Source organism: Pleurodeles waltl, chromosome 1_2 (genome assembly GCF_031143425.1).
Source record: "Pleurodeles waltl isolate 20211129_DDA chromosome 1_2, aPleWal1.hap1.20221129, whole genome shotgun sequence".
In the NCBI taxonomy this organism is placed as follows: domain Eukaryota; kingdom Metazoa; phylum Chordata; class Amphibia; order Caudata; family Salamandridae; genus Pleurodeles; species Pleurodeles waltl.
In genome coordinates, this window is record NC_090437.1 from 1197247854 (window position 1) to 1197308801 (window position 60948).

At 45.6% G+C, this 60948-nt stretch overlaps 1 long non-coding RNA gene across 2 annotated transcripts; it reads left to right on the plus strand.

The window, feature by feature from the left end:
* The first annotated feature begins 6876 nt into the window (after window positions 1-6876).
* LOC138296093 (uncharacterized) lies at window positions 6877-39269 on the plus strand. Of its 2 annotated transcripts, none has more exons than XR_011203754.1 (3): window positions 6877-6948; window positions 12114-12182; window positions 38896-39269. It is a non-coding gene; the product is annotated as an uncharacterized lncRNA (long non-coding RNA). The 2 variants fall into 2 exon arrangements; XR_011203752.1 differs by lacking the exon at window positions 38896-39269 and adding an exon at window positions 13440-13610.
* The last annotated feature ends 21679 nt before the right edge of the window (window positions 39270-60948 follow it).

Sequence of the window (60948 nt, forward strand, 5' to 3'; positions counted from 1 at the left end):
TTCTCATTCTGATGTATTCCAAAATAGCAGTAGTTTATTTTCGTTTTATGCTAGAAAAGATAACATCCTACATACAGCCTGTCCTCTGCATGGGTACTCAGCAGGATAGATTGTCACATAAGTTCTCTCACTTTGAAGCCAAATGTAAACACCAAAGTCCCTGGGAATACAAAGCCTGATATTAGACCTCTGTCTTTGAATACCCAGCAAATGAGACAAGATGAGAACAAGATTTATTGGCCTGTTTACAGATGGCAGTACTGGGGAGAATAAAAGGAACAAGGAATTCTCACAGAGAGACCTCTCAAGCAGGGACTGCTTAAAATAAGATTCAAATGACAGAGCCAGCTAGGAAAGATGCACTGTGTAGAGTGGCTCTAGAAAAAGACAAAAATGGTCCCCAAAGTGCAAGCAGTGTAAGAACACAAGTACTTGGACCCTGCTCTAGGGGAGGGCCACATGCAAGAAGACGGAAGTGCAAAACACAGAGCTGACCAGCAGGAACCAAGCAATTGAGAATGGCTTTGAAGCCCACCAATTGTAAGTAATGGGAGGGCTCCAAACCCACTAAGAGGAAACAAAATGTCTCGAAAAGACAGCACATGCACTGTCTATGCAAGATGTAAAAAGGGCAATTTGTGGGCCAAGATCTAATTTTCTGGCAAATTTGGTGTAATTCCCTTCAGCGGTTTGGGCTGAAGTTGTGTCTTTTAAAAACCCTACGGGAAATTGTATGGCGAAAATGTATTTTGGGACCGCTCCCTTTTGCTCGGCCACACTTGACGAATCACCTCAAAACTTTCCAGACAACAGCTGAGGTGAGTAGCAAACTAGTTTAGAAAATTTTGTGAAGATACGTTAAACGATGCCAAAGTTATTTGCAAAACAAAAAATGCTTTTCCTATGGAAACTGGCGACCACCAGTAGGTCATATATTGTAATTGTACTTTTATAGCACTTCCTACCCCTGGCGAGGCGTCAAAGTGTTTTTTGGCGAGTAGCACACCACCCCAGGATCCAAAAAGGATTAGTGGTGGATTAGCCTAGGGAAATATGAGTTAATTTGAGTGGTGTCTTTTATTTGGATTGAATGGGATAATTTAGGGATAGAAGAGGGAAGAGTATAGAAAGTGTTATTTGGAAGATCATAGTAGTGAGATGACGTTTGGAATGAGTAAAAGGAGAGATGGGGAGGGAATAGTCTCTAGAAATAAATTAATGAGATTAGCCAATTAAAATGAGGTTTGGGATGAGTCAAAGGAGGGATACATGAGGGGAGAATTTAGAAAGGGTTGTTTGGGAGATCATAGTAGTTAAATAAGGTTTCGGTGAGCTACAAAGGGATAGAGGAGGGAAGAGTCTAGAGAGGGTTATTTTGGGGATCATTGCAGTAGAATGAGGTTTGGGATGAGTCCGGAGTGGAGGCAGAGAATATATTGAGAGAGGTATAGGGTAAGCTATAGAGTAGTGCACTGGGTAGAGTATTTTTTTCTTCTACAGTAGGAGTAAAGTAATAAATATATAGATACATAAGTACATAGAGGGAATATACATGTACAGGGAAGAGAATACATTGAGATTTAAAGTAGTATTTTCTAAACTCAGACTTTCAAATGCTGCTGTATGTTAAGCAACTTTATTTGTGAATTTTTATAAGTAATAATTTTTTAAAATAATTACCTCCATATTTAAATAGTGAAGCACTAGTGAAAAAATAGTTATGATACTTTTTTACATATTGTGATAGATAAATAAAACAGAGACTCATAAGCATCTATTTAGATAACGTATATCAAAACTTTGCAGCAGTATCCTACATACATGTTGCACATAGAATAATATATAAATATATATATGTAAATATATATATAAAACCATAAATAATGTATACATTTGTCAAGCAATCCTAAAGAGTATCCATATATTTTACAAAACACAGTTAGTATACATATTTGCACAAAGAAATACACCTACACATCTAGACACATACATATAATTAAATGATAAATGTTTATATACACAGGGATATATGCTGTACATTAGTGTTTGAGTATGGTGGTTATATAAGAAAAAGCCAACTCTTGAGTAGTCTTCTAGAGATAAGATAGTTATCCGTGGATCTTATTTCTTGGGGTAATGAGTTCCATAGTTTGGCAGCTTAGACGGAAAAGGATGTGCCACCTATGTTTTTTTCTTGTATGGTGGGATTTTGAGGCGAAGTGCCAATCTTGAGTAGAGGTTCCTTTGTTGAATTTATTTGATGATTTTATTCCTAATGAAAAGCGGTCCTGTTCCAGGTATTGGGTGATACAAAGCAGCATGAAGGTGGATCTTCTGGCAATTGGTAACCAATGAAGCACCCTAAAGGCAGGGGGGATATGAGCTTGTGGCTTTACATGTAGGAGTAGTCTAGCTGCAGAGTTCTGAATCCGTTGTAGTTTTTTCATAGCTCATAAAGATGATCAGTGGTATAGGCCACTGACACAATCCAATTTAGACAGTACTGGAGAGATAGTAGCATGGACCTTGTGTGAAAATCCCAGGTGGGAGAAGATGTGTCACACAGTTTTCATAGTGATGAAGCTTGATCTTGCTAATTTGTCCACTTGGAGTCGATGGTAATTCCAAGGTTTTTAACTTCCTTAGATACTTTAGGAGGTGGTTCCAGATCATCAGGCCAGGCACAGCGTAGGTCATAATTTTTCCAATCACTGCATGTTAGTATTTCAGTCTTGGAAGCATTCAATTTGAGATGGTTCCACGTCATACACTGATCAATGACTCTGGAGCAATTGAAGATTGGTGTGTTTCCAAAGTTCTTAAGGCTTTCCAGTTTAAGCAGTATTTGTGTTTAATCTGCATAGGTATAGCTTGTGAGCTGAAGTTCATTGATCATTGTTGGTAAGGACTTCATGTAGATATTCAAAAGCATGGGTGAGATGATAGAGCCTAGCTTGTGAGGTGAAATTCATTGATCATTGTTGGTAATTACTTCACATAGATATTGAAAACATGGGTGAGATGATAGAGCATTGAGGGACCCCTGCTTTTAAGAAGTATGGTTTGGATGAGAAAAAGGGAGTGTAGAAAACATTTGTTCTGTTTGGGAGGTAGGATCTGATCCAGTAGAGAGCAGTCCCCTCTATGCTGGCTTTATAGAGTCTTTGTATTAGAGTGTCATGGTCAACTGTGTCAAAGGCAGCTGAGAGGTCCATGAGAAGCAGTGGAACCCTGTTGCGGTCTACTGAGTTTTTATGGTCATCCCAGATGGCGATGAGGGCAGAATCTGTGCCTTTTTCCTGAGCGTAATCCTGTCTGGTAGTCTGAAAGCATAGAGTTATCTTCAATGAATTGTGACATCTTCTGGGCAAATGCTGCTCTTTCTATCAGTTTGCCCAGGAAAGGTCCATTTGTAATCAGTCTGTAGTTGTTGGGGTCATGTGGGTCAAAGGTTGTTTCCTTTAATAATGGATGTATGTATGCCTTTTTTAGGTCTTCAAGAAATATTCCCATAGTTAATGAATTATTGATGATTCTTCGTAATAGTGTGGCAGCAGAGGTAGTTAGAAGAATGTTTTTGAAGATCTGTGGTGGAAAAGAGCCAGAAGGGGCCAGATCCATAAATTCATGTTGTGATAATTGTTTGAAGGAATGCAGAGGCTGGGATAGCCTACTCTTGGAGGGGAGTTTTGGAAATGGGTTGGTGCTAGTGGAGTCCAATGTGCCTGCTTTGGTTATGTAATGATTTGCCAGTTTGTCACTTAAAACTTGAGTAATGTGTTGACTTCCTTCTGTGCATTTAGGTTTACGAAATTCAGTGAGAACTTTATAAAATACTTTATTTGCACATTTAGCATTTTGAATTCTATCTGAATAGTACTTTTTTTTAGCTTTTTTGATTGTTGGCTTGTATATTCTGTTACGTTTCTGTAGGTGAAGTTTGTCTTGATTACTGTTTGTTTTGAGAGAGGTGCGTTGTAGCCTTCTAATTCGTTGTTTTATCTCTTTTAGTTCTGTATTTCTCCAAAGTGTTTGTTTTCTTTTGTCCTGTTTTGTTGTTGTTAGTGGTATAAGGATATCAAAAGCTTCTGAACGGAATTTACTGTTTCTAGGTCTGTGTTGGATGTTAGTTGTGTTTCTAAGTATTCAAAATTGAGTTTGTTACATGGCCGATAGGTGGATGCATGCAAGGTGGTCTTAAGTGTGTTGATTTGTGGGCCCATATTTATAGTTTCTTAGCGCCGCATTAGCGCCGCTTTTTGACGCAAAAGCGGTGCAAACGTACAAAATACAATTGCATTTTGTAACTTTGCGCCACTTTTGCGTCAAAACATGACGCAAATGCGGCGCTAAAAAAGTATAAATATGGGCCGTGGTGTTTTATGTTGGAAAGGTAGCAGATGGTGGTCGGACCATGTGAATGGAGTAATCCTTTGAAAGGTAACTAGTTCTGGATTTGCAAAAAAGACATCCAGGATGTGTCCAGCAATGTGTGCGGTTTGTGTACGATCTGATGTAGGTTCATTGTGACTAGGCCAGTAATGATAATATTTGGATGGAGCATATTGGGTTTGTCAAACCAAATGTTTAGGTCACCAAGAATAGATAGGTTGGAGTGTAGTGTTATAAGGTTTGAAACTGTGTCTAGAAATGTGGTTGGGAATGTTGCATTGCTAGGTGGTGGTCTGTAAAGGAGAAGGAAGTTACAGGAGACAGTTGGTGTCTGGTTGCATCTGGTGATGAGGGCCTCACAACCTTGAATGGAAACATTGACAGCTTTGGTGAGATTTATTGTTTGTCTGAATGTAACAGCTAGTCTGGCTCCTCTTTTGCCTATACATTTTTGTGTGATAGTTTGATAGCCTGGAGGAATGGCTTCATGTAATATTGAGGCCATGTTATCTCCTAACCATGATTTAGTTATGAAGAGTAAGACAGGTTGTTTGTCAGTGAGTAGCTCTTAAATGCAGTGCTTGTTTTTAGTGATCAAGCATTTATTAGTAGGCAGTTTGGAGATTGTGTTTTGGTGGTGGTGTGACTTTGTTCTGTAGAAGAGTGAGCAGTATTTATTGAGCTTGTAGCAGGTGTTTCATTAGTGCCGGTATTAGCTTTATGAGGATAGCAATAGTTTTGTTTTTTATATCCCATTCCTCATCCAGCAGGCTTAGAGGGCGCTTTGAAGGGTCTGAGTTTGTAGGTAGTGGAAATCGTGGTTGAGAGTGAGTTGGTGACCTGTGCTGTTTTTGTAGAATTGCTTTGTTGTGTAATAGACATGGGAATGCAAAGTTGTGAAGAGTGGCATGTTGTCTATTTTGCTTGTATCAATTTAGGGTGGAAGTTGTATGGGTTAGGGGTGATGGATGTGAGTCATGTTTAAAGGCTCTAAATTGTGCAATGGTTGAGAGCCGGGTGAATGAGAGTTGTTGTGTTGGCGTACTTCTGTTAGGTGTCAAGAAGAGAGAACATTTGGGAGTAAGGATGACTTAGGATGTGCATTACTTGTGTAGTCAGAAGGGTGGGAGTGGGTGTATGCTTGCAATTTGTGATGGAATGTATTATGAAATTGTATGTGTGTGTGTGAGAGATTTTGATGTGCTGGTGTGTGTGTTATGTTTTGTTTTTGTGAGGTAGTGAGAGGAGATATTGATGTGTTTTTCTGAGAAGGATTGGTATGTAAAGTACTGTTGGTGAGTGGAAGTTGAATGGTAAAGGGGTTTGTAATGTTTTTATATAAGAGTGTAAGTGGTGTGTGAGAGGGGATAGATAAGAGTTATGAGCATTTGTGTTTGATTTGGTAGCTAGAAGAGGTAGTATGTGTGGTGGATTAGACTGTAAGGATTGTTTGGTTGTGTGCTTTTGCTAAGAAGAGAAGAATGGTGTTGGTGGATGATATGGAAGGCTAAGTATAGGCTTGGTGGTAACAGAAAGAGGTCCGTTAGGAACAAGTAGAAGGTAGAGTTGGTGTTTTGTATGAACACGGAGTGTGTGACTGGATGCATTAAAGTGATGTATAATGCAGCTTTGTGTTGTTTTGGTGAAGTGTGGATTTGTCAGTGGTATAGGACAGAGTGGTGTTTTGTGTGAGAGTGAGGGTGCCATTGTGTGGTAGCTGGGGTGGGAGGGGGTTTCATTGTGGGGTTTTGCAGTGGTTGTTAAGATACTAAAATGTGGATAGGGTTTGTTTGTGGTAAATGAGTAGCTTGCATTTGCTGAGAGTGTTTTTTTATGCTTGAGGGTCTTGATGAGTTAAGGTGGTGGCTGGTGATTGCAGAAATGGGCAGCACCTCTGGCCCTAAGCCTGACCTGGCCCAAAAAGGCAACTGCCCTTGTCCTCTCTGCCCTTAGCCTCAACATCCAGGCTGAGATGCCCTGAACCCTAAGGTTAAATAGCCCTATTGGCAATGGGAACCATAACCAGTGAGAACACTAGCCCTAAACTGTAGGAGCAATGGGAGACCTGGCCCTTTTCTACCAGACACAGCCCTAGCCCTAGTAACCAATCCAAAGTGCATCCCTAACCCCTATGCCCAGTACAAACCTTAACTCTAGGAACCAATCAGAATCCCAGATCTATCAACCAATCAAAACTCTAACCTTAAGCCCTAAGTCTAACAAAAACCCTAGCCCCAAGAACCAATCAGAGAACAGATGCAACAACTAGTAAGAAACTTATGTAATGGGGTATGGTATGTGTCTGTAGACAGTCCCCACAGTATAGACACTCAGGAGAGGTAAATTTGGGTTTTTGAGGTAAGTATTTTATTAGTAATTTGAAATAAGAACTGATGAAAAGTCAGTACGACGTTTAGCGCCGGTTTCTTCTCTGGAGTGGTGAATATCTTCCTTCTAATCTGTGTCCCTTTTCTTCCTTTTCTCTAGGTGGCGTACCGGATCGTCCTCATCAGGTCCCGGATGTGACATACAAGAAAAAGGGAACACATACCGCTGGTGAGTGGAACGGACGCCTTATAACACGTCTTCTACTTATATGTTTTACTGGGGAAAAGGTTTAAGGAGGGGGGGGGGGTTTATGTGTGATATAGGTGCCAGTGAGGACTTCAGGGCTTGTGTATATTCCGTACTTTACCCTTTTGTGCTCTCCCGGTGCTCTCTAAAGTGCCCTTCTCTCCTCCCTCCCCTCACCCTGCCTCCCTCCCTTCCCCAGCGTTTCTCCCCTTTTATTGTGCCTCTCGGTTTGTCCAGAAGGACCGTACCTTGTAGAGCCACGACCCTCCAGGGTCGTGGCTGGCTCTGTGGAGGTCCTCTCGTCGGTCTGGGCTGGTCTCCCCTGCTTCCGGTCGGGCGCTGTTCCTCTGGGTTCGGGTTCCGCCGCTTCCAGGCCACTGGGGTCCTCCTCCGATGTCCTCGTCGCCGTCTCTCTCTTCTTTCTTAGGTTCGCCGTCGCCGCCGTCGTTCACCTTCCTCTCTTCCTTCCCGGCTCTCTCCCTCTCGACCGGAGCTTCCGTCTTTTGGCCGCCTGGTGGCCAATCCGGAGCCTCCTCGTCATCGGAGGTTGCCGAGGCAACCTCAGGACGCTGGCCTCGTTGCGGACGCGTTCCCAGGGGAACCTGGGAACGCGGCCGTAGCGGTTCCGTTTCTGCCGGTTCCCCGCTGTTGCCCGGGGCGGCCCGGTCACACACCCTTCCCCAAGAACTGTCCTGCTCCAGGACAGGCGAAGACAGAGGAAACCGGGACAGATAATCAGCGGGGGCCTGGTGAGATCCAGGGACGTGCCGAACCTGAAAGGAGAACGGTTGCAGTTCAAGGAACCATCGCAGTATCCTGGAGTTAGAATCTTTATGCGCAGCCAGCCACGTAAGAGGAGCGTGATCCGTGAATAGTATAAACGGCCGCCCTAGGAGATAGTACTGCAAACAGTCAATGGCCCACTTGATAGCCAAGCACTCTCTCTCTATAATTGGATAGTTACGTTCCCGGGAAAACAGTTTTCTACTGATGTAGACCACCGGATGGTCAAGCCCCTCGCTATCTGGCTGAGTCAGAACCCCTCCAAGCCCAACATCCGATGCGTCAGTGTAGAGGTGAAACGGCTTCGTAAAATCTGGGCAGTGCAGGATGGGATCGGAGGTTAAGGAAACTCTCAACTGTTCAAAACTCGCGTTTTGCGTCTCCGAAAAAGGCAAAAGTCGATTGGGATATTGTTTAGTGAGTAGGTCCGTAAGAGGTGCTGCTAAGGTGGAGTAATGTGGAATGAAGCGCCGATAATAGCCCACTAATCCTAAAAAGGAGCGTAATTCCTTTTTCGTGTGTGGAAGAGGGGCATGTAAAATGGCATCCACCTTCCCATTTTGAGGTTGTAGTGTACCCTGATTAATCCGATATCCCAAATAGGAGATGTCGGTTTTACCTATCACACATTTCTTGGGATTGGCCGTCAAACCAGCAGTTTGAAGGGCTTGGAATATTCTCTGTAGGTGTATTAAATGGTCCTCCCATGTTTCACTAAATACGACTACATCATCTAGATATGCAGCGGAGAATGCAGGATAGGGTTTTAGAATCCTATCCATTAACCTTTGAAAGGTTGCAGGGGCTCCATGAAGCCCAAAAGGTAGTACTGTGAATTGATATAACCCGGACTGGGTAGAAAAAGCTGTTTTTTCTCTATCTGGAGGAGCTAAGGGAATCTGCCAATACCCTTTAGTTAGGTCGATAGTAGACATGTATTTTGCTTTCCCTAGTTTTTCGAGAACATCGTCCACCCTAGGGATGGGATAGGTGTCGAATAGGGAGTTTGAGTTAAGTTTGCGGAAATCTATGCAAAACCTGACGCTACCATCAGGCTTCGGTACTAGGACAACCGGTGAACACCAGGGACTAGTGGACGGTTCGATGACCCCTAGGGATAACATTGTTTTGATTTCTTCTTCGATTATGTGTTTTCTAGCTTCTGGAATACGATACGGGCGTTCTCTTGTGATCTTCCCGGAGCTTGTGCGTATATTATGGTGAATTAAAAACGTCTTTCCTGGTTTCTCTGAAAAGAGTGGTTGCCATTGTTTTAAAACCTTAAGGGCTTGTTGCTTTTGCCCTTCAGGTAAAGTATCGTCTACTATGGGTAGGGTACTTTCAGTATCGGGGTTGGTAGGGTAGAACTCGATATCTAGGGTCTTGTCGGGACACACAAACTGACCCATTTCTATGGAACGTTCAGGTTGTGCGGGGGTCTCCCATTTTTTTAGCAGGTTTACATGATATATTTGTGTTTTTATTGGACGGGAGGATATTTCGATAAGGTAGGTGACAGGGGAAACTGCTTTGATTACTCGATATGGGCCCTGCCATTTGGCCAGGAGTTTATGGTCGGAGGTGGGTCTCATTATTAGGACCTGGTCCTCGGGTTGGAAAACCCGTAGTTTACTTCCTTTGTCATAATAGGACTTTTGTGTTTGTTGGGCCTGTTCCAGGTTTGCGTGTACGTCGGTCCATAAGCTGTGTAGGTGGTTCCTCAATTTTTTTGCATATTCTAACAAAGGAGTCCCTGCTTCCTCAGCCTCGGCCTCCCAGGATTCTACCGCCATGTCTAAAAGGGAACGAGGTTGGCGTCCGAAGACCAACTCAAAGGGGCTATGCCCCGTGGATGCTTGCTCATGTGTCCGTATGGCGTACAACACTAGGGGTAACTTTTGATCCCAATCCTTCCCTGTCTCATTGATAGTCTTTCTCAGCAGGGTTTTAATGGTTCGATTATATCTTTCGACTAATCCGTCCGTTTGAGGATGGTAAACGGAGGTTCTGATCTGAGCTATCCCCAATGTTTTACACACTTGTTTCATTAAGGTGGACATAAAAGGGGTCCCCTGGTCCGTGAGGATTTCATGTGGAAACCCAAGACGAGAAAATACGTTAATCATAGCTTGGGCCACTGTCTTGGTTGTCATACTAGTCAGGGGAATGGCCTCTGGGTATCGTGTAGCATAATCTACAATGACTAAGATGTAGGTGTGTCCTTTTGACGAAGGAATCAAAGGTCCCACTAGATCCATCCCTATTCTTTTGAACGGGATATCGATGATGGGAAGGGGTAGGAGAGGTGCCTTCCTAGGCCGACTAGGTTCGGTTAACTGACAACGGGGACATTGGGCGCAATACCTACGTATGTGGGCGTACACTCCAGGCCAATAAAACCTTCTGAGCAAATATTCCTCGGTGTTTTCTCTCCCAAAGTGTCCTCCCCCTGGGTGATTATGAGCTAGTGTAAGAACATGTTCCCGATAGTGGGTAGGTACCAGAAGTTGGCGTTTACGTTCTCCCCGTCGTGTGGTAGTAACCCGATATAATAAGTTTTTTTGCACTATAAAGTAGGGACCCACCTCTTCTGTCTCCTCTGTTACTGCCGACCTCCAGGCATTGTTAAGGGAGGGGTCCTCTCTCTGTTGTTGGACAAAAGTACTAGGAACTTCATGAATTTCTGCCACTATCTCTCCTCAGGTGTTGTCACCTTTCGTCTTCCGATAGTCCCCTTTTCCCTGTCGTTTCTCTCTTCGTGACAACTTTCTACGATATAGCGGACACTCAATATCACTCTCTGAAAAAGGTGCCTCTCTCCACCAATCCTTAGTTTGTTTGGTATCTCTGACGTAGTCTAATAGTTCTTGGAAGTGGATGTAGTCTGTCCCAATGATACATTCCTCGATTAACCGGGGCATTATCCCCACTGGGAGGAAGTCCTGATAGGGTCCCCACCTGATCTGGAGTATCTGTATAGGATACTGGGCCTTGTCCCCGTGTATGCAACATATAGATACCCATTGTTTCTCTTCTATATCATTATTTATCCAGTCTTTCCTAATTACTGATTGGCTGCAGCCGGAGTCAACCAGGGCATATACACTTTTCCCGTCCACTTGTATCATCATTTTAAATTTTAGGGCGCCCTTCCCGGTACATAACACCCTTCGCCTTGTCATCCCTATCTCCATTGGTTCTCCCATTTCTTGTTTCTGGGGACACATACGTGCGATGTGTCCCCATTCGCCACAACTATAACATTGGGGTCCCATGGTAGGCGGGCCTTCAGGAACCCTACGTGGTACTAGATAGTCGGGTGGACTTTTTACAAATGTCTTTGGGGTCGGTAGAACTGGTTTAATGATACTTCGCGTGGGACAGTTTCTGACATCGGTGGATCGATGAAAAGCACAGGCCAGATCGATGGCCGTCTCAGTATCCACTTTTGGGTGTTGTCTTATCCAGTGTTTTGTGGATGGAGGTAGACCATCTAGATATTGTTCCAGTATAATGGTTTTGATGACTTCCTCCCGACTATCTCCAATATGGCCTAACCATTTTAATGCTAGATCCTTCACACGAAAATAAAAGGTTCTAGGATCTTCGTTGGTGCCCCATTTGACTTTACGAAATCTCATCCTGTAATATTCTGTGTCGTGACCCACCCTTTCTAGTATACTTGTTTTTATGTCTTGATAGGGGGTGACACCACCTGGGTTAGCGGCTTGATATGCTGATTGTAAGAGACCGGTGAGCAGGGGGGCCACATATTGTCCCCATTTATCTTCTGGCCATAGGGCGGAGGAGGCTACCCGTTCAAAGTTGGTGAAAAAGGATTCCGGATCCTCTCCCTCCTGATACTTCTGTAATACGGAACTAGGTACATTCGGATGTACCTTACTAGCGGCGATAGTCTCCGTTAGTTTTTTCATCGCACTTTCATGGACTAACTGGTTGTTCGCCAGTATGGTCGCCTGGCTCTTCAGAGCAGATTGTAAGGTTTCTCGGTCTTCTTTGGCCTCTCTCTGTTGGGCCTCCCATACTAGTTGTAAGTGTCTTTGCCCTTCCGCTAGTTGCTTAATCACGGTCTCTAACGATGGACTTTCACTCATTGTGTATACTGTCTGGACTGTTTTATGGAGAGGGATTAGAAACAAGATCCCACTTCTGACACCATTGTAGACAGTCCCCACAGTATAGACACTCAGGAGAGGTAAATTTGGGTTTTTGAGGTAAGTATTTTATTAGTAATTTGAAATAAGAACTGATGAAAAGTCAGTACGACGTTTAGCGCCGGTTTCTTCTCTGGAGTGGTGAATATCTTCCTTCTAATCTGTGTCCCTTTTCTTCCTTTTCTCTAGGTGGCGTACCGGATCGTCCTCATCAGGTCCCAGATGTGACATACAAGAAAAAGGGAACACATACCGCTGGTGAGTGGAACGGACGCCTTATAACACGTCTTCTACTTATATGTTTTACTGGGGAAAAGGTTTAAGGAGGGGGGGGGGGTTTATGTGTGATATAGGTGCCAGTGAGGACTTCAGGGCTTGTGTATATTCCGTACTTTACCCTTTTGTGCTCTCCCGGTGCTCTCTAAAGTGCCCTTCTCTCCTCCCTCCCCTCACCCTGCCTCCCTCCCTTCCCCAGCGTTTCTCCCCTTTTATTGTGCCTCTCGGTTTGTCCAGAAGGACCGTACCTTGTAGAGCCACGACCCTCCAGGGTCGTGGCTGGCTCTGTGGAGGTCCTCTCGTCGGTCTGGGCTGGTCTCCCCTGCTTCCGGTCGGGCGCTGTTCCTCTGGGTTCGGGTTCCGCCGCTTCCAGGCCACTGGGGTCCTCCTCCGATGTCCTCGTCGCCGTCTCTCTCTTCTTTCTTAGGTTCGCCGTCGCCGCCGTCGTTCTCCTTCCTCTCTTCCTTCCCGGCTCTCTCCCTCTCGACCGGAGCTTCCGTCTTTTGGCCGCCTGGTGGCCAATCCGGAGCCTCCTCGTCATCGGAGGTTGCCGAGGCAACCTCAGGACGCTGGCCTCGTTGCGGACGCGTTCCCAGGGGAACCTGGGAACGCGGCCGTAGCGGTTCCGTTTCTGCCGGTTCCCCGCTGTTGCCCGGGGCGGCCCGGTCACAGTGTCCTTCAGCATCTCCTTGGATATAGACAGGCTCAAGCCACACTTTGCAGGTTTGCAGGGAAGGCCCAAATCTAATCCCACTACAGATAGTGCTTTTCACGCACCTAAACCACTTGTCCAGCCAAAAACAAGTGCTACATACACTTCCCAAACCCAAACACAGTTTAAACCACAAGACAGAATAAACAGTCTCTCAAACACACTCTGCTTAGCCTTTGAGATTTAGTTTGCCCCCTAACCTTTTAAAATCACCTTGGCACAGTATATGGAACACCAGGAGAGAGATTTAAACAGTCACAGGTAGGAAAAAAAAGCAGTTTTAAAAGTACGAATTGCACAGAATCCAAGAGTTCAATTTAAAACAGTCACAGGTGGAGAAAAAAAGCAGTTTTAAAGTTTCAATAATACAAAGCACAAGTCTGTGTTCTTACCACCCTCTTTGTCCTTCTGCTCACTGGACTGTTTAGGGCACAGAGAAGCTGGGGATACAAAATGGAGGTGGTTGTCTTTGGGTTCCCCCCACAAACTTAATATATATAATGTATCTTTATTATGATTTTTTTTAGGAAACATTAAGCTATCAAGACAGCCAAAAGAACGCTCAGAGAAGTGTGCCCAAAGATTGCTAGTCACAGAGTATGCAAATGAGGCTCAAGACCATCAAATCCACACATTTCATGGAAGGTTTGCTAGTTAATAAATCAGACTCACAATTTTTGCACCTGTTTTATCTCCTATTAAAGTCAATTTTCTTTTCATCCTTTACAGTCCAGTTTGTTTCTGCTGTGTCCAGAATAGCTTTTTCTCAGGGGCATGGCTTCGTGGGGGGCAGGAGGGATTGGGGTGTTACACCCCCCCCAATAAATGTACTTTCTGATAAATAGTTGAGTGCAGGGGCTCTCAGTCGGGTACGGTGAGGTGTCTGTCAAGGATGTCAATTCACCAAACTGCCAGGGATAGCGGAACGGACATCACACACCATTTGACCTTCACTTTCATCACACACATAGGGGGTCATTCTGACCCTGGTGGTCCAAGACCGCCAGGGCCACGGATGACTGAAGCACCGCCAACAGGCTGGCGGTGCTTCATAGCCCATTCCGACCGCAGCTGTAAAGCCGCGGTCGGAAAACCGGGTCCGGCGGTTTCCCGCCGGATTTCCCCCGGCTGGGCGAATCCTTCAGGGCGGCGCTGCAAGCAGTGCCGCCATGGGGATTCTGACCCCCTTCCCGCCAGCCTGTCTCTGGCGGTTTTTACCGCCAGGAACAGGCTGGCGGGAACGGGTGTCCTGGGGCCCCTGGGGGCCCCCTGCACTGCCCATGCCACCGGCATGGGCAGTGCAGGGGGCCCCCTAACAGGGCCCCAGCCTGCTTTTCACTGTCTGCCTAGCAGACAGTGAAAAGCGCGACGGGTGCAACTGCACCCGTTGCACACCTGCAACACCGCCGGCTCCATTCGGAGCCGGCTTCTGTGTTGCAGGCCCCTTTCCCGCTGGGCCGGCGGGCGCTACCTTAGGTAGCGCCCGCCGGCCCAGCAGGAAAGTTAGAATGGCCCCAGCGGTCTTTTGACCGCGGGGCGGCCAAATGGCAGTTCCCTCCGTTGTTGGAATCACCCCCATAATCTTACAAATACACACTCTCTCACATACACACATTCACCTGCAAGCATGCATACAACATACATTTAAACGCATTTTTTACTGACCTTAGTTGCCAGATAGTCACATGCCTTCTTATTACAATCCTTTTGATGCACTAATAGTGAATTATCTCATTCACTATTTATGTAATGAACAATGTGGCAGAAATCCAGGAACATGAAGCTTCAACCTATGCCCATTAAGATGTGCTGCCCCTACGTTCCAGGCACCGATTTTGCCAGTTCTAAGGCCAAGGGGTCACAAAGCCAGTGCCAGGGGCCGCAAGTCCCAAGCCAAGGGTCGTAGCTGCGACCCTTAAATGACGTCCATGGTGTCTGTCCGGGTTCACACGGACAAAAATGCACTCACTCTCCCTCTTTGTTTTGAAAGTCCTAAGAAATGTTAGTTACTTTATTATATATTATGCTTTGTCTCACTTAATACTCCTACCAGTCCACACTCCTCCCTTTCTACTGCCCTGTAGTGTTGGAGGCCCTAGGCATTATAGACATATAATTGGGGTATTTGCGACTGGCCTCAGGGTGCGGGTACGCAGCCCCTTCTATTGGCATGCACCACGTCACATGTGGCGCCTGTGTTGGGAGGGTGTAGGGTGAGTGTGGAAGCCAGCCCTCACTGAGTGCCTGGTGGAAACACTAGTATGTGTCCAGCAGTACACTACAGGCCCTTCTTGTGCACCACGCTTGTCGCATATTGTATTATAACATTATGGGGGTCATTACGACCCTGGCGGTTGACGGAGAAGTGGCGGTTTTACCGCCAACAGGTTGGCAGCAAAAAAGTTGGAATTATGACCGCCATGGTCATCCGCCACTTCTCCGATCAGACCGCCATGGCGGAGACGACCGCTGGGCTGGAGATTTGGGTCTCCAGCCTGGCGGCCGTCACAAGACCGCCGGCGGTATCATGACCCGGCTTACCGCCATGGAGTTCATGGGGTTTGGAACTGCCATGAAATCCATGGCGGTAAGCACTATCAGTGCCAGGGAATTCCTTCCCTGGCACTGATAGGGGTCTCCGCCACCCCCCACGCACTCCCCCTAGCCCGTCCCCGACACCCCCCACCCCCCTGCCACCCCCCAAAGGTGACAGAACCCCCCCTCCCCACCCCTACCCCCCACATCACAACACAGACACACACCCGACACGCATGCAGGCATCACCATACACATTCCCGCACACACACGAACAAACATGCCAACAGACACACACACAGTCATACACGCACACCCTCATTCAGACATACACGCACACATCCATACATACATACAGACAGACACGCACACATTTCCATTCACACTACACCCCCGCATGCATACACACACTCACACACACCCTCTACATACTCACACGCACACCCCATGCACCCACACATCACACACCACCCCCCACCCCCCTCCCCTAACGGACGATCAACTTACCTTGTCCGTTGACCTTCCGGGAGGGGACGTGATCCATGGGGGCTGCTCCGCCGCCACCACACCTTCAACAGAACACCGCCACAACGAATCACAGAACGTGATTTGGTGGGCGGTGTTCTGTTGACGTGGTGGTGGAGGTGGAGCAACCTCCACTTCCCTGCCGCCCGCCAGTATGGCTGCTGGCGGCTCTCATTTCGTAAAAGGACGGAGGGCTGCCAGCAGTCCTAATACGCCGAGTGGAAAACTGGCGGTCTTCAGCACGGCAGTCCCTCGGCGGTCTTGAGAAAAGACCACCGAGGTCGAAATGACCCTCTATATGCCACAAGATAGTTGGAAAATCTGAAGCTCACACCGCTCCAAATTTACTGACCAAGCTACGCCCCTGCTTTTGCTATGCGGGGTGAAGAGAAATGTAAAATATATTTTGAATTGCTCATACATAATTTTCTAGATTAATTCTATAGGGTAATTTGGATTTCGTGACCAAGGGCCTGATTTAAAACTCGGCGGACGGATTACTCGGTCACAACGGTGATGGTTATCCTGTCCACTTAAATCTATATCCCATGGATTTAGATTTTGGCGAATGGGATATCCGTCACCATTGTGACGGAGTAACCCGTCTGCCAAGTTCTAAATCAGGCCCCAAGTCTTTCACACATAATATAATCTGAGATAAATATATTGCTTGGTTTGGGAGAAATGAAATAAGCCTGAACTATCAAAGTCAAAGGCTGTTGATTCCAAGGGATATTGTTCATCAATGCAGAGGGACTGGGCACCTCTGGTGAAGTTACAATACCACAGAGGAGAAGTATGCCAAAACTGTGGATGTTCAAATGGCACACATTTGTAGACATTCTAAGCTGTTTGCTCCCCTTCTGATCCTTTTCAGGATTGTTCTTCAAATTCCACATCTTTCTGCCTTGCACTTGCAGTGTAGACGCTACTCACTTTGATAGTCACTAAAACATTGTTGAGATAGATGTACGTTGCTCAAGGGCTTTAATAAAGTAATTTTGACACCCTTATGCAACAATGGACTTTATAGGCCATAGTATAGAGACAAAAGTCCAGACAGTGTGCCAATACCTAGTTCCTTCAGTGGATCACCGTGACACAGCATGTAACTGGAGGCATATCTACACATATAACAATCTTAAGTAAACAGTATATGTTTGGACATTTTACAAAATACTGAGTTATTCCTTCTACGTGGCCAGTCATCTTCAACATTTAATCATCTATTATATTACCGTCATATGCTAGTACTGGATCCCAGTTTATGAGCTAAAAATAACACGTGTTGTCATTAATCTTTCACTAACAGTGAAACACATTTTCATTAAAGGGAGTGAAAACTATTATAGGTATTATGGAATAGTGAGCTAAAAAAAAACCTGTAAAGTAAGAACATTTTGAAAAAAAAATAAAAGATCGAAGCCGGAAAAATTTGCAGGAAAAGTCAGATACAAATGTTTTGTGTTTCATTGGTGCAACAAATCATTGCATTGCGAGCTGTGGGTAGACGGTGTCAGAACAGTATGGTGTCAGCACGGCGTGGGCTCTAGTGTAAGTGAGGAAATTAGTCCTCTGGCTGCTGTTTGAAATATAAAATATAACAATAATCAGGGTACAGTGAGACCCTCAGACCCCCCAGTCCTGGTGCCACTATACCTGCTGCACCAAAGGAAGCCACGCCCCCGGTCCGAGATTAGCAAATTAGATATCGATGAGGTAGGGATCACCAATATTTCTTCACAGAACAAACTGTACTACTTTATGGGGTGTAATGGCTATAAATGTGTGTATTTAAGGGCCAGGAGAGTGGCAATAGTGTTAGAGAGAGCACATGAACCACTGCCTTGTAGGGAGACTACAGGGCTGTTGAAAAGAAAGGTGGCAGGCATGACATCTGCCACTGTTTTGCAGAAGTCCTGTTAATTCTCCACCCCTAATTGGTTACTGAGCTGAATCCGTTAAGATGCAGACCTCAGAAAACTATCCAGGGACAGGTGCTGTGGACATCTGGTCACAGATGCCCTGGCTAAAGATATTTAGAGGCAGATTGAAGAGCCCCTAGCCCCTCCTTGAATCACATTGGTGGAATTTGTTTTAAGCTAATGTGGCCCAACGAGGCCAAAATCGGCGTGCCAAATTGCAATGCATGAATTGCGCCACTTTGTAACCCTTTGCGCTACATTATGCCTGAGCCAGGCATAATGTATGCAAAGGGGGTGTTCCCCAGGTAGGGGGGGTGAAATAATGGCGCAAAGAAATCTATGACACGGCGCACACATGGTGGCGTTAGTGGGGCACTAAGGGGTGCAAGAAAAGTGGGGCACTAAGGGCTGCTTAAACCTAGCCCTCAGTTTCATATTTACATGCCAGTCTAAATAGTCTTGATGGAACATTCGTTATTTAGGTCATTAAGAACTCAGCAGCTTGCCCTTAAGTGGGGGGTTATATGTGAAAAACATAGAACAAATGGCCCAGGACAGTGATGGGTTTTCTCTGAGGATGTGGCATGTGACATGTCCTTTTTCTCACTGTTTTCTCATGCCAACCTTTTCCTGATTGTCCCAAGCAGGAAAAATGTTTGTCAGAAGGACCATCCTATCAATAAATCAAAGCACTGCTTATCCCCTTCGGGGTTATCCAGGAGCTCCCGGATGTTGCTGTGCATCGGTGGCTAATCCTCAAACAGCCATGTCTTGAGCTTTTTCCTCAAGTCAAGGAGGGTGTGCGAGGTGCGAAGATGAAGGTGGGAGGTGGTTCCAGGTCTTGAAGGTGAGGTGGGTGGAGTAGCGTCCTCCAGTGGGGCGGACTTTCGAGACATACGCAAGGGCGAGAGTAGTTGAACGAAGCTCCCTGGTTGACTGCTGGAAGGACAGTCTGCGGTTGATTAGCCTGGGTCCGATGTTGTGAAGGGCTTTGTATGCGATGGTGAGAGCAGTGAATTTGCACCTCTAGGTACTATAGGATGTCTTTTAAGATACATTGACTGACGGTCTTGAGGTGGAGCGGCTGCTGGTCCAGTGTTTCAAAGGGCAGAGCCAGCTGGCCACCAGAGCTAGAAACATGGAGCTTTCCCCACCTCTAAGTGAGATGGGTGAACCACAAGTCAGGCGGGGCAGGAGCCAGGCCAATATTCAGTGGGGCTCCCGCACCGCCTCATTTATGTGAGGCCCTTAGTCTGTGTGTAAGGTGTGCATGCTATATTTACATAATTGTAGAATAAGGTTGCATTTTCAGAAGCAAACGTATAGTTTGTGGGCAGGGATTTGTGTATCCTGTACCAGTGCAGGAGCTGGAAAACAATTAGTTTGGAAACCCATAAATTGGGGTTGAAGGTGTGACAGAGGAAAAGGTTGGAGTCATGAGGGGTGGAGCTAGAAAAGCAGAGTCTGACTGTCAACTAATGCATTTGTTTCAAAACATCTGCTGAAAAGAGATAGGCTATATCCTATATACAGTACATCATAGCAACAGTGGCGATCATTGATAACAATAATAATCATTTACAAATAATCAGCAAGAATTACTGCGTTCAATTAATGCAAACAACTTAAAAAGATACCATCTCTCCAATTTGTAAAGAGTATGGTAGTTTGTACAAGTGTCATATATGAAGCAGGACAAATTCAGCATGTTTCCCTGGGTGGCCAGATCCCAGATCGAGCACCAAAATACCTGCCAGAATGCACCTACTTTCCTGCACTGCCATGCACTAGTCCTTTGTGGCAAAAGGACCCTGGCTTAGAGGCCTCTTTTGAGCCCGCCAAAGAAGAATCTTTCTGGTATTGGTGTTGTATTGGAAAGTATAAATGAGGAAGTTAAATTAGAAACTCTAAGAAGAATACTTATTAAAAGATCACGCAGCAGGTCACCTTGCTGTGCTGCGATGTGTGATTGGGAAAGGGCAGGGAAGCGAACGGGCACATATAGGATGAAGAAGTAACACTGAAAAATAAAGATATTTCTTCTTGTTACGCCTCACCTGGGGAGGCGTAGCATTTTGACACATTCTCAGGTGTACCAGTAATGGTAAATCTTGGAAGGTACCAAAATCCATGAGTGGACGCGTGGGAACACTCATGTTGAACCCATGGAACGCCTTTCCAGGGCGGAGTAATGCAAAGCAGCGATTTGCGCTGCGTTCCGTTACTCTAGATTTATCAAGCCAGGGAATGCCATGCAAGGTGGCCTTGTGTGGGTTGATAAATCTAACATAAGAGTTGCGTAGTTCTTGCGGCCTGTTGCGTAATGCTAGGGCGACATACTTCTTTCATAAATGTGTCTCCAAATCAGGAAGTTAGTTACGCCTTGCTGGGGCAGTTTTCTTCTACATAGCTCTGACAGAATCCAGTGCTGTCAGTCAAGAGGCTTTTATCCTGGATATTTGGCTGGTGACACCTGTTTCCCTGAATAACTCAGCAGCTGTCTGCATGCATTCCACATGACTTATATGTGAATGAATGTATTTTCAATGAGATCTCAGATGGAGATTTGTGAATCTCAGGGGTTTGTTAAAAAGAATACCGCCAAAGTCTTCCAGGTGTTCCCCTCCTAGCACAAGACGATACAGGTGTGTTTCGAAACAATAAGTGTTTAGAAAGAAGCTGCTGCTGTGTTTCTGGTGTCCTGCAGTTTTCAGACAAAAATAAAAATGTCAAGATAACCCTGGTGATAAATGTACCTGCAGGAGAGAGATCAGATTTGTGTCTTTTGGCAGTTTTCACTCATGATAAAGTAGCACAGAGGGTTAATATGCCTGCTACAAAGAACATGTACCACGTAATTCATGTATTTTATGTGGATCGTCCAGTAGGTCACTGCTTTTGTGACAGAGATCATTTTGTCAATTGTAGTTCATAAGTTGCAATCTTAATATAGAAGCATGAGTTATGAACTATCATCAAAGAGCTGCATGTAAACTATGTGGCATTGGTTAAAACATTATGCTTTTCCCCCTGTCGTTCATTAACCTAATATTGTTAAAAAGGGTTTACTTTTCTAACATATATTCTTATTAGTAAAGCCAACCCTAGCCACTGTGGAACATTTTAGATCCTGACTTTGTGCTTCTCCAGCAAGTATACTGGCTAATGGTATGGATGACATGTGGCTCCTATACCTTGTAATCCTCATTGTCTAATGTCATATTTCAGATAGACCGATTGACACATATGTTTCATTGGCTCTGTATAATGTGTGTGTGATGTAAAGTGCTCTGACATCCTACATTGGTATGGATAGCCCTATAAAACAAATGAAATGCATATGAGAGGGGAGATATGAGGAGATGAGTGGCACTGATGGACCATGGCAGTGAGGGAATTTGTGAAGAAGGCCTTTTGCGGGGGAGCCAACAAAGATTGTCGCACTGGGTGTTACCAGCAGTAAAACAGTCCCTGGTAAAACACTACAATGAAATCCTTCCGGTGGAGTTAACAGCCAAAAACATACCAAAAACTCCCACAGGATGGGGATATTTAGTGCATTATCACTGCACCAATAGTGACCAGGGCAAAAGATCCCAAATCTACTGCCTAGAATATGAAGTGTAGGGAAGAAGTGACCCACTACATGTACTGATCTGACATTATCACATTTACCCTGTTTTATCAAGAATGATTGACAGTCAGTGAGGTGTGAAGCTGTCTCAAGACAGAGCAAGTAGGATGTGGGTACTGTATTGTAGTACAGGTGGATGTTTGTGGTTAGTAATTTCTCTGTATTTAATCTACCATTACAGCCTTTATCTGAAAATGTGAAAGGGAACCTGGAGGTTGGCCAAAATGTAAAGCTGTTTTGTCTTTGTCAAAATGCTTTCCACTGAAACTAGGGAATGTTTGTCTCGGAACATGCACCTCCTTTAGGTGGTGGCCAGAGCAACTTCGGTCACACTTATGGGATTCACTGGCTATCTGAAACCACTGTAACTCATTGACTTTACCATAACCCAACCCATGATAGTGTTTGGCTATCATAAAATACTGTCTTTTAGGCCATTACTAAAGTCTAAGAGTTCATTTGATTCCTGCCTGACTGTTGATGAGAGAATAACAGAGGACTGAAGACCAGGCCCAATCCCTCAAATAGCACAATTTTACTTTTAGAAATCAGACCGGGAAAGAGAAATATTCTACAGACCAGTCTTAAGTACACAAAGGCAGAGCTAGGCAGTCTCTCAGAACCTGATAAGACACAGCCCCGCATTACAACTTTGGCGGTCTTTTGGCAAGACCGCCGTGCTGGCGGCCCCCAAAAGACTGCCAGTGATGGCGGTACCGTGACTGCTGTGTTACGAGACAGAAACTGAAGACCCCCCAAATACAGCCACAAATCTGACACCGCCAGGCCGACCAAGGGTGGGACAGAGACGGTTCCACCACCAGCACCACCACGCCAACTACACCCAGCCCTCTATATTACGACCCACCAATCAGCATGGCCGACATTGCACGGCGGTAAACCATTGGCGGTGCGAAATCGCCGATGTCAAAACATCACCTGCAATGGAACCTCACACCACATTGGATAGTCTGAATATCTCACACCTGACACACCACACACACCTGCTAACTGCACTATATATCACACCCTCGAAACCCCCCACAATCCTTTGCAACCACAACTGCCAACAGAGAGACCGAGGAGCACACCAACGGAGGACACTGCACAATGAAACCATAGGCACCAACACACTTCCCAAGCATCACATACCACACAACTGCGCCACTGCACACACACCAGATATCACCAGCATACACGACCAAACACCCGCATCCCACCAACCACCCTACACTGCACCCTACACACACAACACCCCCCCAAACAACCACCATGTCCCGTCTGATGATGAGTTGAGGGTCCTGGTAGATTAAATCGTCAGGGTAGAGCCACAGCTTTTTGGAGCCCAGGTCCAGCAAACCTTGATATCCAGGAAAATTGAGTTATGGCGGAGGATCGTTGATAGGGTCAACTCAGTGGGCACCCATCCACGCACAAGGGAGGACATCAGGAAGAGGTGGGAAGGTGCATTCCATGGCATCCAGGCACCAGATTGCCATTCACAAGACTGGTGATGGTTCCCCACCTCCTCCCACTCAGTTCACATTGTTGGAGGAGAAGTTCTTGGACATCATGCATTCTGAGGGCCTGACTGGAATCATCAGAGAACTCAACTCTGGTAAGTCAACAACACTCCCCAGGCACCAACCACTCATGCCCAGCATGCGTCCCACCGCTCACCACTCCCTAATCCACCCCATCGCACACCTCTGCCCCCCATTACACCACACCCCACCCCTGCATGCCACACCACCACACTGCCACTAACCCCACATAGTCCCTCCCTAATGCACAGATATCAATTGCAATGCCAAGCACCACAACTCCCACAATGCATCACTCCCCACACAGAAAGAATGCACAGTACCACTTCACAGTGGAACACCTGTACGGAAAACCATTGCACATGCCACACCAACTGGATGCTTCCACTGCGTAACAACACATGGCAATGACAGCAATGAAATCCACAATCCTCAACCTTAAATACCAAATTGAAACAATGCCACAACATGTCACACGCAAGCAATGTCTGCAGTGCTGCAGCTGTCATTGCTATCATTGGGAAGCAAGTCAAGATACTCCAAGCATCAGACGATGATACAAACAAGTACATCTCCCCAATGTAACTAACTCCCTCCCTTTCCATCCACAGGTCCAGCTGCCACTGCCACCTGGCAGCTGATACCAGAGACAGACAGCCCTCCCCAGGAAGAAGGCCCCAGTGGATGTCTGGTTTTTGACGACTTGCCTGGCCCGTCTGGGACAACTGGCCAGTCCAACACCACAAACCCCACCCTGGACACATATGAGTCCCCCTCCCATGTGGCTACCACAGCACAGCCAAACCTACATCCCCACACCTGTGCCCAAGGACAGGTCAACCAGCAGTGTGCCCCACAGTACAGGGACAACAGTCAAGGCTGCACACCCAAAACGATGAAGGCCCTGGTGCAACTGGGAGTGGGCACACTGTGCCAGGAGCACAGGCACAGGGGGCCAGGGGCAGTGGGAGGGCCCCTGTGGCCCAAAGGACGGGACACCCAGAACAAACGACTGGCCAGGAGGCCATTTCCCAAGTCCTGGGAGCATATCACCAGTCCCAGGACACTATGGGTAGATCCTCGCAACCGCCCAAGAGAACCAGAAGCTGCAGAGGGAATACCACCAAGAGACCATGCAGCAGTGGCCGACCCTCAGTGCCACCATGGCCTACATTGCAGGGGTACTGAAGGAACTAACCACCATCCACCCACCAGCAGGCCCCTTCCACTAGTCACATTCCAAATGAGCCCTCCACCTCTGCGACAGCTAGTGGAATGGAGGCCCTGCCAGAGGACCTGCAGACCACCAGCACTGCTCCCCCTGTAGCTGAGGAACCCACACGTAAGCGATGACGTCCATCCAGACATCCTGCAAGACCTGATGCCAAGATCAAGACCACTGCCAGGAAGTGAGCCTCTCTTGAACATTCTCACTTGTCTGCCACTGACACACTCTGCAGACTGTCCACTGTCATGCCTTCATTTTCCCATGCCACCTTGGATACTAGACCTAGACTGCCTACCGCTGGGACAACTACTCTGATGATCACACCCACCATGACCCCACTCATCTCACATTGCACTTGTGATTAACATTAAACACATTTGAGCACAGCTACTGCCTATGTGTCTGTATTGTAATGTGTAAGATTCACATTTGAATGACATGTCATCACAGTCACACCATTGTCCTGCAAATGTCTTTGAGATAGACAGAAGGGGCAGCAATATGCAGCAAGATTGATGGCAGAGCAGAGATAATCTAGATACATGTGTCAAGGGAGCAACCAGCCAAGTCAGGAACCAGAGTTGCACCACACAAAGGCCCTGCAAATAGACCAAGACAGGGAAAACTATTGTGACAGGAGACACTATAGGCCACTCAACACACACATGCTGAACATTGTCTCAGTCCATAGTGTGATTTAGCATGTGGAATCACAAACCATATGCCCATGTCAGGTCTACATTTCCACAACATTCATACCCAATAGTCCTTTCCTCACAGCTGACAAATCTCACCTAAAGGCATGTTCCACAGGCTGTAAAAGTTGGGTTACACATTCTCCCATTGTGGACTGTGAGGAATAATAGCAATACTGATGACACCACTATCCTTGGTACAACAATTGCAGTTGGCAAAGCAGGAAACATGTCACATGGACAATAAATTGCATGAGTGATGCTACACAACAACACAGTTGAAATAGTACTCACATTTGAACTGAAACACCTCCTCTGATGGGCAAAATATCCCCCCCAAACCCACCCGGAGGATGAGCTGCACTTAACACCTCCACTGATGACAAACACCAGGAGGAGCTATAGAAAGGAGTACAGGTAACATTCCTTAACATGACACATACCTGTTTATCATGGGAAGTATTGTTAAATTAACTCTGCTTTGGAGTCAGCTGCATCCTCATATCTTCCTCCTCATCACTCACTATGTCCCCTTCATCAGCCACTGGTCCAGCTGCCACCGTCTCTACATCCAGCAATGGGATGTGACGCCTCAGGGCCAGATTGTGCAGCATGCAGGAGGCAACAACGATCTGGCAGCTTGTAAGTGGTTTGTAGAGTAGGTCACCTCCGGAGACATGTAGGCAGCAGAATCTGGCCTTCAGTAGGACAAAGGTCCCCTCGATGACACGCCTTGTCCTGCCGTGGGCCTCACTGAAATGGTGTTCGCCATCTGTTGTTGGATACCTCACAGGTGTCAGCAGCCAGGGAAGGTTAGGGTACCCAGAGTCACCTGTGTGCACAAAGGTAGGACACATCTCAGAACCGGTGGGGACACAGGGTAGATTGTGACGTGATGTGAGACGACAGGGGCACACATCCCACTCAACCAAGGACAGGTTCAGGGTCGAACTCAGGCTTTAATCAACCTAAAGAAGGGTGGTTTAAATTGGTGGAATTGAAAAAGAAAGCGAGACGGACAGAATTGCATGCAGACTTTATGTTAGAATATCTGAGGGCGGGAGTAATACCAGCAGGATTAAGGGTGAGGAATATACCTGGTTTGTTTACAGAAATTCTTAAATTTTTAGAGAAGTGGTCTTTAATATCGAATAGATGTTCCCGAGATTGGATGATCCTTATTGTGGAGACTGCTAGGGAGTTGATTGAAGTACTAGCCGTAGAAATACAGACATTGGAAGATGAATTAAAAACCCAAGATTCTATACAGGAAGCCAAGAAACAACTAGAGATGGTAAACCAGGAAATTAGACTCTTTCGGCGCTTACCTGATAAAAAGGAAATCAGATAAACTTAGAAAAGACATTAGGTGGTTTACTCAAGAGAAAGCTTACCCCTATTTGTCAGAGAAATATTATCAGGAATATAACCAGACTGGTCAACCGTTAGATCGGCAATTTTGGACCAGTAAAAAAATGGTTACTTTTTCCGATACATCTGAGTCCGAGGGTGAAGGCACTAGCGATAGATCTGAACAATTGGGTAATGGAAGTTCCTATCATGAAGGTTTCAATCAGTCCAACCGTTTGTTTTTTATCCCGGCGAGGATCACAACGTGCCAGGGTCAGAAATCAACAGAGGGGCAGGTACTACAACACAGACAGCCCTACACATTTCCTGCAGACAAGGAGACAACAATACGGGAGGGACTAGATCCCATACCAGTATTCAATCTCACTTCCTGTACCTTGGATACAGACATGGAAGCTATTTTGAAAAAAGGTTTATCTTTTGTCCCTAGTGTTTCTATCAACTGTTTTGGACTTCTTACTGACTTACATGCGTTTTTCAGACGCATCAGGCTTAGCAGATTTTTCGAGAACAGAAATAATACTGTAGAGAATAATGTGTCTTTGTTGAAACCTATATCCACCTTCACCCCGAGCCTTGATATGGTGGGACCCGAAATAAGAATCTTTGAGAACTTGGTCCTCGAGAAGGTTAAAAAACTGTGTAAATTCACTCCCAAGCCCAACTGTAATCTGACGAGAAATGAACACCAGGCTCTCTTGAGATTACAGCAGAATAAAAACATTGTTATTAAACCTTGTGATAAAGGGGGAGGAATTGTCCTCCTAGATATGGATCAGTACAAACATAAGGTCAGACTTATGTTAGGAACACCAGAACATTACAGTAAAGCCAACAGTGGTTGGCAAAGGGAAGTGAAAAAGACAATTCAGGAAGTGAGTTTGAAAGCGTATAACGATGGATTGATCTGTGAAAAAGAATAAATATACCTGAATCCTATGACTACTAGGGTTCCCATTTTATATGGTCTTCCGAAAGTTCATAAGAGTGAAACGGATCCTCCTTTTCGACCTATTGTGTCCACAGTAGGGTCCGTTACAGAACCATTATCAAAATATGTGGAAACATTTCTCAAAACAAGAGTAGTACAACTTCCTGCATATGTTAAGGATACGGGACATATCATCTCAATCCTGGAAGGGGCTAGGTTCAACCCAGATAGTGAGTTTCTGGTTACCATGGACATTAAGGCCCTGTATACAAATATCCCCCAACATGAAGCCTGGCAGGCGGTTCGACAAATTTTTGACAAGGAAGGCATGACGGACCACTTGTTGTTTGTTCTTGATTGCCTCAAGATTGTATTGGAAAGTAATTTTTTCGAATTTGATGGAGAGACTTATCAGCAGAAGAAGGGAGTCAGCATGGGAGCGGCCTGTGCTCCAAGTGTTGCCAATATTTATGTAGGCCTATTCGAACAGACTCATATATACAATGAAATTGCCCCTTTTTATGAAAATATCAGGCTTTGGTCGAGGTATATAGATTATGTCTTTTTCATCTGGTCAGGACATGAGGAACAACTAGAAGAGTTCTGTAAATGGGTTAATTTATGTGACACAAATCTTAAATCTTCCATCCATAAAAGCAGGGACAGAATTGAGTTCCTAGATATTTGGATAAAAAGCCAGGACTCTCAGCTAGAGGTATCACTATACACAAAACCCACGGCAAAGAATACCATTTTGCACTTTGATAGCTACCACCCTAGAAGTCAGAAACAAGGGGTTCCCTTCAGTCAGTTTCTGCGCATTCGTAGAAACTGTACGGAACTGAGTGATTACAACGTACATGCAGACGTGCTTCAAGAAAAGCTCCTCCTGAGGGGATACCCTAAGAGATTGATCAGAGATTCGTACAAACGGGCAAAATACTACAATAGAGAGAGTATGTTCCAACAATGCACAAAAGAATCTAAACAACAATTAGTTTGTGTCATTCAACATTCAAATATGAATGATAAAAATCAGGAGAATAATCAATAGCAATTGGCAAATTCTGAATAGTGACCAAACTCTTAAACCATTAGAGAAACCTCTCTTGGCGTTTAAAAAAAATCAGAACATCCGCAATAAATTAGTTAAGACAGCCCTACCTAGAGAAAAAGAATTTTGTCAAAAGTCCATTACCGGTACTGTCCCAGTTTAAAAGGAACTGGGGGGAAACACAGACAGTAGAGACGCAGGAGGCCTTAAGTAAATGTAAATTGGGGTGGCTGTTTCTTTCCTGTGTGCTACTGAAAGTATTGTTGTATGACTGTATCCCTGTTGTCCGTGTCGTCCCCGTCGTCTTCCTCCTCTTCACTCTCCACAGGCTCCACAGCTGCAACAACACCACCATCTGGACCATCCTCCTGCAGAAAAGGCACCTGGCGTCGCAAAGCAAGATTGTGAAGCATACAGCAGGCCACGATGATCTGGCACACCTTCTTTGGTGAGTACATTAGGGATCCACCAGTCATATGTAGGCACCTAAACCTGGCTTTCAGGAGGCCGAAGGTCCTTTCTATGATCCTCCTAGTTCGCCCATGGGCCTCATTGTACCGTTCCTCTGCCCTGGTCCTGGGATTCCTCACTGGGGTCAATAGCCAGGAGAGGTTGGGGTAACCAGAGTCACCCAATAACCACACACGGTGTCTCTGTAGCTGTTCCATCACATAAGGGATGCTGCTATTTCGCATGACATACGCGTCATGCACTGACCCAGGGAACTTGGCATTTACATGGGAGATGTACTGGTCAGCCAAACAGACCACCTGGACATTCATCGAATGATAACTTTTTCTGTTCCTGTACACCTGCTCACTGTCTTTGGGGGGAACCAAAGCCACATGGGTCCCATCAATGGCACCAATGATGTTGGGGATATGTCCAAGGGCATAGAAATCACCCTTCACTGTAGCCAATTCGCCCACCTCAGGGAAAATAATGCAGCTCCGCATGTATTTCATCAGGGCAGACAACACTCTGGACAAAACCTTAGAAAACATAGGCTGAGACATCCCAGATGATATGGCCACAGTTGTCTGAAAAGACCCACTTGCCAAAAAATGGAGTACTGACAGAACCTGCACCAGAGGGGGAATCCCTGTGGGTTGGCGGATGGGGGACATCAGGTCTGGCTCCAGCTGGGCACATAGTTCATGTATAGTTGCTCTGTCAAGCCGGTATGTAAGTATGATATGTCGTTCTTCCATTGTCGACAGGTCCACCAGCGGTCGGTACACAGGAGGATTCATCCTTCTCCTCGCAAGTCCCAGCGGACGGTGCCTAGGAAGGACAACATGGAGCACAGAGTCAAGCAACCCACAGGTTAGTTCACACAGCTTGCACAGTACACGAATCGCTATGCATGGAACGGCTTGTATGAGTGGCTATGCAAGGCCTAGGCCTGTGTGACGCAGTAGAAATCATGCCATGTGGGCACTTGAAATGGCGGCTGCCTGACCTGTGAAGTGTGACAGTGGGATGTGAGGTCACTGCGCTGGCGTGGCACACCGTGGCGGTCGAAGACCGCGGCGCAAAGCAGCATTGGTTAACATTGAACCCTATGGGTCTCAGGAGCCAATGACGATGTGCGCCGGCGGGCGCGGTACGCACCGCCGCGGTACGCACCGCCGCGGGCGTGACCGCCATTTTCTATCTGAGTAATCACTCGAGACCTGATCATCCACAGGAGAGGACCTATACTGCAAGTGCTGCTGTGACCTCGGTCTGGGAGATACAATGGCTGCTGCGACTGGGGAAAGGGCCCCTGCCTTCACTGCCGAAGAATTGGAGAAACTTGTTGATGGGGTCCTCCCCCAGTATACGCTACTCTACGGTCCTCCAGACCAACAGGTTAGTACACAGGGTGCACGTTGAATGGGCTATGCCTGTGTTGAGTGGGGTGTATGTAAGATTGTGGGGAGGGGTGCGAATGAGGAGTGCAACGCACGAAAGATGAGAGCATGTGCCACATGGCAAGGTTGGGGAGGGGGGGGCCACTCACATTGACCAGGCAGAAAACTGATGCGATTTCCTTTACCACCCTGTACATGTCACATAGGTCAGCGCCCATCAGAAGATCGACATTTGGCGTGCCATCGCCAAGGACGTCCGGGCCCTGGCGGTCCACAACAGACGGGGCACCCACTGCCGAAAGAGGTGGGAGGACATCCGCCGCGGGACCAGAAAGACCGCCGAGTCTCTGCTGGGGATGGCCTCCCAACGTAGGAGGGGTGCCAGCCGCCAATTGACCCCCCTGATGTCCCGGATCCTGGCGGTGGCCTACCCCGATTTGGATGGGCGCGTGAGGACATCACAGCAGACACAAGGGGGTGAGTATCAGCACATTCTGCTATCTTTGCGCGCAGTTGAGGTGTCTGGGTTGGGGAGGAGGGCTGTGGGTAACTCAAGGCCAGGGCGCTTTCTGTAGGCTAGTCCCCTCCGTTAGGCATGGCCCTGTGCCCCCGCCCCCCACCTCTGTAGGGTGCCAAGTACAGCTATCCATGGTCCTGCATCACCCATGTGTGCATTTGTCGTCCATAGACCTGTAGGCCTAGTCACAAGAACTGAGTAGTGTACCCTGATATAGTGCAGGGGGCTTCTGTGTCTGTCCTCTCCGCCAACGGTGTTGCCAATGCATGCACTCAACCTGTCTTCATTTCTCCCCCCCACCCATTTTCTTTTTCTTCCTGTGCATGTGTGCATTAGCATCATCAGGCGGAGGAGAAGTGGCATCGGCGCACGAGGGAGCTGCATCTCACATGGCCCCGGAGGGCCATGCAACCGACTCCGAGTTCACCAGTGAGACGGAGGGCGAGGGGAGCTCCACAACGGGGACCCGTGTAGACGTCAGCGACACCGACACGTCCTCGAAAGGTAGCTCCATTGCGGTGGCGGCAACATCCGTGCCCACCGCCACAACAGGTACAGCCACCACCCAGCGCACCAGCCCCGCCCTCCCAGCAGCCCCTCGGCCTTCGCTCCGTGCCCGCTTACCCAGGAAGGTGGGCATCTCCTTCGCCCCAGGGACCTCAGGCCCTGCCCCAGTTACCCCTGCTGCCCTCAGTGAGGAGGTCATTGACCTCCTCCAGACCATCATTGTTGGGCAGTCTACCCTTTTGAATGCCATCCAGGGTGTAGAAAGGGAGGTGCATCGGAGCAATGCATACATGGAGGGCATTCATTCGGGTCAGGCTGCCCATCAGCGATCGTTCAACGCTCTGGCCTCAGCACTGACGGCAGCCATTGTCCCTGTCTCCAGCCTCCCTCTTCTAACTCCCTCCACCCAGTCCCAGTCTCCTGTTCCTCTGCCTATCCCATCCACACCATCAGACCAGCCTGCACACACCTCAACACCCAAGGGCAGCTCATCCAGACATAAGCACCACAGATCCCACAAGCATTCACACAAACAACATCCAGATGCAGACATGCCTACAGTCACTACCACCTCTGTGTCCCCCTCCTCCTCGTCTCCCTCCTCCCTCCCTGTGACGTCTCCACTCACACCTGCATGCACACCACCATCAGCCAGTACTTCCATCACCAGCACACCCTCCATTACAGTCAGCACACGTGCAGTCACCACCCCCACTGCCATTTACACGTCCCCTGTGTCCTCTCCCACTGTGTCTCTTCCAAACCACACAAAGGCAGCCACCCACCCACCCAACAGCCATCCACCTCACGACAGCCTCCAGCCCAAGCACCTGCACCCAAAGACAGCACACTTGACTCTCCTACAACCACATCATCTTCCTCCACTCCCATACCCACTGCACCTACCCTTCCCATTGCTCCTAAAAAACTTTTCCTCTCAAAAACTAACCTCTTTGCATCACCTGACCCACCCCCTCCATCTGGTAAGAGTCCAAAGAGCACCTCAGCCACCACCAGCCCTGCATCTAGTATCACCATAGTGCAGGGCTATTGGAGTCCACCAGCTCCTAGGAAAGGAACATCGGCCAGCAGCAAGGGGACAGCCAGCCCACCCCCTGGGAAGAGGACAAGAAAAATTAAGGGCCGGCGCGAAAAGCCTGAGACAGCTGCCACCAAGGAGAGTGGCCTTGCCCCGTCACCTGCCACATCATCTAAGGGAGGCAAGGGCCAGAGAGCTGCAGCGAAGGAGGGCAAGGGCAGCAGGGCGGAGAAGACATGCAGCAGGCGAGCGCACCAGGAGGGCCCCACCAGCCCCATACCGGGTGTGACGGGCGACACCCACGGGCCCAAGACTTCATCTCAAGCACCGCTCCGCTGGGCCCTTCATCTCAAGCACCGCTCCGCTGGGCCCTTCATCTCAAGCACCGCTCCGCTGGGCCCTTCATCTCAAGCACCGCTCCGCTGGGCACCGCCGTCTCAAGCACCGCTGGTCCATTGACAGTGCCGGTTCTGTGTCGAGCAGGTGTTCACGAAGCACTCTGGGCACCATGCCTCCTCCAATACCAGTGGAGTCGGTTATCCATCTGATGGACTGTGGCTTTGCACTCCCTAGGATGGTACAGTGGGCATGGAGGCCCCTTGTGGATCTGGCGTCGTGGACTCATGTGGCTGAGGTGCCCCCCTTTCCCTTCCCCCTGAGGAGCCTGTTGTTTTATCATCTGATGCCCCTGCAGTGTTCTCTCCAATGGTATCCGGTCTCCTGTGTGGGCTATTTAACGGACTGTGCAGGACTGATTGACTATGTTTATACTTTGCACTATGTTCATTATTTCTTTTGTATATTTCATATGGCATATTTACCATGACTTCAATGAACCTATTTTATACATAAATTTGTAACTTCATTTTAATTATGTCTTTGCATTCTTCCGGGGGGTTTGGGGGGTGTCACTCTGACTTGTTGCTCTGCATTGGTGTGTAGGTATTGGGGGGGTGGGTTGGGGGGGTGGGTGTATCGCGTATGTGTGTGCACGTAACCTTTCCTCCTCCCCCCTCCCCTGTGTCGTAGGTGCAGTACTCACCGTTGTCGTCTGCGCCGGCGTTTGTACTCGTGGTAGATGAGCAGGTAGACAAGAGCTGGTAGTATGTTTAATTCGGGTTCCATGCTGTCCAGATTCGTCGTGGAGTGTGTGGAGGTGAGCGTTTTCCCGTTCGTAGTCTGTTTCCGCCATGTTTTTATCGGCGGGGCTCCCGCCCCGGAAAAGGTGGCGGATTGGTGAGTTGTGATAGGGTGGGCGGTACATTGTCTGCCGCCTGCCTGTTGGCGGTGACCGCCGCGCTGTTTGTCGGTCCCGCTGTGGCGGTCGGTGTGTTAAAGTGGCGGTCTGTGTTGGCGGTTCCCGCCAGGGTCAGAATTGCATTTTTTGGACCGCCTGCCTGTTGGCGGGTTGGCCGCCGCTTTATCACCGACCGCCAGGGTTGGAATGACCCCCTTTGTCTCTGTCTATTCACTGTATATAAGTGTGTGTGTCTTTCCCTGTGAATATGTAAATATTTATATATTTAACTTTGATTATTGTGTTTTCTTGTTGTTGTACATACATATGTAATAAACATAATTTTTTGTATTTCAGTTATCTTGATTGTTTGGTTGTTTTACATTGTAGATAACAGTGAACATTAGTTCTAGCTCATTCTCTTTTCTTGTATTCAAGTATTTCCCTGGATGGGCTACGCATTATACCAGGGACCCTCGATAGTCTTCTTTCTTTGTGATATGACAAAATTGTTGAGAGGGTTATGTGTATATAAATTTGTGATGTATGTCTGAATTTTGTTTATTTAATATTGACTCTCTTGAGATTCCTCTTTCCACCGTGTGCACCTCTTTCACTTTGGTGTTCCCTTTTTTCGTTTTTCTTTTTTCTTCCTTTCCCCCTTTTTTTTTTTTTCTGGATTAGTTGGTGAGTTTTTGATCAAATTAGTATTTAATTTTTCATTTTTTATCTTTCAACTATGGATGGGATAAAAACATTTGGATTCTCGGAAGATGATTTGATTAAACTATTAGGGCAACCAAGGACAGGTTCAGGGTCGAACTCAGGCTTTAATCGACCTAAAGAAGGGTGGTTTAAATTGGTGGAATTGAAAAAGAAAGCGAGACGGACAGAAATGCATGCGGACTTTATGTTAGAATATCTGAGGGCGGGAGTAATACCAGCAGGATTAAGGGTGAGGAATATACCTGGTTTGTTTACAGAAATTCGTAAATGTTTTGAGAAGTGGTCTTTAATATCGAATAGATGTTCCCGAGATTGGATGATCCTTATTGTGGAGACTGCTAGGGAGTTGATTGAAGTACTAGCCGTAGAAATACAGACATTGGAAGATGAATTAAAAACCCAAGATTCTATACAGGAAGCCAAGAAACAACTAGAGATGGTAAACCAGGAATTAGACTCTTTCGGCGCTTACCTGATAAAAAGGAAATCAGATAAACTTAGAAAAGACATTAGGTGGTTTACTCAAGAGAAAGCTTACCCCTATTTGTCAGAGAAATATTATCAGGAATATAACCAGACTGGTCAACCGTTAGATCGGCTATTTTGGACCAGTAAAAAAATTGTTACTTTTTCCGATACATCTGAGTCCGAGGGTGAAGGCACTAGCGATAGATTTGAACAATTGGGTAATAGAAGTTCCTATCAGGAAGGTTTCAATCAGTCCAACCGTTTTTTATCCCGGCGAGGATCACAACGTGCCAGGTTCAGAAATCAACAGAGGGGCAGGTACTACAACACAGACAGCCCTACACATTTCCTGCAGACAAGGAGACAACAATACGGGAGGGACTAGATCCCATACCAGTATTCAATCTCACTTCCTGTACCTTGGATACAGACATGGAAGCTATTTTGAAAAAAGGTTTATCTTTTGTCCCTAGTGTTTCTATCAACTGTTTTGGACTTCTTACTGAATTACATGCGTTTTTCAGACGCATCAGGCTTAGCAGATTTTTCGAGAACAGAAATAATACTGTAGAGAATAATGTGTCTGGGTTGAAACCTATATCCACCTTCACCCCGAGCCTTGATATGGTGGGACCCAAAATAAGAATCTTTGAGAACTTGGTCCTCGAGAAGGTTAAAAAACTTTGTAAATTCACTCCCAAGCCCAACTGTAATCTGACGAGAAATGAACACCAGGCTCTCTTGAGATTACAGCAGAATAAAAACATTGTTATTAAACCTTGTGATAAAGGGGGAGGAATTGTCCTCCTAGATATGGATCAGTACAAACATAAGGTCAGACTTATGTTAGGAACACCAGAACATTACAGTAAAGCCAACAGTGGTTGGCAAAGGGAAGTGAAAAAGACAATTCAGGAAGTGAGTTTGAAAGCGTATAACAATGGATTGATCTGTGAAAAAGAATACATATACCTGAATCCTATGACTACTAGGGTTCCCATTTTATATGGTCTTCTGAAAGTTCATAAGAGTGAAACGGATCCTCCTTTTCGACCTATTGTGTCCACAGTAGGGTCCGTTACGGAACCATTATCAAAATATGTGGAAACATTTCTTAAAACAAGAGTAGTACAACTTCCTGCATATGTTAAGGATACGGGACATATCATCTCAATCCTGGAAGGGGCTAGGTTCAACCCAGAAAGTGAGTTTCTGGTTACCATGGACATTGAGGCCCTGTATACAAATATCCCCCAACATGAAGCCTGGCAGGCGGTCCGACAAATTTTCGATAAGGAAGGCATGACGGATCACTTGTTTGTTCTTGATTGCCTCAAGATTGTATTGGAAAGTAATTTTTTCGAATTTGATGGAGAGACTTATCAGCAGAAGAAGGGAGTCAGCATGGGAGCGGCCTGTGCTCCAAGTGTTGCCAATATTTATGTAGGCCTATTCGAACAGACTCATATATACAATGAAATTGCCCCTTTTTATGAAAATATCAGGCTTTGGTCGAGGTATATAGATGATGTCTTTTTCATCTGGTCAGGACATGAGGAACAACTAGAAGAGTTCTGTAAATGGGTTAATTTATGTGACACAAATCTTAAATCTTCCATCCATAAAAGCAGGGACAGAATTGAGTTCCTAGATATTTGGATAAAAAGCCAGGACTCTCAGCTAGAGGTATCACTATACACAAAACCCACGGCAAAGAATACCATTTTGCACTTTGATAGCTACCACCCTAGAAGTCAGAAACAAGGGGTTCCCTTCAGTCAGTTTCTGCGCATTCGTAGAAACTGTACGGAACTGAGTGATTACAACGTACATGCAGATGTGCTTCAAGAAAAGCTCCTCCTGAGGGGATACCCTAAGAGATTGATCAGAGATTCGTACAAACGGGCAAAATACTACAATAGAGAGAGTATGTTCCAACAATGCACAAAAGAATCTAAACAACAATTAGTTTGTGTCATTCAACATTCAAATATGAATGATAAAATCAGGAGAATAATCAATAGCAATTGGCAAATTCTGAATAGTGACCAAACTCTTAAACCATTAGAGAAACCTCTCTTGGCGTTTAAAAAAAATCAGAACATCCGCAATAAATTAGTTAAGACAGCCCTACCTAGAGAAAAATAATTTTATCAAAAGTCCATTACCGGTACTGTCCCAGTTTTGGGAAATCACCAGTGTGGAACCTGTAAAGTATGCCCCAAAGCCATTGTTAGTGATCTATTGGTATGGCGACATAAGAAATACAAACTGTGTGACATGACTAACTGTAGAACCTCTAATTGTGTGTATCTGATTATCTGTCCCTGCTCAGTGGGGTATGTGTGAAAAACTGGACGTGAAATCAGAGTACAAATCTCAGAGCCTCTATCGAGTATTCGAAACAAAAGGGAGGGAGCTCCCCTGGTGCAACACTGGTTGAAAGAAAAACATGAACTTGATGATTTGACGTGGCCGATTTTGGAAAAGATTAAGGACGTTCCAGGCAAAGTAATGGAAAATATAAGGAAGAAGCGGGAAGTGTTTTGGATTTTTACCCTGGACACATATGATAAAGGTCTTAATGAGTGTATACCTTGGGAGAATGCCTTAATTTGAACTCTTCTTGATGTGGGTTTTCTCGCTTAGAAGTGAATGGTTTCTTTTCCTCTGCTGGGCAGCATTTGCTGTTTTTTTCTTTGAAGATTCTTGATTCGTCTATATACAATTAGAGAGGGCTTGGTTCATCCATGGCAAGGGATAGATGTTGATGTATATATATACTTTTGTCAGGACTCCCTATGGATGTCCTGTTATAAATTACTGTAGGAGTTTTTGTTTCCTTTTTTTATCTTTATGTTTATCTTCATTTTTTATCTTTTATTGTTTAATCTTTAGATTTTACGTTGTATTTCTATTGTGGTAGGGGTCTTTTTCTTAATCAGTTGGCTATATTTATGACCATTCCAAGATGGCCGACCTTATTCTCTGACGGTATGTTTTTTGCAATCCGGATTATTTTTTTGTCTTATTTTCAGGCTTTTTCCTAATTAGTAGGTTGCATTTATGACCATTCCAAGATGGCCGCCGCTATTTTCTGATGCTCTTTCAGTACGAAATCGCGCGAGTTCGTTAGTCGTCTCGCGGTTTTTACCGCGATTGGTAATTGAATGCCTGACTACAAAATGGAGAATGCCGCATTTGGCAATCTTTTACCGGGCGTTCTCGTGCCATTGGGAAATCGGTGCATTAGAAGGTAGGGTATTTCCTCTCCAAAAACTATAGTTTTTCATCTGAATGAGGGGTTCTTGAGTTAATGTTGAACCTGAAAGGAGTAGTCTTTTAGTGTGTACGATTACTATCTTGTATACATTGAGGATTTTTACCACTCAACCTTGAACTAGATGGGATGGTGAAATCTTAATTAAGAATGTTCCTAATACATCTGAGCCGCTTTCTGTATTATTAAGGATAAGAGACTCCAGTTAATTTCTTAGAATAAGAGATAAGAGAGAATACTCGAGGTAGGGGAACCCTATTTTTGTTATATTCTTTATTTTCTTTTTCCCCGTCTCTTTTCATGTATAGATGGAAGACTGATGGAAGCTCTGGGTACTGATTCCCCTAGAAATCCGGTTATTTTTAGGACTATTTTTGGTATGTTAAGGAATAAGTTATTGTTTCTATAGGGAAAAGATTGGTCTCTTAGACTTATGGATTTCTTTTATTGACTTAAGGTTTTCTGCTTTGAAATAGAGATGGATCTGTGAATCTGGCTGTATGTCTGTATAAGGAGCCCTGTGTGATCAAAAGCTGAAACTAGAGAATCAGTCTTTCTGTTTTCTCTTTATGAGGGAACACACCAACATTGTCATCTGGTATTTAATATTATTAATACATCTACTGTGGAGATTAGTCTGGGAAATCACATATATCTGATGGTGTTCTCTGCATGTATTGGGTGTTTTTAATTTTCTTGCACCACCTTTTGGTGTTGAATTTTTACGGTTCTTATTGTTTTTTTAATCACTTTTTATTTATCTTTTCACTTGATCTCTTTGTTCGTGCACTTTAAATCTTTTTTGATGATAATTGGTTTGTGGTATCATGCAGGTGGATAGCTGAATCTCAAGGAATTGGATTAAACGTATTAGTATGGTATTTCTTATTGTTATTTTTTATGTTTATCAGATCTGATTTGGATGGGAAAGACGAGAATCTAAAAGATCTGCGACATTAGCCATCTAACATTAAAAAAGGAACTGCCCTGATGAAGACGGCTTTACAACTCGGAGGTTTGCCGCCGAAACGCGCATAGGCTTAGTTCCTACAGTTGTTATAATGGATTATGAACTTTAGGGTCCAAGTAATTTTTCTTTATGAATTAGGTGGAGACGCAATCTGGTTCTAAGTTACAACATGTCACAACTCTGAATAGTATTAAGGCTTTAAAACAGTGCCGTAGAGAAAGCATATATCTAATTTGTATTTTATTGTATTTTGGACAATTTGGATCTTTTGTTCTTTTTTCAATGTTATGTTTCCATTATCTTTTGTGTTTTGTCTCGTATAACACTTTGTCTCTGTCTATTCACTGTATATAAGTGTGTGTGTCTTTCCCTGTGAATATGTAAATATTTATATATTTAACTTTGATTATTGTGTTTTCTTGTTGTTGTACATACATATGTAATAAACATCATTTTTTGTATTTCAGTTATCTTGATTGTTTGGTTGTTTTACATTGTAGATAACAGTGAACATTAGTTGTAGCTCATTCTCTTTTCTTGTATTCAAGTATTTCCCTGGATGGGCTACGCATTATACCAGGGACCCTCGATAGTCTTCTTTCTTTGTGATACGACAAAATTGTTGAGAGGGTTATGTGTATATACATTTTTGATGTATGTCTGAATTTTGTTTATTTAATATTGACTCTCTTGAGATTCCTCTTTCCACCGTGTGCACCTCTTTCACTTTGGTGTTCCCTTTTTTTGTTTTTCTTTTTTCTTCCTTTCCCCCTTTTTTTTTTTTTCTGGATTAGTTGGTGAGTTTTTGATCAAATTAGTATTTAATTTTTCATTTTTTATCTTTCAACTATGAATGGGATAAAAACATTTGGATTCTCGGAAGATGATTTGATTAAACTATTAGGGCAACCAAGGACAGGTTCAGGGTCGAACTCAGGCTTTAATCAACCTAAAGAAGGGTGGTTTAAATTGGTGGAATTAAAAAAGAAAGCGAGACGGACAGAATTGCATGCAGACTTTATGTTAGAATATCTGAGGGCGGGAGTAATACCAGCAGGATTAAGGGTGAGGAATATACCTGGTTTGTTTACAGAAATTCGTAAATTTTTAGAGAAGTCGTCTTTAATATCGAATAGATGTTCCCGAGATTGGATGATCCTTATTGTGGAGACTGCTAGGGAGTTGATTGAAGTACTAGCCGTAGAAATACAGACATTGGAAGATTAATAAAAAACCCAAGATTCTATACAGGAAGCCAAGAAACAACTAGAGATGGTAAACCAGGAATTAGACTCTTTCGGCGCTTACCTGATAAAAAGGAAATCAGATAAACTTAGAAAAGACATTAGGTGGTTTACTCAAGAGAAAGCTTACCCCTATTTGTCAGAGAAATATTATCAGGAATATAACCAGACTGGTCAACCGTTAGATCGGCTATTTTGGACCAGTAAAAAAATGTTTACTTTTTCCGATACATCTGAGTCCGAGGGTGAAGGCACTAGCGATAGATCTGAACAATTGGGTAATAGAAGTTCCTATCAGGAAGGTTTCAATCAGTCCAACCGTTTTTTATCCCGGCGAGGATCACAACGTGCCAGGTTCAGAAATCAACAGAGGGGCAGGTACTACAACACAGACAGCCCTACACATTTCCTGCAGACAAGGAGACAACAATACGGGAGGGACTAGATCCCATACCAGTATTCAATCTCACTTCCTGTACCTTGGATACAGACATGGAAGCTATTTTGAAAAAAGGTTTAGCTTTTGTCCCTAGTGTTTCTATCAACTGTTTTGGACTTCTTACTGACTTGCATGCGTTTTTCAGACGCATCAGGCTTAGCAGATTTTTCGAGAACAGAAATAATACTGTAGAGAATAATGTGTCTGGGTTGAAACCTATATCCACCCGAGCCTTGATATGGTGGGACCCGAAATAAGAATCTTTGAGAACTTGGTCCTCAAGAAGGTTAAAAAACTGTGTAAATTCACTCCCAAGCCCAACTGTAATCTGACGAGAAATGAACACCAGGCTCTCTTGAGATTACAGCAGAATAAAAACATTGTTATTAAACCTTGTGATAAAGGGGGAGGAATTGTCCTCCTAGATACGGATCAGTACAAACATAAGGTCAGACTTATGTTAGGAACACCAGAACATTACAGTGAAGCCAACAGTGGTTGGCAAAGGGAAGTGAAAAAGACAATTCAGGAAGTGAGTTTGAAAGCGTATAACGATGGATTGATCTGTGAAAAAGAATACATATACCTGAATCCTATGACTACTAGGGTTCCCATTTTATATGGTCTTCCGAAAGTTCATAAGAGTGAAACGGATCCTCCTTTTCGACCTATTGTGTCCACAGTAGGGTCCGTTACGGAACCATTATCAAAATATGTGGAAACATTTCTCAAAACAAGAGTAGTACAACTTCCTGCATATGTTAAGGATACGGGACATATCATCTCAATCCTGGAAGGGGCTAGGTTCAACCCAGATAGTGAGTTTCTGGTTACCATGGACATTGAGGCCCTGTATACAAATATCCCCCAACATGAAGCCTGGCAGGCGGTTCGACAAATTTTCGATAAGGAAGGCATGACGGACCACTTGTTGTTTGTTCTTGATTGCCTCAAGATTGTATTGGAAAGTAATTTTTTCGAATTTGATGGAGAGACTTATCAGCAGAAGAAGGGAGTCAGCATGGGAGCGGCCTGTGCTCCAAGTGTTGCCAATATTTATGTAGGCCTATTCGAACAGACTCATATATACAATGAAATTGCCCCTTTTTATGAAAATATCAGGCTTTGGTCGAGGTATATAGATGATGTCTTTTACATATGGTCAGGACATGAGGAACAACTAGAAGAGTTCTGTAAATGGGTTAATTTATGTGACACAAATCTTAAATTTTCCATCCATAAAAGCAGGGACAGAATTGAGTTCCTAGATATTTGGATAAAAAGCCAGAACTCTCAGCTAGAGGTATCACTATACACAAAACCCACGGCAAAGAATACCATTTTGCACTTTGATAGCTACCACCCTAGAAGTCAGAAACAAGGGGTTCCCTTCAGTCAGTTTCTGCGTATTCGTAGAAACTGTACGGAACTGAGTGATTACAACGTACATGCAGACGTGCTTCAAGAAAAGCTGAGGGGATACCCTAAGATACCCTAAGAGATTGATCAGAGATTCGTACAAACGGGCAAAATACTACAATAGAGAGAGTATGTTCCAACAATGCACAAAAGAATCTAAACAACAATTAGTTTGTGTCATTCAACATTCAAATATGAATGATAAAATCAGGAGAATAATCAATAGCAATTGGCAAATTCTGAATAGTGACCAAACTCTTAAACCATTAGAGAAACCTCTCTTGGCGTTTAAAAAAAATCAGAACATCCGCAATAAATTAGTTAAGACAGCCCTACCTAGAGAAAAATAATTTTGTCAAAAGTCCATTACCGGTACTGTCCCAGTTTGGGGAAATCACCAGTGTGGAACCTGCAAAGTATGCCCCAAAGCCATTGTTAGTGATCTATTGGTATGGCGACATAAGAAATACAAACTGTGTGACATGACTAACTGTAGAACCTCTAATTGTGTGTATCTGATTATCTGTCCCTGCTCAGTGGGGTATGTGGGAGAAACTTGACGTGAAATCAGAGTACAAATCTCAGAGCATCTATCGAGTATTCGAAACAAAAGGGAGGGAGCTCCCCTGGTGCAACACTGGTTGAAAGAAAAACATGAACTTGATGATTTGACGTGGACGATTTTGGAAAAGATTAAGGACGTTCCAGGCAAAGTAATGGAAAATATAAGGAAGAAGCGGGAAGTGTTTTGGATTTTTACCCTGGACACATATGATAAAGGTCTTAATGAGTGTATACCTTGGGAGAATGCCTTATTTTGAACTCTTCTTGATGTGGGTTTTCTCGCTTAGAAGGGAATGGTTTCTTTTCCTCTGCTGGGCAGTATTTTCTGTTTTTTTCTTTGAAGATTCTTGATTCGTCTATATACAATTAGAGAGGGCTTGGTTCATCCATGGCAAGGGATAGATGTTGATGTATATATACATATTTTTGTCAGGACTCCCTATGGATGTGCTGTTATAAATTACTGTAGGAGTTTTTGTTTCCTTTTTTATCTTTATGTTTATCTTCATTTTTTATCTTTTATTGTTTAATCTTTAGTTTTTACGTTGTATTTCTATTGTGGTAGGGGTCTTTTTCTTAATCAGTTGGCTATATTTATGACCATTCCAATATGGCCGACCTTATTCTCTGACGGTATGTTTTTTGCAATCCGGATTATTTTTTTGTCTTATTTTCGGGCTTTTTCCTAATTAGTAGGTTGCATTTATGACCATTCCAAGATGGCCGACGCTATTTTCTGATGCTCTTTCAGTACGAAATCGCGCGATTTCGTTAGTCGTCTCGCGGTTTTTACCGTGATTGGTAATTGAATGCCTGACTACAAAATGGAGAATGCCGCATTTGGCAATCTTTTACCGGGCGTTCTCGTGCCATTGGGAAATCGGTGCATTAGAAGGTAGGGTATGTCCTCTCCAAAAACTATAGTTTTTCACCTGAATGAGGGGTTCTTGAGTTAATGTTGAACCTGAAAGGAGTAGTCTTTTAGTGTGTACGATTACTATCTTGTATACATTGAGGATTTTTACCACTCAACCTTGAACTAGATGGGATGGTGAAATCTTAATTAAGAATGTTCCTAATACATCTGAGCCGCTTTCTGTATTATTAAGGATAAGAGACTCCAGTTAATTTCTTAGAATAAGAGATAAGAGAGAATACTCGAGGTAGGGGAACCCTATTTTTGTTATATTCTTGATTTTCTTTTTCCCCGTCTCTTTTCATGTATAGATGGAAGACTGATGGAAGCTGTGGATACTGATTCCCCTAGAAATCCGGTTATTGTGAGGACTATTTTTGGTATGTTAAGGAATAAGTTATTGTTTCTATAGGGAAAAGATTGGTCTCTTAGACTTATGGATTTCTTTTATTGACTTAAGGTTTTCTGCTTTGAAATAGAGATGGATCTGTGAATCTGGCTGTATGCCTGTATAAGGAGCCCCGTGTGATCAAAAGCTGAAACTAGAGAATCAGTCTTTCTGTGTTCTCTTTATGAGGGAACGCACCAACATTGTCATCTGGTATTTAATATTATTAATACATCTACTGTGGAGATTAGTCTGGGAAATCACATATATCTGATGGTGTTCTCTGCATGTATTGGGTGTTTTTAATTTTCTTGCACCACCTTTTGGTGTTGAATTTTTACGGTTCTTATTGGTTTTTTAATCACTTTTTATTTATCTTTTCACTTGATCTCTTCGTTCGTGCACTTTAAATCTTTTTTGATGATAATTGGTTTGTGGTATCATGCAGGTGGATAGCTGAATCTCAAGGAATTGGATTAAACGTATTAGTATGGTATTTCTTATTGTTATTTTTTATGTTTATCAGATCTGATTTGGATGGGAAAGACGAGAATCTAAAAGTTGTGCGACATAAGCCATCTAACATTAAAAAAGGAACTGCCCTGATGAAGGCGGCTTTACAAATCGGAGGTTTGCCGCCGAAACGCGCGTAGGCTTAGTTCCTACAGTTGTTATAATGGATTATGAACTTTAGGGTCCAAGTAATTTTTCTTTATGAATTAGGTGGAGACGGGATCTGGTTCTAAGTTACAACATGTCACAACTGTGAATAGTATTAAGGCTTTAAAGCAGTGCCGTAGAGAAAGCATATATCTAATTTGTATTTTATTGTATTTTGGACAATTTGTTCTTTTTTCAATGTTATGTTTCCATTATCTTTTGTGTTTTGTCTCGTATAACACTTTGTCTCTGTCTATTCACTGTATATAAGTGTGTGTGTCTTTCCCTGTGAATATGTAAATATTTATATTTTTAACTTTGATTATTGTGTTTTCTTGTTGTTGTACATACATATGTAATAAACATAATTTTTTGTATTTCAGTTATCTTGATTGTTTGGTTGTTTTACATTGTAGATAACAGTGAACATTAGTTGTAGCTCATTCTCTTTTCTTGTATTCACACATCCTATTAGATACATACCGATGAGCCATGCCCAGTCCCTCTGTAGTTGTGCCATCGTGTGTGGGATGTTGTTGTTCCGCAGAATGTATGAGTCATGTACAGAACCAGGGAACCTGGCCGTAACCTGCGAGATATATTGGTTAGTGAGACACGCCACCTGCACATTAATGGAATGAACGTTTTTCCGGTTCCTGTACACTTGTACATTTATCCTGGGTGGAACCAAGGCAATATGGGTGCCATCTATGGCCCCTATCGCATGAGGGACATGTGCCGAATCATAGAAGGCAGCCTTAACAGTGGGCAAATCTGTACGTTGAGGGAACATGATGTAGCTGGGCAGTTGTCTGAGCAAAGCACACTGTACATCCTTAAATACATTAAGCTTAACATCGTCTGTAACATCCCTGTTGCCAAGCACACTGTCATCTGAAACAACTCTTAGGCGTGGAAGTGGAGTACAGACAAAACCTGCATGAAGGGAGGGATGGCATAGGGATGACGTATGTCAGGCAACAGATCAGGCTCCCACTAGCTACACAGCTCCATGAGGGTCTGACGATACATCAGAATGACCTGCCTCTTTTCCAGGGTAGCCAGGTTGATTACAGGCTGGTACACAGGGGCATGTCTCATCATCACCATTGCACCGTATCTGGGAACAGGAGAGAGAAGAAGTCAAAAGTTGATGTATGCAATGTGTTGACATTGTCAATCTATGCAGTTTTCACTACATATCATTCATGACGCACATATAATTCCTCTACTATTCACTTATTGTATGAAAAATGGTAGCTGTGTGTCCTGTATGCACAGGACAGTTGGAAGTGACCTCATTCGGCCTGGGTTAGACATGGTAGTAGGCGGCCTAAACTTCTGTGCAACTCCTCATTGGACAACATTGTTGCCTATGGGAGACTGGGGCCAATTGTGATAATCGACGGCGGTGACGGTCAGGTACGCAGCGGCCGTAACTGCCATTTACTGTTACATAGCTCACTTGACTCCTGACACTTGTGCAAGCAAGATCTCCACTGCAGGTGCTGCTGTGTTCTGACTCTGGAAGCCAAGATGCCACATCCTGCAGAAGATAGGGTCTCAGACTTCACACCACAAAGAGCTGAAGAAGCTTGTGGATGAGATCCTACCCCTGTATGGACAGTTGTATGGGGCACCAGAGCAGCAGGTGAGTCTCGTTTCACTATCATGTGTGATTGTGATGTGTGTGAGGATGAAAGGAGTTGTGACGAGGGAGACAGACTGAATGCATGGAGATGGGTGAGGAGTCTGATCGCTGGTGGCGTGAGGACACATGACTGTGGTCATGAAATGTGTTTGATGTGTAATGTCCACTACTGACCCTGTAATGCCAATCTACATGACTTTGTCCTTCTGTCTGTGTCACACATGCAGGTCAGCGTTCATCAAAAGAAGGGGATTTTTTAATGCCATCACCAAGCAAGTGAGGACCCTGGGGGTCTATGCCTGGCAGAGCACCCACTGAAGAAAACAGTGAGACGCTGGGCCCGGAAGACCACAGAGGCCCAGCTGGAGACATCCTCCTAATAAGGGAGGGGTGCCCATCAGACCCTGACCCCCCTAATGGCCCGCATTATGGTGGTGGCCTACCCTGAGCTGGATGGGCGCTTGAGGGCAGCACAGCAGCCACCAGGGGGTAAGTACACACTGACACCTCAATGATGTTCTGCCTATATGGCTTTGTGCTTCCTACTATGATGTAGCGTAGGTCATTGTTAGTAGCACGCCGATTATGGGTATCAGCCACCCTGGCAGGATTGGTTTATAGATGTGTGCCCATACCATGCAGACAGTGACTTATGTGGGCAGTTACTTCCACTTTGGGAATTGTGTGATGACCCTCAACAATGTTTAAGAGCAAAGCTCCTAGCATCAGAATGAGTACAAGTGAGGTGGCGGGGCATAGACATCAGTATCAGGCTACCACTGTGAGCGAGGTAATTAGTGTGTCCTCAATCAGCTGCCATTTACTGTATGTGTAGATAGGTACAATGGGGCCAGATGTTACAAATCCTATTTGTTAATGGATTAGTGGGCATGCTACCTACCCATGCAGGATTCTGTTGAGTAACGTGTACAGGAAATGTCTCTACACAACCATGGGAATGTGCTGGGCAAGTGTGAGTAGGTTGTCCCTCATCAAGTACATGATTGCTACGGTTCCACCATTAGCAGTTTCCATCAGCATAGCTGTAGTATCCTCCATGGTGTTCTACTGTTGTGGCATGTATGGCCTGCCATGGCATAGCAGCAGATGATGTTGTTGTCACTTTGTATGTATGTAGGGTTGGTATTGACCCATTGCACCCTGTCTTTCTCTGCCACCGTCCCGCCCTCTCCACCTCTGTATCTGTGTGCATCAGCATCATCAGCCAAAGGGGAAGGGACATCAGCGAGTGGGGAAGCTGCAGCCCATGGGAACCAGGAGGCTGATACCAGCAGAGCCGAGGGGACCAGTGAGATGAAGAGCGAGGGGAGTGCCACAGTTGAGACAGGATTGACGACTACATCTTCGGATTTCTCCTCTGATGGACATTCCCTGGGACCATCCCAGCACCATCCTTGTCCGCCATCCCCTTACCGCCCTCCCTGTAGCTCCCCATCCAGTTGCCCATGCCCGCTCACCCAGGAGGATGGGCATCTCTTTCGCTGCAGGCACCTCTGCCCCTGCCCCAGGCAGCCCTGCTGCCCTCAATGAGGAGGTTATTGACCTCCTGAGGCCCATCCCTGTGGGGCAGTCAGCCATCGCGAATGCCATTCAGGGACTGGCATCACAGATGCAATAGTCGAATGCCTACCTGGAAGGCATTCACGGTGCCCTGTCTACCTTGCAAAGATTGTTTCAGGCTCTGGCCTCTCCACATTGCAGCCACTGTCTCTTCTTCTTCTATCCCCCCTCCAACTACCTGTTCCCAATCCCACATCCCTCTCCCCTCACCCATCCAAGGCACCCGATCATACCAACATGCATCCACATCAAACAGACCCAGATCGCAAGGACAAACACCACAAAAGACACCACCGCCATGCAGACACACAACATTCAGATGCAGACACAACAATATCCACTCCCTACACGGACTCCCCCACCACCTGTCCCCTCACAGGCAGTACACCACTCATACCTGCAGTCACCACCTCATCGCTCCCAGATCCTGCCACAAGTGCACTCATTTCCACCATCACCACAATAGCAGACCCCCATGCATGCACCACATAGACCAAATGCGCACCCAGCACTACTGTCAACATCCCCACATGCAGCACATCCACCCTAGCTGCACACACCACCACAACATACATTCACACATCCCCCCTGCTATCTCCCTGCATCTCCTCTCTCCCCTCCTCCCACTACACCTAATCGCTCACACTCACACAACTAACAGTCAAACAGCACACACATGACGTCCACGCTCGCACCTGCACCCAAGACACCTCATAATACACACCTCACAACCACTCCCTCTCCCTCCACTCCCAAACGTTACTCCCATTTCCAACCTTGTGCCCCTAAATAATGTTTCCTGCATGAGTTTTTCCTGTTCCCTCCCACTGACCCAGTCCCTGTATCCCCAAGCACCCTGTTCCACTCCAAACCCCCCCTGCCTTCCACCTCCCAGTATTCCCATAGTCCACCTGGACCTAGCCATGCCCCTCCCCCACCTAGGATATCTAGCCCCACCAAGGCCAAGGTTACCCCTCCCAAAGCAAAAGCCAAGCCCCCTCCCCAAAATCTAAATCCAGACCAAAAACTTAACCCCAATCCAAACCAGAGGACCCCCCCAAACCCAAACCAAACTACCCCCCCCCCTCGAAACCCAAGCCCCCACCTCGGCCCCCCATCACCTCTGAGGTGCCTGCATGCCCCATTGATGCCCCTGCCATGTGTGTCGAAACGGGGCCACTCACCTGAAAAGCAGGATGTCTGCAGGGGCGATGGTATGCCCTGCGACCTCCTGGAACACCTCTCGGCACTTCCTGGTGGACACAGAAACCCTAGCAGTTCTCCCAAAAGGAAAGGGGGAGTGAAAGAGAAAGAGGTAAAACACTGCCACATCTTGCCACTGTCCAGCCAGGCACCGTGTATCTTCGGGGGGCAGGTTGTTGTTGACAGAGTGATAGTAGAGTTAGTGCACTCAACTTCCTTGAAACTGCATCTCTCTTTCTGATATGGGTACGGGAGCAGTAGAAGAACACCGGGATGCTCCAGCACTTTTCTTGGATAATAATAACTGTTGGCACAATTACTAACATTACATTACCAAAAACCCAAACTGAGTGCCATAACAATAAGTACTGCAACACTAGGGCTGGCTTCACAGAGATTCACTGTTGCACACTACAATTAGAATTGTGGTTGCACTTATCATGCACAAGAAAGACAAACAAGGGCATTAATTAGATCACATATAACTTTTCTGCAAGCATAGGGTAAACTAAAAGGAACAAAAACAATCCAAGAAATACAAATGTCCACTCTGGGTTTAAACAGTTAGGGCCATATTTATACTTTTTGACGCAAAACTGCGCTGGCGCAGTTTTGCATCAAAAATATTACCACCGGCTAACGCCATTTTGGTGCGCCGTGCGGGCGTCAAATTTATACTTTGACGCACGGTGACGCAAACCACAGGTGTAAGTCATTTTTTTTACACACACCGCAGCGTCACGTCGTAAAGGAAAATGACGTTAACACGGCAGAAATGACTGTGGGTCGATTTAAGACACCGCAAACCGGATATGTGGCATTTTTTTGACGCAATAGCGTCAAAATTCCCCGCAAACACAGCCATTTCAGCAGAGGAGAGCCAAAATGGATCCCAGATGCCTGTACAGACCCCAGGAAGATGACAACAGACCAGGAACCAGCCAGGAGGACCCACACAAGAACCAGGACTGGGAGAAGAAGAAAAGAAAGTGTCACTTCAGTGCAGAGGAGCAGGAAATTCTGGTAAAAGAGGTGACAGAACACCAGCACCAACTGTTTGTCACCTCGAAGTTGCCAATCAGTAGGAGAGAGGCAATATGGCAATAAATTATTGACAAGATTAACAGTGTGGCAGAAGTACGCAGAACAGTCATCGAGAGCAAGAAACGCTGGCATGACTGCAAGCGCAGGACCAAGGAAAAGATGGCCAGGAACAGGAAGGCAGCACTGCAGACTGGAGGTGGAAGTCCAGCACACCAGGAGCCCCTGGACCACATGGAGGAGATGGTGGCAGCCGTCAATCCCTGAGGAGATCGTCACAGGGATTCAAGGACAGGACAGCGCAGACTACCAGGAGACAACACACATGCAGGGTAAGTCACATGAGGAATTAAAATGCACTAATGTCAACTACAACCGGGGGGGGATTCCGACTACAAAATGCATGGTAGTCATCATATGCATCAAGTGGCATGGGTAAAGAGGTACGGCATGGGGGCATGGCCTGTACAGAGAGAAGCTGGGGCACACCATAACACAACACCAACAACAGTTTCATGGGGGTATGCTGCCATGCCAACGATGTAGCAAAGGTAAAGCCACGCCAGGAGGGAAGGGCACAACGTCAAACTGACATCCTGTCACACGTCAGCCACTATACCCCCTACATTAACTAGGGCCCAATTAACAACCTCTAGCCATACCGACAACTGGATTGTCACAGTGACAACATGTGCCACTACCACCTCCGCTGTGTGTGCAGCTCAAGTAGCCAATGGCAGTAACGTCCCCATGAATCTTACATACCTAAATTAGTGGGTTGAGGATGACAACTTTAACAATCCCCTGAAACAAGACAAATGCTCCAGTCCTGTCATTTGTGAATCCCCATAGTTGCCGCAAACATCAGCCAATGTCATCAACATTAGGAGGTACACAGCACTAATGTCACACCCATGCTGCATATGCCAGGGTCCATCCTGTGCCTGGGTCACAATGCAACATCCCAAATGTCATACTGCTCAGACAACAGCATTGAGGGGGAGGACACATGTAACAGGTCACTGAAATACACCTGCACAGTCGGAGGAGGAAATAGGACACTGCTACCACTGTCAGGGCAATCCAATGTCCACACATACCCCAACATCAGCTGTACACATTACCAATGCTAACATCCATATTGTGCCATAACAATGCTATGCATAGGATACGCTACATTTCAACAACATATAAGTGGATGTGAAATATCTGAGACTGGGGTAGGTCCAGATTGTTAAGTGTGCTGCTAGTGCCATCAGAGCACCCACAGCCAGTGAAAGGTCTCACCATGAGAATGGATGTAGACGGAGGGTTGAGTAGCACAAGAAGGTGGCAAATCACTATTTGGCCTAAACCAACACCTAGAGGAGATGATGCCGACAAGTCAAAAAACTTACCACAATACATGTGACGTGCAGGTGGGGCATAGGCCTAGGAAAATGCCCATCTGAAAGACTGGAGGAATGAACAGGAACCAAGATCACAATGTGAAAATCATCACAAGGCAGGCATGTCACATCGCAAATGCCACAACACAGATACACTAATTGTACCCTATTTCATTGCAGAGGACGATGGATCTCCTGCGGATATGCCTGTCCAGGACTACCCTGATGACATGGATGACGAGCTGACAAACATCAGCCACCAGACCCTCCAAGATGTCCTTGGAACCCTCCAGACCCCACCTTCAGTCACAAGGATGAGCACAGAACAAGCAGCCATCACAGAGGACCCACCCACAACCCCAATTGTAAGACCTGCGAGCTCCAATACAGCTGAGGACTCAGATGACACAGGCACCAGCTTTGAGAGAACTGTAGTCGGAGTACAGCGGGAGCTGGCCAATGAAGTGCAGGTGGGGATGCAAACTATGGCAGCCAGCCTAGAGGGGGTGCGTTCGTGCATGATGTCAACTGAAGAACAGACAGCAACTATACAAGGGCAAACAACTATCTTGCAGGAAGTAGAAAAAAGGCTGAAGGAAATCAGCACAGCTGTAATACAGTTGACCCAACACCTACAACAGCAATCCTGTCAACGCATGCACAAATGCAACATTGAACCCCTCAGGGCCCACCTGGCTGCCTACCATCGTGATGTGGCTGCTATTCTTAAGAACCAGCAGATCCTCCTTGCAGCAGTACTACCCTTAAGACCCTCACAGGTAGCAGTGACCGGGATGTCTGACTCCACATCTTCAAACACTGAGGTGTGTGTTGCCCCTTCACAACCACCACCACCAAGGACAGAGGAGGCAACACACACATCAGAAGAAGAAGACATGGAACAGATCACCTTCACACGTAAAAGTACCCGGAAGCACTAGTCCCTGCCACATGGCTACCTATTACCAAGGTCCTGCGCTTTGTAACACGCCAGTCTTGCAACAAATGTACTCAATGACTGTTCTGCAAACCACTGTATATCTTGTCAGCCTGCCCAGTGATTGTCTCTCACTTACTCATTGGCAAATCCTGTCCCTCTGCACTGTCTGACACATCACCCCAGCATGTCAAATGCGTTTTCCTGTAGCACTTGTGTGGGATCACAATGGAAGATGTCACTATAATGGACTCACAATCATGGACAATGTACATATAGCACTACAGCACCTTTAAATAAATAGCACTTCCACAACCACTTTGTCTCTGTGTAATGTGACACATCAACCATGCAGTAGATCACTGAATTATGCCTCCTGTCAAATTACATAGCTTGTCAATACAACTGTCCTGAAATAATGTAGTCTGCTAACTATGCACAGTGGCCTGGATTGCACCATACTCTGCCCTTCCTGAGGGAAATATCTGATGAAAACAGAAACTATACACCATAATGCTGTGTTGGACAGAATAATGCTTCCTCAAGGGATATCTAAGCCATTAAATAGTGGCAGTAAAATGTTGCCTCCATGCAATTCTAACACATATAACATTGCCCACATATCTAAGCAAACAGTCAACAAACTGCATGAATGAGGGTGTCTGAGTTTACATCCAAATAAGTAATCATGCTGAACAGTGTCACAAATGATCTATGTGAGTCATGATCAGGATAATACAAGAGTGCATACTACCACTCACCTTATAAGGTTTCCTTGAACATCACACTGCAGTCACACATAACACAGTGTCCCCAATACCAAATCTGGAAGCACAGTATGTGACAATGAAAACATACTTATTGAAAAAAACAGGTAGGTATCCATAGTAACTGTGATTGGTGGTTGCAATGAATGGTCAAATCTTTGCAAGGTAGCTTTGTGGTAGCTGCCAATGTTGCAGCTAATTTGGGATTTGTTTGTAGCATAGGACACAAATGTAATACAAAATAAATCATGTACACTCATGCCAAGGCCCTGATCTACAAGCATTTCACATATACTGTAAATGGTTTACTACATATTTATTAAACTGTAAAAACAGAAGAGATAACTCGGGGAAAAGCCTTACCTACCCTAATCTACCCTAACTACTCATTACCCACATCTGTCCCTAACTAACCTAAGCTAAACTTGCTTATCACATGTAACGAAACGTTCTAAACATCACCCCACCAACCTCTTTATGAGACGGGACACATGGAGGACAACAGATACTAACCTAAACACATACTATCCTATTCTAAACAAATATATTTTTTATTTTATAATTTGTATATATTTTTTTTAATTATTTTTCAAAACACACAAGAACCCCAACATTGCCCCCAACACACACTCAAAAAGAAACAGTAGAAACAATCAGGACCCCCCCACCCACTAACACTAACTAAACTAACAGCCTATACTAACCTAACACTAAGCCCCCTAAACCCACAAAGTATAAGAATAAGGAAAGAGGAGGGAGGGAGGGAATCATGTCCATCCAAATGTCTAGAGGTTGGCCCTCCGGAGGGTCCGCTTAATGGACCGCACCCGCCGGTTGATATGGCGAACATCCTGCCGCAGGCAACTCATTTGTCTGAGGAAAACGGTCCATTTTATGCTGCATGTCCACAAAAGCAGCAGGGTCAATAGCTGCAGCTTGAGTGGTCTGTGTGCCAGCTGAGGAAGGGTGGGGCCGTGCAGGGTCAATGTCTGTGGGCTGCCCGGCAGGTGGTCCTGTGCTAGGAACTGGAGCTGTTGGTGGTGCCACCTGGGTGGTAGTGGTGGTGGTGCTGGTGGTGGTTGTGGTGGGCAAAGAAGGGCCACCCTGTGGGAATGCCCTCCAGGCTCCGGAGGCCCGTTCATTTCGGTATCTGCGGGCCATTCTTCGGTACCCCGCCTCTACCTGCAGTACCGCATTGCCCGCCTTTGGAATTCCCGCACCTGGATGGGTGTCATATTAGCAGCTGTGAAGACAAATGAAAAAAATTACATTAGGAACTGCATTGTGTGAAATGGCACAAGAAGTAAATCAGACAATACATTTACTGTACTTGTAACAGCTCATATCATCATACCATCATACAGATCACTGAATGTCCCTGAGGAAGTACATGGCAAGCCAGCCTACAAAGGTCGTATCACACATAGCACATCCAAACCGTACAAGATGGGTAACAACAGCCATGATTTTGGCATCAGAGTTCTGCCAGTTGTCAGCTAACAATCATGCAGCACATCCTCCGCCAATGCCAGGGCTACAAATGTCATCGTACGGGATGGAAATCTAGGGCCACATGATCTGCAAGTTGCAAAATGGACTTGCTAGTATAGTACTCATGTGCTAAACATGAGTGTGTATACTAGGTTCAGACAAAAGATTCACTGATTTACATGTCTGTGTACCAAACTTGTATCATCAGTCCTAGGTACACTATTCACAAGCCCATGCCTGTGTTTGGGGGGGGTGGAGAAACAACTAACAATTTCAAACAACATGGACACCCAGGAAGCTTATGAAAGCAGGACATGTGTTTGGCTCAACACACACACCACAGGTGAGGTGTATCTACAAATAGGAGACAGCAAACCCTTGACCAATCCCAGCTCTACACATGCCTGGTAATGCAGACCTTTGTCCACATCATATACTTCCAGTATGCCATGACATACAACAAACACAGAGATGCAAGAACACCCCTTGCCATGATTTGCATGCACACCTAGGCCATTGCACTCAAGTGCCACGTACTCGTAGAACTGCATGTGGAGCTACATGCTGCTAGGAAGTTCAACCTACAGTTTAATCAGTACATTAGTGAAAAGGGAAGCAGAAGTCTGTTGGTAAGTGTTTTGCAGCCCCATTCTGGGAGAATGTGGGTCTGACAGGCTGACTAAATCACAGATTAGGTCCAGTGCAACTCTTGCTGATACAAGTGTTATCCACATGACTCATCCCCATTCACATTGCGGGGCCTACAGGACTGACCTAGAATCCCTAAATAAGACAATAGGATAAGCATTGGCCAACTCTAAAATGGTGAGAAAATGAAATCCCACTAATGGAACAAGACAAATGATGGGCCAGTGCATCACACCTTGCTATTTGTTCAACACACAGGAGTCCATCACACATCACCAGCAAACACAACACATAACAGACATATCAACACTTACTGGAGTTATCGGGGTCCTCGAATGAAGCCACCTCGCCCACATTGTAGGGTGTGGGTCCACCTGTAAGGCATGGAAGGGAGAAATGTGCTCAATTTCTGTGCACTGTCCAACAATTCCAAAGACAAATACTATGGGGGTCATTTTGACCCTGTCGGTACGAGACCGCCAGGGCTAAAATGACGGAAGCACTGCTAACAGGCTGGCGGTGCTTCCAGGCGTATTTCGACCGCGGCGGTATTCCGTCACTTTTGCCCCTGCGGTGATAATCCACCTGCAGCGCTGCCCAGGGGATTACGAGTCCCCGACCGCCAGCCTTTTTCTGGCGGTTTGCACCGCCAGGAAAAGGCTGGCGGAACGGGGAGTCGTGGGGCCCCCTGACAGGGCCCCATGCAGCTTTTCACTGTCTGCTATGCAGACAGTGAAAAGCTCGACGGGTGCAACTGCACCCGTCGCACGGCCGCAACACCGCCGGCTCCATTTGGATCCGGCTCCTATGTTGCGGCCGTGATCCCCGCTGGGCTGGCGGGCAGAAACCAGGTTTTACGCATTGGCGGCGGCACAGCGGTCAGATCTTGGCAGGCGGCTGTTGCCGCCCGCCAAGGTCATAATGAGGGCCTATGTGTAAGATTGCATAAGTAAGTAAAGCCACTCAGACATGATGATACTGCATCCGATATAACACGGCTAACATGTACATACCATGGGTCTCCTGTGCAATTTACACACATATCTGCACACATGCAGTGGCCCTAACTATCATGTGTTGGCAAACATGCTCCTTCATTAGTGAGCAGACATTATAATGGAGTGTATTTGTCTCATCATGTGTATTCAAGAGTGACATCCAAAGCCACTTTCCTTGAGGAGTGCATTACCATTCAACCAGCCATTGTGGCCATGACACATTTATGACACACAGGTACAATGTACAGAGGGGCAGGGACAGTTGTAAGCCTGCATGTTGTTACAGTTTCTTCATTTGATGTGGCCCAGCTATGATGAGTTGCACCAACCATAGAGATATGAACCTATGTGCATACCTTTGGCCAGCAATCCCTAAACGAAAGGTGGAACAACAAACACCAACTACCAGTCTAAGATGTTAGCAGAGGGCACCTTGCACTTTTTCCCTATGTCTCCAAATCCAGATCTGGCATGTATCCGAAATGACGAAAGACCACAATAATCCGTAACATTAATAGAACTTTTGGATTGCTTGCCTTACACACTCAACAGACACACATGAGACATATGTTTGGGCCACATTGCTATCATCTATTGACGTGAAGCCTGCACTCATTTTCAGCATCATGTAGTGTTTCGAAAGTCACTCTAGCTGTTGCGTCAACAAATGTTGGTAATGATTTTGAAAATCTATACCTCACAGGCAAATGTGTCCTATATATACATAATTGGCTCCTGATTTGTGTTGCTGTTTGACACAAAGGCGGCACCCACTTACATTGAGAAAAAGTATTCAGTAAGTTTGCAGAGCACTTGCTTCCTGACAGCTAGCAATTGTGGTCCGTAACATAGTCCATCAATGACCCTGTATGTTTCCAAAGCATTCCACACACTCAACAACATTGCCGGCAGATATTATACAAATCATCTGATGTCACTACAGAGCATTTAATCGTGCACATTTACATGATTTGTACTCACCAACAGGGCCACCAATCACAATTCCCAGGTGGTCCAGCAGATCTTGCTCCCTGGAGATGAGGTCAGCCCAGCGGTGCTTCAGCTGGTGGTCATTCCTCTGGCTGCGATATACGCGTTGCAAGTGATGCAGAACCTTTCCCCACCGGAGCCTCAGTGTGATACCCCTGTATCACCCACCCACCTTCCTCAATCATAGGGGGAGGAAATGGCACACCAGCCATATGAACCCCCCAAGCTCCTCCTCACCCATCTTGCCAAGACGTGGCCTACCTAACATCTTAGCACAAAAAAGGGTAATAGGGGATAAAGGAGAACAGAGGAGAATAGGGGGAAAGTAGAATTAGAAAAACGTAAACTAAACACCTAAAAGAGCCCAACTATCCCCAAACTATCACTACCCACAACAGACTCCCCAAAACAACAAAGACAACACAATACTTGACAATAGTACACAATAAACACTCAGACATGATACAACAACAATATTTTATTCACAAACTGACAAGTAATAGACCACACAGGAGACAAAAGCACAATTTGACTAGACAAAACTCTGAACACAGCCACACAGTCTAGAAGAATCACAGACTGCAAAGTGAAAGTACACCCACTGTACATAATCTGTAAACAGGATATCCTATTACATCACTTCCTGCATAAAATGGCCGCCGATTTTATCATTATGCATCAAAAGATTTTGACGCATACAGTCTGGGCATAATTTTTTTCGACGCACAGGAGTAAAAATGAGGCCGCATGCATATATTTTGAACTAGTCTAACACTTAACCAATTTTCACGGCATAATGTGTTGTTTTTCGGGCATAAGCGTCATTTTCTGATGCTTGTGCGTCTTTTCTTGCCGAGTATGCGTCAAACTTTCAGGGCATTAACTGGGTTTGGGTCTTTTTACCATTTTAATGTAATGTTACATTTGTGACACAACTGAGATAGGCTGATTGCACCCAATTTGGTCTTGGTGTATGGGCACATGTGAGACATCATACTGCTGCGGACCATGATCCGCTACTTTCTTAACATGATTTCAACTCTTGGCTGATGCACTAGATGGCCATATGTGTGGCCTCCATATATGTATTGCACAAATTAGGCATGTTTGGCGTCAGGAAAGGATAGCAAGGTGACGCACATAAGTACAATACCTCAATGCCTATGGCTCAATGTGTGTGTGCATTGGCTACTAATGTAGTTGTTGACCCAGTGTGTGTGCATCACAAGATGCATTAGTGAAAATATGCTTGTATGAATGTGAAGTCAATGTGTCCTAACCTTAGATGCAAGTCAGTGTGGAAATGAGAGAGGATATGTGTTAGTCATACATGTAGCAACACCTGTTGTGTGCACTTCCAAGATTTTGGGTAACGTAGACACCACAAATGACAAAGCATGCACCGGATAGATGGCAGTTGCTTGCTCATGTCAATGGTCCAAAAGTTGCCCATCACATGTCCAGGAAATTTGGAAACTGCTTCCTAGGCACTTGTTGGTGAACCCACTGTGAGTCAGGCACATGTACAGACTAAGGGGGTCATTCTGACCCCGGCGGTCTGAGGTCGGCGGGAGCACCGCCGACAGACAGGCGGTGCCCCGCAGGGCATTCTGACCGCGGCGGTTCGGCCGCGGTCAGACAAGGAAAACCGGCGGTCTCCCGCCGGTTTTCCGCTGCCCTACAGAATCCTCCATGGCTGCGGATTCTGACACCCCCTACCGCCATCCTGTTCCTGGCGGGTCTCCCGCCAGGAACAGGATGGCGGTAGGGGGTGCTGCGGGGCCCCTGGGGGCCCATGCAGTGCCCATGCCCATGGCATGGGCCCTGCAAGGGCCCCCGTAAGAGGGCCCCACAAAGTATTTCAGTGTCTGCTATGCAGACACTGAAATACGCGACGGGTGCCACTGCACCCGTCGCACCTTCCCACTACGCCGGCTCAATTCTGAGCCGGCGTCCTCGTGGGAAGGTTGATTTGCCCTGGGCTGGCGGGTGGCCTTTTGGCGGCCGCACGCCAGCCCAGGGCAAATCCCAAAATACCCTCAGCGGTCTTTAGACCGCGGAGCAGTATTTTGGTGGGGGAACTTCGGCGGGCGGCCTCCGCCGCCCGCCGAAGTTAGAATCAGGCCCTAAGTGTGTACCATGTTATTGACACGGAAAGCCAAAAGTGACCCACAACTGTAATTTCCCCCCACAGTTGTGGTCATATGACTGAGCCACAACTCTCCTGTGGCAGTGGTGGACCAGCAGACGAGGCAGCACGTGGCCACATATTTCCAGTGATCCATTGCACAGAGGTGTCTGGTTCATGTGTGTGGCCCAATGTTGATCCTGTATATTTTTAGGAATCTATGTTGTCACAGTTACGTCCATGTCTCATCATGAGTCAGTGGCGGCTATTCCTGTATCTACTGAGTGTCCTTCGAAGATCAATGGAAGTAAAGCCAACGAGGACATGAGAACCTACATGGGGATGGTCCCAACCTGTCACTGCAGACATGTTATGAGACTGTCAACTGGGCAACCTTGGTGTGCTGAGTGAGATCATATCTCAGGAGTCATGTTCCGGCAGGTGTCATTACAACATTTGTACACAGGTTGGCCTGTAAAGTTCCCACTGCATCTGGGAACATCATAGCCTCAGTGTTGATTAATCTTGCAGCTATTCAGCACGCACATCAATATGTTGTGAGCAATCTGATTCAGCGTGTGAACTGTCAGGGTCCTAACGTGTGGAAATTTCATGCACATTATCAGAGGTTGCTGGTTCTGCTGGAAGCACCAATCCCTGCATACAGCCCTGGTACACTGTCACACTTTGTCGTTCATGCATACATGAGACCCAGACAAGGGATAGGCCATGATTTTGGTATTCCAAGACAATTTTACAATTATGGTACAATTAAAAAGCAGATGATTCTATACCATGTATTTGGGTATGCACTGAGGAAGCACCTGACAAAATACCCCCAGAGGAATGTGAAGTTTGGGAAAGCAAGTGTGGTACATATGTAGCAACAAGGAACCTTTAGGGTAACGCACAGACAGGTGCCAGTCAGGCTGACAGGATGCAGGGTCAATCAGGATCCAGCAATTTCACAAGGTACATACTCAGTGGTCTGACTAAGACTGGTTGGAGGAAGAACAAGACAGTTGACATGGAAAACTGTGTTTGTCCTGTGTTTTGGAATGTGACACATAAACCCCAGGGCTGTGTTACACTGCTTATTTTCTAGAAATGCATAACAGTGTATTCGACAAAATGGCAACTTCTATGCTGTTCCAAGCATCTGCAAGGGCAGTGCATGTACAAATGGGTGGTCTGCATGGAGGTGCTCACAGCTGTGTGCTGCATCAGTTTATCACAAGTCCTGTAGGTGAGATTTGAGTTCAAATGGCCAACAGTACCTTTCACATGGGAAGCTATCTACAGGTGATAACAGGGCTTAGAAACTACAAGTCAGTGTATTAATTGATCTGATGTCCATGCAGTCAGATGTACTATGCCAATGGCATACCATAGGGAAGGGTGAAGCACACTGGATTACTATTGTTAGTCTGTGTGTGGAGAGGAGGGAATATCTGGGTACACATATTACCATTCCAGGGACCTCTTCAGACATGTGGGGTGAGACCAGGAGCATGGGTGTGTCAGGAGTTAGGAAATGGGCT